Here is a 72,089-nt window from a genome sequence, read left to right as displayed (position 1 = left end):
ACCAACAAAGAATTAGAAAACAAACCCAATTTTGATAAACTCCCATAACTATTGGGTGAAATCCCACAGTGTGACATAACAGCAGCATGATTTGTGACCTGTTGCCACAAGAAAAGGGCAACCAGTGAAGAACAAACACCATTGTAAAGACAACCCATATTTATGTTTATTTATTTTCCATTTTGTACTCTAACTATTTGCACATAATGAGAGAGAGCGAGAGAGAGAGAGAGAGAGAGAGAGAGAGAGGTGTAGACAGGATCATCCATAATAGTGCTGAGTAAACATGTTTTACAGTTGCGTCAGACTGCAAGGTACTATAAGTAATATAATTATAGGTAATATCATTCCAGGTAATATAATTATAGGTAATATCATTCCAGGTAATATCATTATAGGTAATATCATTCCAGTCTGGATTCCTATCCTATAGCATCTACAGTTGAAGTTGAAAGTTTACCTGCACTTAAGTTGGAGTCATTAAAACCCCGTTTTTCAACAACTCCACAAATGTCTTGTTAATAAACTTTTCATGTCAGTTAGGACTTCTACTTTGTGCATGACACAAGCCTTTTTTCCAACAATTGTTTACAGACAGATTATTTCACTTATAATGCACTGTATCACAATTCCAGTGGGTCAGAAGTTTACATACATTAAGTTGACTGTGCCATTAAACAGCTAGGAAAATTTCAGAAAATTATGTCATGGCTTTAGAAGCTTCTGATAGGCTAATTGACATCATTTGAGTCAATTGGAGGTGTACCTGTGGATGTATTTCAAGGCCTACCTTCAAACTCAGTGCCTCTGCTTGACATCATGGGAAAATCAAAATAAATCAACCAAGACCTCAGAAAAAAAATGGTAGACTTCCACAAGTCTGGTTCGTCCTTGGGAGCAATTTCCAAACGCCTGAAGGTACCACGTTCATCTGTACAAACAATAGTACGCAAGTATAAACACCATGGGACCACGCAGCCGTCATACCGCTCAGGAAGGAGACGCGTTCTGTCTCCTAGAGATGAGGAGCGAAAAGTGCAAATCAATCCCAGAACAACAGCAAAGGACCTTGAGAAATGGGTACAAAAGTATCTATATCCACAGTAAAACGAGTCCTATATTGACATAACCTGAAAGGCCGCTCAGCAAGGAAGAAGCCACTGCTTCAATACCGCCATAAAAAAGCCAGACTATGGTTTGCAACTGCACATGGGGACAAAGATCTTACTTTTTGGATAAATGTCCTCTGGTCTGATGAAACAAAAATAGAACTGTTTTGGCCATAATGACCATCGTTATGTTTGGAGGAAAAAGGGAGAGGCTTGCAAGCCAAAGAACACCATCCCAACCGTGAAGCACGGGAGTGGCAGCATCATGTTGTGGGGGTGCTTTGCTGCAGGAGGGACTAGTGCACTTCACAAAATAGATGGCATCATGAGGATGGAAAAGTATGTGGATATATGGAAGCAACATCTCAAGACATCAGTCAGGAAGTTAAAGCTTGGTCGCAAATGGGTATTCTAAATGGACAATGACTCCAAGCATACTTCCAAAGTTGTGGCAAAATGGCTTAAGGACAACAAAATCAAGGTACTGGAGTGGCCATCACAAAGCCCTGACCTCAATCCCATAGACAATTTGTGGGCAGAACTGAGCAAGGAGGCCTACAAACCTGACTCAGTTACGCCAGATCTGTCAGGAGGAATGGGACAAATTCACCCAACTTATTGTGGGAAGCTTGTGGAAGGCTCCCCGAAACATTTGACCCAAGTTAAACAATTTAAAGGCAATGCTACCAAATGCTAATTGAGTGTATGTAAACTTCTGACCCACTGGGAATGTGATGAAAGAAATAAAAGATGAAATAAATCATTCTCTCTACTATTATTCTGACATTTCACATTCTTAAAATAAAGCGGTGAATATAACTGACCTAAAACAGGGAATTTTTACTAGGATTAAATGTCAGGAATTGTGAAAAACAGTTCATTATTTGGCTACGGTGTATGTAAACTTCCGACTTCAACTGTATATTCACGAATAACAATTATACATCACGCTATTGAGTTATATGTAAAAACCTGTCTGAGACTAACACATGCTGTTACATACACAGTGCTATTCATGTTTGGAGTGAAACTGATGACGTGCAGTGCTTGATTTGGGCCGGAACTGTCCGGAGCGCCATCCCGGCACTTCTAATTTTGGGAGAATTGCGTACTGGCTCCTCTATTAAAACAAAGTAGCCTATCGCCGGCCCAGTTTGACACGCATAAACGGTTGATCAAAGCGGAATAAGGGCTGGATCTGCGTTGAATAGCAATTGAGAGTGGGCATTCATTTCCTGATTCTGTTTTGTTCAAGTTTATTTACCGCTAGTCTGTGAATCTGTGCGTGATCCTAAACTGTTCGAGATTGCGAAGATTGAAAATGCACCAGTTTTAATGAGTTCCAAATTGTCAAATTAGGGTTTGTAAAGTCATGAAAATGAGTTTTAATACGTTTTGGTAATATAATTCATGAAGGCACACTTTTAAATATTATAAATCACTTAAAAATATACATATCAGCCATACGTGTTATTGCGCGTCTGTGTGCTGCGTGTGTGATGTTCCCAGATGAGAGAGCAGCAACTTCAGCAGCAGGTTTGACATAATGACAGATAACATGACTAACTAGATGGCCAATTCAAAACATAACTTGCAGCAGTTATCTCGCTACTTAACTATAGCGAACTAAGCATTAATATCGTTGTCGCGTTGTTTCCACCGGCACTGAAGAGCCTAAATAAATCTTCAGCGTTAGAAGGCTGGATAGAGTCCCCTCTATTAGTCCCCTCTATTAAACTGTAGCCATGTAATTGCGACAACGTTAAAATATTCAAAGAATAGCCTAATTGGCTTGTGTGCATAGATCTCCCCTGAAACATGACTATTTGAGCCTTATATATAAACATGTCTAGTTAGGTGCCTTGCTTTGCAGTAGCCTACCTTATCCATTTGATCCCTGATTTATTGAATGGGGGAATAATTATATAAAGACAAAAGTATTTGGTTGCAATGTTGGAATATTTTATATCAAGGGCGGCCAACCATTCTCCAGGACAGCTACTGGGCGTGAAGGCCTCATTGTAGCCTAAACATCAGCTCCTCAACAGGACCTTGATAGGCAGACTTGTGTGTTTCAGGGCTGAATCAAAAGGCCAAGCCTGCACACCCAGAAGCTCTCTAGATGGAGGGTTGACAACATGTGACTAACAGTCACAGGGTGGGGGGATCAGAAACAGTAGCCTTCCAGTCTCAATAATGCTTTTTTTCCTTTCATATAGGCTATAATAATAGTCATGAATATGTGGTTAAAAGTCATGGAAAAGTAATGAGAAATGTATATGAACTCTTACCAGTGAATAATCACTGGTCTCTATAGCATAATGTAATTTGTACATTTCGGGGGAAAGAGTCTAATGGACCGACTTGGAATACTACATCTGCTGCACCTCTTTCACCCCAAACCACTGTTTATTGGTACACATCTACCACCCAAAACACAAAGATAAGAGTGTTCCTCTTGCTGGGACAATACCAGACTGTCTGTGATTACACCATATTCCTTTCACTGCACATGGTGGCATTTACTGGGCATGCTCTGAACACATGATGAAACCCGAGCACATGTAAGCTAGACAGGAAGTGTTTTTCCCTGTTTGCTCACATAACCATGGAAACCTGCGGTCTGTGACTGATTTAGCCTGAGTGACTGACTGAGTGTGCGTGTGTGTGTGTGTGTTTGAGAGAATGTGAGTGCAAGAGTGAATGGGTGCATTCATGAGAGAGTATGATTATGACTGGGTGAGTGGGTGCATTCATGAGAGAGTATGATTATGACTGGGTGAGTGGGTGCATTCATGAGAGAGTATGATTATGACTGGGTGAGTGGGTGCATTCATGAGAGAGTATGATTATGACTGGGTGAGTGGGTGCATTCATGAGAGAGTATGATTATGACTGGGTGAATGGGTGCATTCATGAGAGAGTATGATTATGACTGGGTGATTGGGTGCATTCATGAGAGAGTATGATTATGACTGGGTGAATGGGTGCATTCATGAGAGAGTATGATTATGACTGGGTGAGTGGGTGCATTCATGAGAGAATATGATTATGACTGGGTGAGTGGGTGCATTCATGAGAGAGTATGATTATGACTGGGTGAGTGGGTGCATTCATGAGAGAGTATGATTATGACTGGGTGAATGGGTGCATTCATGAGAGAGTATGATTATGACTGGGTGAATGGGTGCATTCATGAGAGAATATGATTATGACTGGGTGAATGGGTGCATTCATGAGAGAATATGATTATGACTGGGTGAATGGGTGCATTCATGAGAGAGTATAATTATGACTGGGTGAGTTGGTGCATTCATGAGAGAGTATAATTATGACTGGGTGAATGGGTGCATTCATGAGAGAATATGATTATGACTGGGTGAATGGGTGCATTCATGAGAGAGTATGATTATGACTGGGTGAGTGGGTGCATTCATGAGAGAGTATGATTATGACTGGGTGAATGGGTGCATTCATGAGAGAATATGATTATGACTGGGTGAGTGGGTGCATTCATGAGAGAGTATGATTATGCCTGGGTGAATGGGTGCATTCATGAGAGAGTATGATTATGACTGGGTGAATGGGTGCATTCATGAGAGAGTATGATTATGACTGGGTGAATGGGTGCATTCATGAGAGAGTATGATTATGACTGGGTGAATGGGTGCATTCATGAGAGAGTATGATTATGACTGGGTGATTGGGTGCATTCATGAGAGAGTATGATTATGACTGGGTGAGTGGGTGCATTCATGAGAGAGTATGATTATGACTGGGTGAATGGGTGCATTCATGAGAGAGTATGATTATGACTGGGTGAGTGGGTTGTTTGCAGCCTACAGTATGCTAATTAGCGTGTGTAATAGTGTGTATGTGTTTTATATGTTTCGTAAACTTCCACACACACCTAGAGCTATTGGTAACCATAGCAACCAGGTAGGTTATAGTCATAATCACTGGAACAAAATATGGCTGTAGTTTTAGTCAACAGCAGCACTGTGACTCATCTGCAGTCTACTAGCCAGGACTGCTACTCTAAAATCACAGGACATCTTTGTCATATCTGATTAAGTCTGCACTAACCTGTCGTCTGAGGTATGTTGTTATGTCAGAGCGAGAGCCTACCTGTATTGGTGCAGTTACACACCCTGACCTGAGGCCAAGTAGAGGTTACACAACACACATATAACACCTTCAGAACAGGAGAACACAGAGAGAGGAGATAACACATTCAGATCAGTAGAACACAGAGAGAGAGAACACCTTCAGATCAGTAGAACACACAGAGAGAGAGAGAGAGAGAGAGAGAGAGAGAGAGAACACCTTCAGATCAGTAGAACACACAGAGAGAGAACACCTTCAGATCAGTAGAACACAGAGAGAGAGATAACACATTCAGATCAGTAGAACACAGAGAGAGAGATAACACATTCAGATCAGTAGAACACAGAGAGAGGAGATAACACATTCAGAACATTAGAACACAGAGAGAGAACACATTCAGATCAGTAGAACACAGGGAGAGAGAACACCTTCAGATCAGTAGAACACAGAGATAGAGAGAGAGAGAGAGAGAGAGAGAGAGAACACCTTCAGATCAGTAGAACACACAGAGAGAGAACACCTTCAGATCAGTAGAACACAGAGAGAGAGATAACACATTCAGAACATTAGAACACAGAGAGGGAGAGAGAGATAACACATTCAGATCAGTAGAACACAGAGAGATAACACATTCAGATCAGTAGAACACAGAGAGGAGATAACACATTCAGATCAGTAGAACACAGAGAGAGAGAGGGAGAGAGAGAGAGAGAGAGAACACCTTCAGATCAGTAGAACACAGAGAGAGAGAGAGAGAGAGAGAGAACACATTCAGATCAGTAGAACACAGAGAGAACACATTCAGATCAGTAGAACACAGAGAGAGAGATAACACCTTCAGATCAGTAGAACACAGAGAGAGAGAGATAACACATTCAGACCAGTAGAACACAGAGAGAGAGAGATAACACATTCAGACCAGTAGAACACAGAGAGAGAGAGAACACATTCAGACCAGTAGAACACAGAGAGAGATAACACCTTCAGATAGTAGAACACAGAGCGAGAGAGATAACACCTTCAGATCAGTAGAACACAGAGAGAGAGAGAGAGAGAGAACAGAGAGAGAGAACACATTCAGAACATTAGAACACACAGAGAGAGAGAGAACACATTCAGAACATTAGAACACACAGAGAGAGAGAACACATTCAGATCAGTAGAACACAGAGAGAGAACACCTTCAGATCAGTAGAACACAGAGAGAGATAACACCTTCAGATAGTAGAACACAGAGAGAGAGATAACACCTTCAGATCAGTAGAAGAGAGAGAGAGAACACCTTCAGATCAGTAGAACACAGAGAGAGAACACCTTCAGATCAGTAGAACACAGAGAGAGAGATAACACCTTCAGATCAGTAGAACACAGAGAAAGAGAACACATTCAGATCAGTAGAACAAAAGAGAGAGAGAAAACATTCAGAACATTAGAACACACAGAGAGAGAAAGAGAGAGAGAACACCTTCAGAACAGTAGAACACAGAGAGAGAGAACACCTTCAGAACAGTAGAACACAGAGAGAGAGAACACCTTCAGATCAGTAGAACACACAGAGAGAGAACACCTTCAGATCAGTAGAAGACAGAGAGAGAGAGAACACATTCAGATCAGTAGAACACAGAGAGAGAACACCTTCAGATCAGTAGAACACAGAGAGAGAGAGAACACATTCAGATCAGTAGAACACAGAGAGAGAACACCTTCAGATCAGTAGAACACACAGAGAGAGAACACCTTCAGATCAGTAGAAGACAGAGAGAGAGAACACCTTCAGATCAGTAGAACACAGAGAGAGAACAATTTCAGATCAGTAGAACACAGTGAGAGAGATAACACATTCAGATCAGTAGAACACAGAGAGAGAGAGAACACCTTCAGATCAGTAGAACACAGAGACAGATAACACCTTCAGATCAGTAGAACACAGAGAGAGAGAAATAGAACACATTCAGATCAGTAGAACACAGAGAGATAGAACACATTCAGATCAGTAGAACACAGAGCGAACACATTCAGATAGGGATAGGTTTCGGCCAATCAGACGCTGTTTTACTAGCTTTGAGGGAACAAAGGGCACACTGATTTGTGACGACATCCAGTGATTACAGTTTGGGACGACTATTTGTTTGATTTGTTATGGCAACAACAACTTTGTCTTGACCCCTGGTCGTGAAACAGGACCAATGAAAGTTGTTCTGCTTTGGTTCTGCCTTTGTGTGTGTGTGTGTGTGTGTGTGTGTGTGTGTGTGTGTGTGTGCGTGTGTGTCTCAGCAAAGGGACAGAGGGAAGGACAGGGTTTCATAAACCACTTAAGCAGGATTTTATAAGCAGAGACCCAAACTTCCACTCCAGGCTATAATGTTTAATCAATGTTCTGACTGCTCTTTCTCTACATTCCTTTGTGAAGAGAGAGGGGGACAGAGAAATAGATAGAGAAAGGGGGAGGGAGAGGGAATGATACAGGGACCAAGAGAGAGAGGGAAAGAGAGAGAGAAAGGGAGTGAGGTAGAGAGACAGAACCGAGAGGAAGAGGGAACATCTGTCTCTGTCTCAACACAGAAGCTGTACAACTACACACACACACACACACACACACACACACACACACACACACACACACACACACACACACACACACACACACACACACACACATTCACAAAGTATTCATACCCCTTGACTTATTCCATATTTTGTTGTGTTACAGCCTGAATTCAAGATAGACTAAATCAATTTTTAAAAATCACCCATCTACACACAAAACCCCATAATGACAAAGTGAAACCATGTTTTTAGAAATGTTAGCAAATGTATTGAAAATGAAATACAGAAATATCTCATTTACATAAGCCTTCACACTCCTGAGTCAATACATGTTAGAATGACCTTTGACAGCAATTACAGCTGTGAGTCTTTCTGGGTAAGTCTCTAAGAGTGATTACAGCTGTGAGTCTTTCTGGGTAAGTCTCTAAGAGTGATTACAGCTGTGAGTCTTTCTGGGTAAGTCTCTAAGAGTGATTACAGCTGTGAGTCTTTCTGGGTAAGTCTCTAAGAGTGATTACAGCTGTGAGTCTTTCTGGGTAAGTCTCTAAGAGTGATTACAGCTGTGAGTCTTTCTGGGTAAGTTTATAAGAGCGATTACAGCTGCGAGTCTTTCTGGGTAAGTCTCTACACCTGGATTATACCACTATTTTACCATTATTCTTTTTAAAATTCTTCAAGCTCTGTCAAATTGGTTGTTGATCATTGCTAGACAGCCATTTTCAAGACTTGCCATAGATTGAAGTCATACCTGTAACTAGGCCACTCAGGAACATTCACTGTCTTCTTAGTAAATAACTCCAGTGTAGATGTGGCCTTGTGTTTTAGGTTATTGTCCTGCTGAAAGGTGAATTCACCTCCCAGTGTCTGGTGGAAAGCAGACTGAACCAGGTTTTCCTCTAGGATTTTGCCTGTGCTTAGATCCATTCTGTTAATTTATTTATCCTGAAAAACTCCCCAGTCCTTAATGATTACAATAATACCCATAACATGATGCAGCCACCACTATGCTTGAAAATATTAAGAGTGGTAATCAGTAATGTGTGTTGGATTTGCCCCAAACATAATTGTTTTGCCACATTTTTAGAAGTATTTCTTTAGTGCCTTGTTGCAAACAGGATGCATGTTTTGGAATAACTTTTATTCTGTACAGGCTTCCTTCTTTTCACTCTGTTATTTAGGATACTATTGTGGAGTAACTACAATGTTGTTGATCCATCCTCAGTTCTCCTATCACAGCCATTAAACTGTTTAACTGTTTTAAAGTCACCTTTGACCTCATGGTGAAATCAATGAGCAGTTTCTTTCCTATCCTGCAACTGAGTTAGGAAGGACACCTGTATCTTTGTAGTGACTGGGTGTATTGATACACCACCCAGAGCTTAATTAATAACTTCACCATGCTCAAAGGGGTATTCAATGTCTGTCTTTTTTACCCATCTACCAATAGGTGCCCTTCTTTGTGAGGCACTGAAAAACCCTCCCTGGTCTTTGTGGTTGAATCATTGCTTCGACTGAGGGACCTTACAGAGGGTACAGAGGTGAGGTAGTCATTCAACAATCATGTTAAACAATTATTGCACACAGAGTGAGTCCATGCAACTTATTATGTGACTTGTTGACTTGTTAAGCACATTGTTACTCCTGAACTTGTTTAGTCATTAGAAAGAAGAAAGAAAGAAGTTGAATACTTATTGACTCAAGACATTTCAGATTTCATCTTTAATTAATTTGTAAAAATGTAGAAAAACTCAATTCCACTTTGACATTATGGGGTATTGTGTGTAAGCCAGTGACCAAAAACCTCTATTTAATCCATTGTTAAATTCAGTCTGTAACACAACAACGTGGAAAAAAGTCAAGGGGTGTGAATACTTTCTGAAAGCTCTGTAGAAACACCTCATACATACACACACACACACACACACACACACACACACACACACACACACACACACACACACACACACACACACACACCTCATTAAACAAACACACAGATTGATCCAGCATACCGATCCAGTTTTACTATTGTTCATCTAAATAGACTAGAGAGAGAGACCATGAGTGAGACAGACCGAGAGACAGACCGAGAGAGAAACCGTGAGTGAGACAGACCGAGAGACAGACCGAGAGACTGACCGAGAGAGAGACCGTGAGTGAGTGAGACAGAGAGAGAGACAGAGAGAGAGAGAGAGAGAGAGAGAGAGAGAGAGAGACAGACAGAGAGACCGAGAGAGAGACCGTGAGTGAGTGAGAGAGAGAGAGACAGACAGAGAGACCGAGAGAGAGACCGTGAGTGAGTGAGACAGAGAGAGAGACAGAGAGAGAGAGAGAGACAGTGAGTGAGAGAGAGACAGTGAGTGAGACAGAGAGAGAGAGAGAGAGTGAGTGAGACAGAGAGATAGCGAGAGAGAGGAGAGAACTGCAGAGGGAGAGAAGGAGGGAGGGAGAGAGAGATAAATAGAGAGAGAGAGTGGCAAGAGAAATAATAGGTTTCAAAAGGGTTTAAACAGGTTTGAGTAACGGATATCTGTAGCTAATGCTCATGTCAGTAACAACTAGAGATCGACCGATTAATCGGAATGGCCGATTAACTGGGGCCGATTTCAAGTTTTCATAACAATCGGAAATCGATTACACCTTTATTTAATCTTTATTTAACTAGGCAAGTCAGTTAAGAACACATTCTTATTTTCAATGACGGCCTAGGAACGGTGGGGGGAACCTTATAGCAACCTTATAGTTAACTAGTCCAACGACATGCCTCTTGTTGTACTCCACGAGGAGACTGCCTGTTACGCGAATGCAGTAAGCCAAGGTAAGTTGCTAGCTAGCATTAAACTTATCTTATAAAAAACAATCAATCATAATCACTAGTTAACTACACATGGTTGATGATATTACTAGATATTATCTAGCGTGTCCTGCGTTGCATATAATCTGACTGAGCATACAAGTATCTGACTGAGCGGTGGTAGGCAGAATATTTTCAGTCACTCGCTCTGAGCCTGTGGTTGTTCCCCTTGCTCTGCATGGGTAACGCTGCTTCGAGGGTGGCTGTTGTCGTTGTGTTTCTGGTTCGAGCCCAGGGAGGAGCGAGGAGAGGGATGGAAGCTATACTGTTACACTGGCAATACTAAAGTGCCTATAAGAACATCCAAAAGTCAAAGGTTAATGAAATACAAATGGTATAGAGGGAAATAGTCCTATAATTCCTATAATAACTACAACCTAAAACTTCTTACCTTGGAATATTGAAGACTCATGTTAAAAGGAACCACCAGCTTTCATATGTTCTCATGTTCTGAGCAAGGAACTGAAACGTTAGCTTTTTTTACATGGCACATATTGCACTTACTTTCTTCTCCAACACTTTGTTTTTGCATTATTTAAACCAAATTGAACATGTTTCATTATTTATTTGTGGCTAAATTGATTTTATTGATGTATTATATGTGTTCATTCAGTTGTAATTCAGTTGTAATTCAGTTGTAATTCAGTTGTAATTGCCATTATCACAAATACATTTTTTTTTTTTTAAATCGACCGATTAATCGTTATCGGCGTTGAAAAATCATATTCGGTCGACCTCTAGTAACAACCTCATAATAAAACATTACCTGTCCTTCTCTATTATCATCAGTGGGCAGATCTGAAAATCCATTCTATTCACATCAGAAATGACACCCTATTCTAATTCTGTTCACATCAGAAATGACACCCTGTTCCCAACATAATTCACATCGGGTTCTGTCCAAAAGTAGTGCACTGTTCTAACTAAAGAACCTCTACCTGCCCTATATCATCACTGTTCTAACTGAAGAACCTCTACCTGTCCTATATCATCACTGTTCTAACTGAAGAACCTCTACCTGTCCTATATCATCACTCTTCTAACTAAAGAACCTCTACCTGTCGTATATCATCACTGTTCTAACTGAAGAACCTCTACCTGTCCTATATCATCACTGTTCTAACTAAAGAACCTCTACCTGTCCTATATCATCACTGTTCTAACTGAAGAACCTCTACCTGTCCTATATCATCACTGTTCTAACTGAAGAACCTCTACCTGTCCTATATCATCACTGTTCTAACTGAAGAACCTCTACCTGTCGTATATCATCACTGTTCTAACTGAATAATCTCTACCTGTCCTATATCATCACTGTTCTAACTAAAGAACCTCTACCTGTCCTATATCATCACTGTTCTAACTAAAGAACCTCTACCTGTCCTATATCATCACTGTTCTAACTGAATAACCGCTACCTGTCCTATATCATCACTGTTCTAACTGAAGAACCTCTACCTGTCCTATATCATCACTGTTCTAACTGAAACACCTCTACCTGTCCTATATCATCACTGTTCTAACTGAAGAACCTCTACCTGTCCTATAGCATCACTGTTCTAACTAAAGAACCTCTACCTGTCCTATATCATCACTGTTCTAACTGAATACCCTTACCTGTCCTATATCATCACTGTTCTAACTGAAACACCTCTACCTGTCCTATATCATCACGTTTCTAACTGAAGAACCTCTACCTGTCCTATATCATCACTGTTCTAACTAAAGAACCTCTACCTGTCCTATATCATCACTGTTCTAACTGAAGAACCTCTACCTGTCCTATATCATCACTCTTCTAACTAAAGAACCTCTACCTGTCGTATATCATCACTGTTCTAACTGAAGAACCTCTACCTGTCCTATATCATCACTGTTCTAACTAAAGAACCTCTACCTGTCCTATATCATCACTGTTCTAACTGAAGAACCTCTACCTGTCCTATATCATCACTGTTCTAACTGAAGAACCTCTACCTGTCCTATATCATCACTGTTCTAACTGAAGAACCTCTACCTGTCGTATATCATCACTGTTCTAACTGAATAATCTCTACCTGTCCTATATCATCACTGTTCTAACTAAAGAACCTCTACCTGTCCTATATCATCACTGTTCTAACTAAAGAACCTCTACCTGTCCTATATCATCACTGTTCTAACTGAATAACCGCTACCTGTCCTATATCATCACTGTTCTAACTGAAGAACCTCTACCTGTCCTATATCATCACTGTTCTAACTGAAACACCTCTACCTGTCCTATATCATCACTGTTCTAACTGAAGAACCTCTACCTGTCCTATAGCATCACTGTTCTAACTAAAGAACCTCTACCTGTCCTATATCATCACTGTTCTAACTGAATACCCTTACCTGTCCTATATCATCACTGTTCTAACTGAAACACCTCTACCTGTCCTATATCATCACGTTTCTAACTGAAGAACCTCTACCTGTCCTATATCATCACTGTTCTAACTAAAGAACCTCTACCTGTCCTATATCATCACTGTTCTAACTGAAGAACCTCTACCTGTCGTATATCATCACTGTTCTAACTGAATAATCTCTACCTGTCCTATATCATCACTGTTCTAACTAAAGAACCTCTACCTGTCCTATATCATCACTGTTCTAACTAAAGAACCTCTACCTGTCCTATATCATCACTGTTCTAACTGAATAACCGCTACCTGTCCTATATCATCACTGTTCTAACTGAAGAACCTCTACCTGTCCTATATCATCACTGTTCTAACTGAAGAACCTCTACCTGTCCTATAGCATCACTGTTCTAACTAAAGAACCTCTACCTGTCCTATATCATCACTGTTCTAACTGAATACCCTTACCTGTCCTATATCATCACTGTTCTAACTGAAACACCTCTACCTGTCCTATATCATCACGTTTCTAACTGAAGAACCTCTACCTGTCCTATATCATCACTGTTCTAACTAAAGAACCTCTACCTGTCCTATATCATCACTGTTCTAACTGAAGAACCTCTACCTGTCCTATATCATCACTGTTCTAACTAAAGAACCTCTATCTGTCCTATATCATCACTGTTCTAACTAAAGAACCTCTACCTGTCCTATATCATCACTGTTCTAACTGAAGAGCCTCTACCTGTCCTATATCATCACTGTTCTAACTGAAGAACCTCTACCTGTCCTATATCATCACAGCCTGACTGAAAAGACAGCAGCACCACATACAATGACACTCAGATACAAGCACACACACACCCTGCCTGGAATTAATTATTGTAAGCGACAACACGCACACACACACACATATGGCGTTTAGCAGACACTGTCATCCAAAGCGACTTATAGTCATGTGTGCATATATTTTATGTATGTGTGGCCGGAAATCAAACCCACAATCCTGGCAATGCTACCAGCTGTGCCATACAGGATCACACTGAGCCATACGGGATCACACTGAGCCATACAGAATAACACTGAGCCATACAGGACCACACTGAGCCATACAGGACCACACTGAGCCATACAGGACCACACTGAGCCATACAGGACCACACTGAGCCAAACAGGACCACACTGAGCCATACCGGATCACACTGTGCCATACAGGATCACACTGAGCCATACGGGATCACACTGAGCCATACAGAATAACACTGAGCCATACAGGACCACACTGAGCCATACAGGACCACACTGAGCCATACAGGACCACACTGAGCCATACCGGATCACACTGAGCAATACAGGACCACACTGAGCCATACAGGACCACACTGAGCCATACAGGACCACACTGAGCCATTCAGGATCACACTGAGCAATACAGGACCACACTGAGCCATAGAGGACCACACTGAGCCATACAGGACCACACTGAGCCATACAGGATCACACTGAGCAATACAGGACCACACTGAGCAATACAGGACCACACTGAGCCATACAGGATCACACTGAGCCATACAGAACAACACTGAGCCATACAGAACAACACTGAGCCATACAGAACCACACTGAGCCATACAGGATCACACTGAGCCATACAGGATCACACTGAGCAATACAGGACCACACTGAGCCATACAGGACCACACTGAGCCATACAGGACCACACTGAGCAATACAGGACCACACTGAGCCATACAGGACCACACTGAGGCATACAGGACCATGCTGAGCCATACACTAAGCCATCCAGGACCACACTGAGCCATACAAGATCATACTGAGTCATACAGGACCACACTGAGCCATACAAGACCACACTGAGCAATACAGGACCACACTGAGCCATACAGGACCACACTGAGCCATACAGGACCACACTGAGCAATACAGGACCACACTGAGCCATATAGGACCACACTGAGGCATACAGGACCATGCTGAGCCATACACTAAGCCACCCAGGACCACACTGAGCCATACAGGATCACACTGAGTCATACAGGACCACACTGACCCATACACTGAGCCAGGACCACACTGAGCCATACAGGATCACACTGAGCCATACAGGACCACACTGAGCAATACAGGACCACACTGAGACATACAGGACCACACTGAGCCATACAGGATCACACTGAGCCATACAGGACCACACTGAGCCATACAGGATCACACTGAGCCATACAGGATCACACTGAGCCATACAGGACCACACTGAGCCATACAGGACCACACTGAGCCATACAGGACCACACTGAGCCATACAGGACCACACTGAGCCATACAGGATCACACTGAGCCATACAGGACCACACTGAGCCATACAGGATCACACTGAGCCATACAGAACCACACTGAGCCCTACAGGACCATGCTGAGCAATACAGGACCACACTGAGCCATACAGGACCACACTGAGCCATACAGGACCACACTGAGCAATACAGGACCACACTGAGCCATACAGGACCACACTGAGCCATACAGGACCACACTGAGCCATACAGGACCACACTGAGCCATACCGGATCACACTGAGCAATACAGGACCACACTGAGCCACACAGGACCACACTGAGCCATACAGGACCACACTGAGCCATTCAGGATCACACTGAGCAATACAGGACCACACTGAGCCATAGAGGACCACACTGAGCCATACAGGACCACACTGAGCCATACAGGATCACACTGAGCAATACAGGACCACACTGAGCAATACAGGACCACACTGAGCCATACAGGATCACACTGAGCCATACAGAACAACACTGAGCCATACAGAACAACACTGAGCCATACAGGATCACACTGAGCCATACAGGATCACACTGAGCAATACAGGACCACACTGAGCCATACAGGACCACACTGAGCCATACAGGACCACACTGAGCAATACAGGACCACACTGAGCCATACAGGACCACACTGAGGCATACAGGACCATGCTGAGCCATACACTAAGCCATCCAGGACCACACTGAGCCATACAAGATCATACTGAGTCATACAGGACCACACTGAGCCATACAAGACCACACTGAGCAATACAGGACCACACTGAGCCATACAGGACCACACTGAGCCATACAGGACCACACTGAGCAATACAGGACCACACTGAGCCATATAGGACCACACTGAGGCATACAGGACCATGCTGAGCCATACACTAAGCCACCCAGGACCACACTGAGCCATACAGGATCACACTGAGTCATACAGGACCACACTGACCCATACACTGAGCCATACAGGACCACACTGAGCCATACAGGATCACACTGAGCCATACAGGACCACACTGAGCAATACAGGACCACACTGAGACATACAGGACCACACTGAGCCATACAGGATCACACTGAGCCATACAGGACCACACTGAGCCATACAGGATCACACTGAGCCATACAGGATCACACTGAGCCATACAGGACCACACTGAGCCATACAGGACCACACTGAGCCATACAGGACCACACTGAGCCATACAGGACCACACTGAGCCATACAGGATCACACTGAGCCATACAGGACCACACTGAGCCATACAGGATCACACTGAGCCATACAGAACCACACTGAGCCCTACAGGACCATGCTGAGCAATACAGGACCACACTGAGCCATACAGGACCACACTGAGCCATACAGGACCACACTGAGCAATACAGGACCACACTGAGCCATACAGGACCACACTGAGCCATACAGGACCACACTGAGCCATACAGGACCACACTGAGCCATACCGGATCACACTGAGCAATACAGGACCACACTGAGCCACACAGGACCACACTGAGCCATACAGGACCACACTGAGCCATTCAGGATCACACTGAGCAATACAGGACCACACTGAGCCATAGAGGACCACACTGAGCCATACAGGACCACACTGAGCCATACAGGATCACACTGAGCAATACAGGACCACACTGAGCAATACAGGACCACACTGAGCCATACAGGATCACACTGAGCCATACAGAACAACACTGAGCCATACAGAACAACACTGAGCCATACAGAACCACACTGAGCCATACAGGATCACACTGAGCAATACAGGACCACACTGAGCCATACAGGATCACACTGAGCCATATAGAATAACACTGAGCCATACAGAACCGCACTGAGCCATACAGAACCACACTGAGCCATACAGGATCACACTGAGCCATACAGGATCACACTGAGCAATACAGGACCACACTGAGCCATACAGGACCACACTGAGCCATACAGGACCACACTGAGCAATACAGGACCACACTGAGCCATACAGGACCACACTGAGGCATACAGGACCATGCTGAGCCATACACTAAGCCATCCAGGACCACACTGAGCCATACAGGATCATACGGAGTCATACAGGACCACACTGAGCCATACAGGACCACACTGAGCAATACAGGACCACACTGAGCCATACAGGACCACACTGAGGCATACAGGACCATGCTGAGCCATACACTAAGCCACCCAGGACCACACTGAGCCATACAGGATCACACTGAGTCATACAGGACCACACTGACCCATACACTGAGCCATACAGGACCACACTGAGCCATACAGGATCACACTGAGCCATACAGGACCACACTGAGCAATACAGGACCACACTGAGCCATACAGGATCACACTGAGCCATACAGGATCACACTGAGCCATACAGGACCACACTGAGCCATACAGGACCACACTGAGCCATACAGGACCACACTGAGCCATACAGGACCACACTGAGCCATACAGGATCACACTGAGCCATACAGGACCACACTGAGCCATACAGGATCACACTGAGCCATACAGAACCACACTGAGCCCTACAGGACCACGCTGAGCAATACAGGACCACACTGAGCCATACAGGACCACACTGAGCCATACAGGACCACACTGAGCAATACAGGACCACACTGAGCCATACAGGACCACACTGAGCCATACAGGACCACACTGAGCCATACAGGACCACACTGAGCAATACAGGACCACACTGAGCCATACAGGACCACACTGAGCAATACAGGACCACACTGAGCCATACAGAACAACACTGAGCCATACAGAATAACACTGAGCCATACAGGACCGCACTGAGCCATACAGGACCACACTGAGCCATACAGGACCACACTGAGCCATACAGGACCACACTGAGCCATACAGGACCACACTGAGCCATACAGGACCACACTGAGCCATACAGGACCACACTGAGCCATACAGGACCACACTGAGCAATACAGGACCACACTGAGCCATACAGAACAACACTGAGCCATACAGAATAACACTGAGCCATACAGGACCACACTGAGCCATACAGGACCACACTGAGCCATACAGGACCACACTGAGCCATACAGGACCACACTGAGCCATACAGAATAACACTGAGCCATACAGGATCACACTGAGCCATACAGGACCACACTGAGCCATACAGGATCACACTGAGCCATACAGAACCCCACTGAGCCCTACAGGACCATGCTGAGCCATACACTGAGCCATACAGAACCGCAGATAGACAATGCAAACATAAAGGGTGCAGCCTTGACAGCATATATTGCTTACCAGGAGGAACACGAACACACACACACACACACACACACACACACACACACACACACACACACACACACACACACACACACACACACACACACACACACACAGCATGAAGGCAGCACAGTTTTTTTTCACCTGGTCACATATAGCTGTTCCGCCGATTCTGTTAAAAACATTTCTTAAATGGAAGCAAACGGAACGGGGATAGACTGAAAACCGAAATGACTGCGTTAAAATGTCAACAGTAGGCCAAAAGCCTATTTCAATCATACTGAAATACATTTCATGGTCAATCAATTGAGTTATATTTTGCTACTTGTAGGCTACTGTCTGTAATTTGTCTCAGTGTATTGTATGATGTGTAGATGGTGTGCCAAATTGGTGATTTAGTGCATTTTCATTGGATAAGCATTATAATAAGCCATCTCAATATAAAACAGATTGAAGGTTATACAGAGCATTCAGAACACTATTGTGTTAAGTTACAGCCTTATTCTAAAATGTATTAAATCGTTTTTTTTCCCCCACATCAATCTACACACAGAAGCCCATAATAACAAGGCAAAAACTGGTTTTTAGAAATGTTTTTAAAATGTATTAAAAAACAAAAACTGATATCACATTTACATAAGTATTCAGACCATTTACTCAGAACTTGGTTGAAGCACCTTTTGGCAGCGATTACAGCCTCGAGTCTTCTTGGGTATGACGCTACAAGCTTGGTACACCTGTATTTGGGGAGTTTCTCCCATTCTTCTCTGCAGATCCTCTCAAGTTCTGACAGGTTGGATGGGGAGTGTTGCTGCACAGCTATTTTCAGGTCTCTCCAGAGATGTTGGATCAGGTTCATGTCCTGGCTCTGGCTGGGTCACTCAAGGACATTCAGAGACTTGTCCCAAAGCCACTCCTGCGTTGTCTTGGCTGTGTGCTTAGGGTTGCTGTCCTGTTGGAAGTTAAACCTTTGCCCCAGTCAGGGGCCCTGAGAGCTCTGGAGCAGGTTTTCATCAAGGGTCTCTGTACTTTGCTCCGTTCATCTTTCCCTTGATCTTGTCTAGTCTCCCAGTCCCTGCTGCTGAAAAACATCCCCACAGCATGATGCTGCCACCACTATGCTTCAATTAGGGATGGTGCTCCAGATGTGACGCTTGGCAATCAGGCCAAAGAGTTCAATCTTTGTTTCATCAGACCAGAGAATCTTGTTTCTCATGGTCTGAGAGTCCTTTAGTTGCCTTTTGGCAAACTCCAAGCGGGCTGTCATGTGCCTTTTACTGAGGAGTGGCTTCCATCTGGCCACTCTACCATAAAGGTCTGATTGGTAGAGTCCTGCAGAGATTGTTGTCCTTCTGGAAGGTTCTCCCAGCTCCACAGAGGAACTCTGGAGCTCTGTCAGAGTGACCATCGGGTTCTTGGTCACCTCCCTGACCAAGGCACTTCTCCCCCGATTGCTCAGTTTGGCCGGGCGGCCAACTCTAGGAAGAGTCTTGGTGGTTCCAAACTTCTTCCATTTAACAATGATGAAAGCCACTGTGTTCCTGGGGACTTTGAATTTACTACAGGTGGACTCCAATGAAGTTGTAGAAACATCTCAAAGATGATCAATGAAAACAGGATGTACCTGAGCTCCATTTCGAGTCTCATAGCAAAGAGTCTGAATACTTACATAAATAAGGTATTCTGTGTTTTATTTTTTTGTACATTTGCAAACATTTCTATTAACCTGTTTTCACTTTGTCATTATGGGGTCATTACGGGGTCATTACGGGGTCATTATGGGGTCATTATGGGGTGTGTAGATTAATAATGAAAAATACTAATTGAATCAATTTTAGAATAAGGCTGTAACGTAACAAAATGTGGAAAATGTCAAGGGGTTTGAATACTTTCCGAATGCACTGTATATAAAACGACGGTTGTTGATGTGTCTTTCAGATGCATTTCAGATGTATTTCTGTACATTGGAAAGTCACAGTAACAGGACCTAGCATTGCATCTGTATTTCTGTACATTGGAAAGTCGCAGTAACAGGACCTAGCGAGAGATATTATCCTGAATAGCAGATCCCGATGACTCGACTGGATCCCGTGTGGAGAAAAAGACAACTGCTCATTTTCAAGGACTCACACAAGGCTCATTTTCAAGGACTCACACAAGGCTCATTTTCAAGGACTCACACAAGGCTCATTTTCAAGGACTCACACAAGGCTCATTTTCAAGGACTCACACAAGGCTCATTTTCAAGGACTCACACAGGGCTCATTTTCAAGGACTCACACAAGGCTCATTTTCAAGGACTCACACAAGGCTCATTTTCAAGGACTCACACAAGGCTCATTTTCAAGGACTCACACAAGGCTCATTTCAAGGACTCACACAAGGCTCATTTTCAAGGACTCACACAGGGCTCATTTTCAAGGACTCACACAAGGCTCATTTTCAAGGACTCACACAAGGCTCATTTTCAAGGACTCACACAAGGCTCATTTTCAAGGACTCACACAAGGCTCATTTTCAAGGACTCACACAAGGCTCATTTTCAAGGACTCACACAGGGCTCATTTTCAAGGACTCACACAAGGCTCATTTTCAAGGACTCACACGGGGCTCATTTTCAAGGACTCACACAAGGCTCATTTTCAAGGACTCACACAAGGCTCATTTTCAAGGACTCACACAAGGCTCATTTTCAAGGACTCACACAAGGCTCATTTTCAAGGACTCACACAAGGCTCATTTTCAAGGACTCACACAAGGCTCATTTTCAAGGACTCACACAGGGCTCATTTTCAAGGACTCACACAAGGCTCATTTTCAAGGACTCACACAAGGCTCATTTTCAAGGACTCACACAGGGCTCATTTTCAAGGACTCACACAGGGCTCATTTTCAAGGACTCACACAAGGCTCATTTTCAAGGACTCACACAAGGCTCATTTTCAAGGACTCACACAAGGCTCATTTTCAAGGACTCACACAAGGCTCATTTCAAGGACTCACACAGGGCTCATTTTCAAGGACTCACACAAGGCTCATTTTCAAGGACTCACACAGGGCTCATTTTCAAGGACTCACACAAGGCTCATTTTCAAGGACTCACACAGGGCTCATTTTCAAGGACTCACACAAGGCTCATTTTCAAGGACTCACACAAGGCTCATTTTCAAGGACTCACACAGGGCTCATTTTCAAGGACTCACACAGGGCTCATTTTCATTTCCTGATGCAACAGGAAAATTCTCTGCGACATGTGTTACCAGATCAAGTTAAGATCCGAGATCTGCATTACTGTAACCACGTGTTTATTGTTTACATTAAGTAACTAAACACAGATCCACAGAGAGAGATGAAACTCAGAATACATAGAACCATCTATATGCGCTATTCCACTATTTTGGAATATAAAGACTGAAAACTAAGATATGACCCAAGGTTGGTCATTGAGTTTACAAGTGTGTCGTTTTTACATGTCTTAATCTTTATGTAGCTACGGACATTAGGATTTAGAGGCTAAAGCAGACTGAATGAGTTATTACGGATACATATTGTAGTGATTGAGGGGGAGCAGTCTACTGGAACAAGGCTTGAACCAGAAACGCTATGCTTGTGGGGCAAGTACAGTACACTACCACCTGTGCCATAAAAGGCCCAGCCCTTTGACAGAAGCTGAGGCAGCTGTAAACAGACACATATCAACAGGTTCAGAGACAGTTTCTATCTACAAGCCATCAGACTGCTGAACACTTGAACTTGACTGACCAACTGACTCTCTGCACCTTAGCAAACACACACCCACACAGACACACACCCACACAGACACACACACCCTTGTTACATGCACATCATTACTGCTGCTACCAGACTCTTATGATTGTTGCTAAATACTGCACAATTGAAACACTTGCCCCCCCCCCCCACATCCCCAAAACACATGTAAATATTGGACTATAAATTGTGTCTATTTATTATATTCTACTGAGACGTTTACTTGACGTATTCTTAGATTTAATTTTTTTCTCATTGTCGAAAATGAACCTGAAAGTAAGCAGTTCGTTTGAATGGTGTACACCAATGTCTGTCCTGTACATGTGACTAATACACTCACACACACACACACACACACACACACACACACACACACACACACACACACACACACACACACACACACACACACGGACAGTAGTACACTCACTGACATACAGGGAGTGTACTAAGCCTATTATCTGAAGGACTCTATACACACTATCTAGACATGGACCAAAGTCTCAGGTAGATACAGAGCAGAACATCTGTACTCAGCAGGTAGCCTAGTGGTTAGAGCGTAGGACTTGTAACCCAAAGGTTGCTAGATCGAATCCCTGAGCTGTGCCAAAGGTTGCTAGATCGAATCCTAGATCGAATCCCTGAGCTGACAAGGTACAAATGTGTCGTTCTGCCCCCTCATTGAAAATAAGATTTTTTTCTTAACCGACTTACCTAGTTAAATAAAAACTGCACACACTCACCTTCTGTATGGTAATTTACAACACAAAGGAAACGCATTATATCAATTTACTTTAGTCCAACTGTACATTAGGCCTATTAGATAACACGACTGACAGGCGGGGTGTTTAACATACCGTCCTGTCTATGCATATAAGTTAGGCTATAACAGAGGGATATTATAATACCGTAGTTTCTTTGAGTCCAAATGGATTCATACTAATTCATTGAAGACTGACACGCAAGTCTAGCAGAGTTTCTATTGGTTGGCAACGTTCAATGAAACCTTGACGTTATTACAGAGTTATTGCATTAGCCTAATAAAACTACGATGAGATGGATACTGTCGCCTACAGAGCTACAACAACAAAAATGTTACAGCTTGTATTAAGTATCAAAGTGTTATTTCATTGTCTTGCTATAGACATAGGCATATATTGAGTTACATAGGCCTAGAGATGATTGCAATAGGCTAATTTACAGAAGACACGGAGATCACCCGGATAGATGGACCTGTTTCAGAGCGAGTTGTTATTGACGTAATAATACAGGCTCTTACCCTCCAGTGGGCAACAACTTGTCGGCTACTTTTTCTTGGCTACTTTGTCTCCCTGGCTTGAATCGCTATATATCGCCGTATATCCCTCCCGTGATACTTCCACTGGTGTTCACCGGCTCGTCAGTACTTGTCTACGGTGTACATTCCGGTCTCCCGGTGGGACTCCACCTTATCCGCCCAAAACGCCCCGGAGCTCCACACTACAGGCCCGACCTGTCTGCCTCAGTCTGATCCTACCACTCCGCGCGTCCACTTCCACTCCGCGGAGAAACAACCAGGAAGAAGTTGAGTAACCGGGCTTTCCTCTCTCTAACTCCTCCCATTCTCACTGCTGGAACGCGGACAGTTGAAAACTATTGGAAGTTGACTCTAGTGACGTTTTTCAAAAATATTACCTTGGGATAATTTGACAATATTGGCATAAATTGGATGGGCAGGTAAAGTACAGTCAGAGTGTCAGAGAGTGTGTGTGTGTGTGTGGACGGATCTTTTTGTCCCCCTTCCCCTCCTCCTCTCTCTCCCTCTCGCTGTCTGTCCCCCTCCTTTCTCCCTCCCTCTCTCTGTCCCCCTTATCTCTCTCTCTTCCTCTCTTTCTATGCCCCCATCCCTCTCTCTCTATGTCCCCCTTCCCCTCCTCCTCTCACTCCCTCTCGCTGTCTGTCCCCCTCCTTTCTCCCTCCATCTCTCTGTCCCCCTTATCTCTCTCTCTTCCTCTCTTTCTATGCCCCCATCCCTCTCTATGTCCCCCTTCCCCTCCTCCTCTCTCTCCCTCTCGCTGTCTGTCCCCCTCCTTTCTCCCTCCCTCTCTCTGTCCCCCTTATCTCTCTCTCTTCCTCTCTTTCTATGCCCCCATCCCTCTCTCTCTATGTCCCCCTTCCCCTCCTCCTCTCACTCCCTCTCGCTGTCTGTCCCCCTCCTTTCTCCCTCCATCTCTCTGTCCCCCTTATCTCTCTCTCTTCCTCTCTTTCTATGCCCCCATCCCTCTCTATGTCCCCCTTCCCCTCCTCCTCTCACTCCCTCTCGCTGTCTGTCCCCCTCCTTTCTCCCTCCCTCTCTCGGGCCCCTTATCTCTCTCTCTTCCTCTCTTTCTATGCCCCCATCCCTCTCTCTCTCTATGTCCCCCTTCCCCTCCTCCTCTCTCTCCCTCTCGCTGTCTGTCCCCCTCCTTTCTCCCTCCCTCTTTCTGTCCCCCTTATCTCTCTCTCTTCCTCTCTTTCTATGCCCCATCCCTCTCTCTCTATGTCCCCCTCCCCCTCCTCTCTCTCTTTCTCTCTCTCTCCATTCAACAGTGAGCTGTAGCCTGGTATGCAGTTCAGTCAGTGGAGTATGCACCCCTCTCTCCCCCTCTCTCTATTCCCCCTTCCCTCCTCTCTCCCTCTCGCTCTATGCCCCCTTCCCCCTCCCCCTCTCTCTTTCTCTATGTCCCCGTCCCTTCCTCCTCCTCTCTCTATGTCCCCGTCCCTTCCTCCTTCTCTCTCTATGTCCCCGTCCCTTCCTCCTCTCTCTCTATGTCCCCGTCCCTTCCTCCTCCTCTCTCTATGTCCCTGTCCCTTCCTCCTCTCTCTCTATGTCCCTGTCCCTTCCTCCTCCTCTCTCTATGTCCCCGTCCCTTCCTCCTCCTCTCTCTATGTCCCCGTCCCTTCCTCCTCCTCTCTCTATGTCCCTGTCCCTTCCTCCTCCTCTCTCTATGTCCCCGTCCCTTCCTCCTCTCTCTCTATGTCCCCCTTCCTCCTCTTCCTCTTCCCGTCTTCCTCTATGTCCCCGTCCCTTCCTCCTCTCTCTCTATGTCCCCGTCCCTTCCTCCTCCTCTCTCTATGTCCCCGTCCCTTCCTCCTCCTCTCTCTATGTCCCTGTCCCTTCCTCCTCCTCTCTCTATGTCCCCGTCCCTTCCTCCTCCTCTCTCTATGTCCCCGTCCCTTCCTCCTCCTCTCTCTATGTCCCTGTCCCTTCCTCCTCCTCTCTCTATGTCCCCGTCCCTTCCTCCTCCTCTCTCTATGTCCCTGTCCCTTCCTCTTCCTCTCTCTATGTCCCCGTCCCTTCCTCCTCTCTCTCTATGTCCCCGTCCCTTCCTCCTCCTCTCTCTATGTCCCCGTCCCTTCCTCCTCCTCTCTCTATGTCCCCGTCCCTTCCTCCTCCTCTCTCTATGTCCCCGTCCCTTCCTCCTCTCTCTCTATGTCCCCGTCCCTTCCTCTCTCTATGTCCCCCCTTCCTCCCTTCCTCCTCCTCTCTCTCTATGTCCCCGTCCCTTCCTCCTCTCTCTCTATGTCCCTGTCCCTTCCTCTCTCTATGTCCCCGTCCCTTCCTCCTCCCTCCCTATGTCCCCGCCCCCTCCTCATGTCCCCGTCCCCCTCCTCCCTCCCTATGTCCCCGCCCCCTCCTCCCTCCCTATGTCCCCGCCCCCCCTCCCTCCCCCTATGTCCCCGTCCCCTCCTCTCTCTATGTCCCCCTTCCCCTCCTCCTCTCTCTCCCTTTCTCTCGCTCTCTCTATGTCCCCTTCCCCTCCTCCTCTCTGTCCCCTTCCCCTCCTCCTCTCTCTCTCTCTCTCGCTCTATGTCCCACTTCCCCTCCTCCTCTCTCTCTCTCTCGCTCTCTCTCTATGTCCCCCTTCCCCTCCTCCTCTCTCTCTCTCTCCCTTTCTCTCGCTATGTCCCACTTCCCCTCTCTCTCTAACTGCTGACAGGGAAGTCTGAGTCATAGCTCTTAAACATCCTGCCTACTGATTCAGCTGCATAGTGTTAACATAGTAAAGTTCTCCATGTCTACCAGTCATCTGTCAGATACTTTCAAATCAGTTTGCCCTGCCGAGTTTAATGGAACCCACACAAAAAGTCCCACAAGTGCAAACTCAGAACCCTGAACGCTGGTGAAGCTACATGTGGATTCTTTTTCATGTTCTTTCATGTCTCCCATATGTAAACTAAGGGGCACTGAGTTCTTACTGTGTCTCTGTGTGTGTGGAGGGTGACATGGGCTGTCCTGTCAGATCAGTCCCACTCTTGCTCCCATGATATCCCACATGGATGTGTGTTCAGTGTTCACTCAGGGTGTCTCACGATCTGGACGTCTGCCCACATACCTGGCTGCACCTTGGCCTTTTCCCTGTATACACATACTCCAGCAAATATAATGCTCTTGGGTGTGTATGCTTAAACATTTATTTGCATACAGTGTGAGTATACTACCACACACACGTGTATGAATGAGAGTGTCGTAGACAGTGTATGCTGAATATTTATTTTTATATGTTAGCAGCTGGAAAGGTGTGCACGGTGGTATTGAGGGCAGTCTCTTCTAGGAATGTGCCAAGGGCTTTCAGGGCCACACCCAACTTCCCTTTAATCAATCGCTCTCATCTCCACCCCCTCTCTGACTCACCCCCTGGCCATAGAGCAGAGCCACAGGACTGGGCCTGACTCTGGGCAGCAGATAAACCCTGGCCTGGATCAGCACACTGGAAGCTGGATGGTAAACTAAAGAGTGGATCAGGAGTTTGAGAGAAATCCTGTCTGCAGCAGCACCAGTCTATTGCACTCTCTCTCAACCATAGAGACATGAGTTGAGAAGGGGAGGTTAAGAGTGGGTTTCGATCCTCAGTCAATACACACAGACACATGTTATTTAACTAGGCATGTCAGTTAACAAATTCTTATTTACAATGATGGCCTAGGAACAGTTAACTGCCTTGTTCAGGGGCAGAATGACAGATTTTTTACCTTGTCAGCTCAGGGATTTGAACCAGCAACCTTTCAGTTACTGGCCCAACGCTCTAACCACTAGGCTACCTGCTACCCCTGCCACAGAGTACATACATATACTACACATGTGAAAATGTCTACTTTCCCCTTCTAGTGAGCTTTCCCACAATGCATTTCCCACACTGTAATGTCAAACCTGCGTATCAGGTGACTCACTGCAACCCAAACGCACTGAGGTCAAACACACAGTGGAGCCGAAATGCTTCCAGGTCATTTCTCACCTTAGTGTGGGGGAGTAAAGATAAACAGCAACAGGTGTTTTTCCCTGTGTGTGTGTGTGTGTAACTGTGATAAATGACAATCATGTGTTGGTTCTGTGCTAACTACCTCTGTTGGCTTCAGATTACTGGTTCCAGTCGAGCTGTGTGTGTTTGTGGCTTCTCCAGTATGAAGGAACAAGAAAAGTAAATTACTATACAAGTATGTGACAGAATACTAGAGATGAAAACTTCATCTTAAGACACCCCCCCCACACACACACACACACACACACACACACACACACACAACCCCTCAGCGGTTCTGCAGCATTAGTACATACCAGTGTCTGTCGATTGGAATACGGCCGATGCCATAATTAAAGTCGGCTGATTCTATAATTAACATAATTAAAGTCGGCTGATTCTATAATTAACATAATTACAGTCGGCTGATTCTATAATTAACATAATTACAGTCGGCTGATTCTATAATTAACATAATTACATTGTTATGCATGTAAAGGTTACTCACAAGCTAGATACACACCCGGTGGTATTTATTTAACCTTAAACCAGGGAAGACCCTTGTGTCACGTTCGTCATAACGAGGAGACCAAGGTGCAGCGTGATAAGAATACATTCTTCTTTAATAAACAAAGAACACGTAAACAAAATAACAACACAACCGTGACACTAATTACAACAAGTGCTGCCATGCAACTACACATAGACAATAACCCACCAACCAAAACGGAAAATGGCAACCTAAATAGGATCCCCAATCAGAGACAACGATAAACAGCTGTCTCTGATTGGGAACCAATTCAGGCCACCATAGACCTACATTTACCTAGACAATACCAAAACCCCATAGATATACAAAAAACCCTAGACAAGAAAAACATACATACCACCCTCGTCACACCCTGACCTAACCAAAATAATAAAGAAAACAAAGATAACTAAGGTCAGGGCGTGACACCTTGTCTTTATGAGGGCGTTCTCATCCCAGCCAGAGGCAGTGTTATCGACCGGTAGAAAATCACGGCAGTACACTAACCCAATTTTAGATGTTATGCATTTCCTTGACCTTACTGAAACTACACCTAACCTAAATTAATGTTGACCCCTATGTCTAAATGTAAACATTTCTGCTGCCGGTTGAATATCCACTTCTTTTCAGTAAGGCCTAAATACCTAGGTTACCATTACAAGATATAAACCCAGCAAAAAAATAAACATCCTCTTACTGTCAACCTCGTTTATTTTCAGCAAACTTAACAGGTGTAAATATTTGAATGAACATTACAAGATTCAACAACTGAGACATAAACTGAACAAGTTCCACAGACATGTGACTAACAGAAATGGAATAAAGTGTCCCTGAACAAAGGGGGGGGGGTCAAAATCAAAAGTAACAGTCAGTATCTGATGTGGCCACCAGCTGCATTAAGTTCTGCAGTGCATCTCCTCCTCATGGACTGCACCAGATTTGCCAGTTCTTGCTGTGAGATGTTACTCCACTCTTCCACCAAGGCACCTGCAAATTCCCGGACATTTCTGGGGGGGAATGGTCCTAGCCCTCACCCTCCGATCCAACAGGTCCCAGACGTGCTCAATGGGATTGAGATCCGGGCTCTTCGCTGGCCATGGCAGAATACTGACATTCCTGTCTTGCAGGAAATCATGCACAGAACGAGCAGTATGGCTGGTGGCATTGTCATGCTGGAGGGTCATGTCAGGATGAGCCTGCAGGCAGGGTACCACATGAGGGAGGAGGATGTCTTCCCTGTAACGCACAGTGTTGAGATTGCCTGCAATGACAACAAGCTCAGTCCGATAATGCTGTGACACACCGCCCCAGACCGTGACGGACCCTCCCATCTCCAAATCGATCCCGCTCCAGAGTACAGGCCTCGGTGTAACGCTCATTCCTTTGACGATAAACACGAATCTGACCGTCACCCTAGTGAGACAAAACTGCAACTCGTTAGGCAAGAGCACTTTTTGCCAGTCCTGTCTGGTCCAGCAACGGTGGGTTTGTGCCCATAGGCGACGTTGTTGCCGGTGATGTTTGGTGAGGACCTGCCTTACAACAGGCCTACAAGCCCTCAGTCCAGCCTCTCAGCCTATTACGGACAGTCTGAGCACTGATGGAGGGATTGTGCATTCCTGATGTAACTTGGGCAATTGTTGTTGCCATCTTGTACCTGTCCCGCAGGTGTGATGTTCAGATGTACCGATCCTGTGCAGGTGTTGTTACACGTGGCCAATGAGAGGACGATCAGTTGTCCGTCCTGTCTCCCTGTCTTAGGCATCTCACACTACGGACATTGCAATTTATTGCCCTGGTCACATCTGCAGTCCTCATGCCTCCTTGCAGCATGCCTAAGGCATGTTCACGCAGATGAGCAGGGTCCCTGGGAATCTGTCTTTTGGTGTTTTTCAGAGTCAGTAGAAAGGCCTCTTTTGTGTCCTACGTTTTCATAACTGTGACCTTAATTGCCTACCGTCTGTAAGCAGTTAGTATCTTAACGACCGTTCCACAGGTGCATGTTCATTAATTGTTTATGGTTCATTGAACAAACATGGGAAACAGTGTTGAAACCCTTTACAATGAAGATCTGTGAAGTTATTTGGATTTTTACGATTTATCTTTGCTGAGTTTATGTGTGTATGTGTCTGTCTGTGTGACTGTCAGTGGTAGAAAAAGTACTACATTCTCATACTTGAGTAAAAGTAAAGATATTACTAGAAAATGACTCAAGTAAAAGTGAAAGTCACCCAGTAAAATACTACTTGAGTAAAAGTCTTAAAGTATTTTGTTTCAAATATATTTAAGTGTCAAAAGTAAAAGTACAAATTATTTTTAAAAATCCTTAAATTAAACAAACCAGACGGCACAATTTTAAAAAATTACGGATTGCCACAAACTCCAACACTCAAACATAATTTACAAACAAAGCATTTGTGTTTACTAAGTCCACCAGATCAGAGGCAGTAGGGATGACCAGGGATGTTCTCTTGATGTGTGTGAATTGGACCATTTTCCTGTCCAGCTAAGCATTCAAAATGTAATGAGTACTTTTGGGTGTCAGGGAAAATGTATGAAATAAAAAGTGCATTATTTTCTTTAGGAATGTAGTGAAGTAAAAGTAAAAGTTGTCAACAATATAAATAGTAATGTACAGATACCCAAAAAAACTACTTAAGTAGTACTTTAAAGTATTTTTACTTAAGTACTTTACACCACTGGTGACTGTCTGTGTTGCATTCATGTTGGTGATGTTTGTTTATTCTTATCCGCGTGAGACTCTCAATCCACAAACACGTAACCCTCAACCAGCATAGACAACTGTATTTAATCTGTTTAAAAGCAGACTGCTCAGCGGCAAATAAATAATTAATAAAGAATGATGTACAAATGATTCAGAACCACAACATCAAACAGGGGACCTCAATACACAACATCAAACAGGGGACCTCAATACACAACATCAAGGGCAGAAGAACAATCACAAAACATTCACAACTTTTCTTCTACCCACGGAACCCTCGCTAACTATGAGCCATGGTAATATCTGTAATTGTACACAGTGGTTGTTTTTACAGTGTACAGTTCCAGGGTTCAGTCTGTGTGTTTGTCTGCTGTGTCAGTCGAAGTCTGCCTCCTGGCCTCATCCAGCGCCTCCTCTAGATGGCAGAGCTGAGACAACTTCAGCTGTTCTATACCCCCCACACACACACACACACACAAACAGACATAGATACATCACAGTTGCACACCCGATGGTGCTAATATCCCATGTTAAAGTCTATTGTGTTTAAAGTCATCAGAGTTTCTTACCAGCCTTCAGCAGCTGAGACTTGGCGTTTTCAACGCTCTCTATTTCAGCAGGCAGTCTGTCTGGGCTCTGGATGGAAGACACAACACTTAGTATTCACAGATCTGGAAAGACTGGATATGTGAAAGAAACATGGAAGAAGCTTCTCGGAAATCTTTCAGATTTCTCACAGGTACGAGCAGACAAACTCACAAAGACAGAGTGCAGGTTCTTATGCTGCTCTATCAGCTGCTGGAGCTGGTTTTCAAACTTCATCCTGTCAGAAAAAAAAACACACAATACATAGTCTGATCTCTCTAATGGCTGTTGGTTCAAGCCCCCATTCTGACTGTTCCCTCTGCACCGCTACATAGTTACCGGTGTTTCCTGTGTTTGAGCTTAGTCTCCTGGATCTGACATCTGTACTGTTCTATCAGGTCCTCACTCTTCCTGTTAAGCTGCTGCTGCCTGTGAACAAGGACACATACACACTTAACTTGGTCAGGTGCTGGACAGGAGATGAGGAATGTCGGCCACTGTGATATGCTTCCTTCCACTGTGGTTTATTGAGACGCAGACCGACGTGTCTTATAAATTTACATTGAACCTTTATTTAACTAGGCAAGTCAGTTAAGAACAAATTCTTATTTACAATGACAGCCTACTCCGGCCAAACGTCCGCTGCCCTATGGGACTCCCAATCATGGCTGGATGTGATACAGCCTGGATTTGAACCAGGGACTGTAGTGACGCCTCTTGCACTGAGATGCGGTGCCTTAGACCACTGTCTTTGTCAGGTCCTACAGAATTGAGTGTTCAAATAACTCACAGTGGGATCATAGCAGAGTTCATTTCTTTACCAGCAGCAGCTTTCTGACATATGCCGTGTCTTCATCCTGTTTTGTCAGGATTTTTAGAGTCAAAGTTTCCACCTGCAGATGTGTAGTGTTGAACCAAACACCAGATGTTGCTGAATAACTCCTCACGTCACAGGTTCGGTTCGGTATGTTAGTCCATGATGCCAATAAATCCATTGTTCTGTTTTCAAGCCTTTCCCTTTGTATATGATTTAATCTTAAACTGACTCTGAATAGAGATCATGTCCGCTCTAGGCCTGCATTAACATGAAGATATGCTGCCATCTAGTGTTTGATCTGAAGAAGGGATCTGGTCTGGAAGCTGGCTACTTGACCACATGACAAGATGGGTGGAGACTGGAGAGAGGGGAAGGTGCATACCAGGCAGGTGTAACTGCTCACCTGGTAGAGTCCTGTTCCATCTCTTCACACTGGAACTGCAGCACCATGCACGACTCTGGGATAAAAACATCATCATCAGTTTTAAATTGACAAAAACAACTGTAAACGTATTACCTTTGAGAGCACTATGGATTTCAGGCATAGACGGGAGGGAATAAGGTCTACTGATTTTGGTAGTAGGTTCATTCATGTGTTGTAATATTCGGTAACTAGAAAATTAAGAATGACTGACTGATAAATGGGATCAGATATTTGAGACTGACCACAATCATCAGCTCTAACATCAGCATAGCATTGAGATGAGTCAGTGTGTAATATAACGAACCCTGAAAGTCAAATAAGACAAACGTCTCCACTAAAGGCTTACTCTATTCTAACCCAATCATCATTCTGTTGCCATGATGTCATGGCAGGAATCTCTCAGTATTTCCAGAATGGCTACTTTTCTCATGACATAAATACAAATGTATCTTACTTTTTTAACAAAGCGAAGAGAAAAAAAAACTATAAAAATAAGTGGACAACCTTGTAAAAATACTATAACAACTTAATACAACGCCTAGCAACCTTTTCTAGCGATGTTAGCCTCATTATAAGCTGTGCTAAGGCCATACAAATTAGGAAGTTGTGTATCTCTTTAGTGGAAGGTTGAGGACATTACTTTTGCCGATAATCTTTAAACTTTTCCGTTTTTATTTTTGAGAAATGTGAGGGGCATCTGTTAAACGTTGAATAAAATGTGTATGGCCTTAACGTAAAAGTGAGTGTTGTGTGTTGTCACCTTCTTTCTCTTTGTGGACTCCCTCCAGTTGGTAAGCTTCCGTCTGTACTGGGGGAAGAACAAGTGATGCTGGTGTCATCCATTTTGTACACTTCAGGACTACTAGAAAACCAAAACTACTAAGCATCACTTCATATTTTTCTAAACTGTTCCAATACTTTAAACAAGAAGCCTGTCTTCGAAGTAGGCTTATCTCTGATCTGAGATGGTTGGATGGCTGAAAGCAGGAGATAATTTCCCCCCAATCTAGTCATATTGGATTAGTGATTACCCAAAGGAAGCATCCCACTAGGCACACACTGGTTGAATCAACATTGTTTCCACATCATTTCAATTAAATTAAGTGGAAACAATGTTGAATAGATGTCTGTGTCCAGTGGGAAGGGAAGAATAACAAAGGATGTAGCTAATATTACTTAGTATGAGAGCAAAACCAGATTTCTTCAGGGTTTCTTACGGGCATCGAGTTCTTCCTGCAGAGAGTCTCTGAGTGACTGGGCCTCTTTCACCTCCTCCTCTATAGCTCTCTTACCTGAGAGGAAACACCAAAAACACATACATCCACACCACACTGTATGCATAACCACACTTTTACTGACACAACCATTATGGCTTGCAGGATGCTATCTTCAGCTAGATCAATTATGACAAAAAATACTGAATCAAATTTTTGTTATTAGCCTGAGTTCATTTATCATGTATATTTTAAACCCTAATCAACCTTGCTCTTCCATTAGGCATATATGATTAATTTGTAGTGTGGAAGGGGTTAATAATAGCTACCTTGTTGCAGCCTTTTAAGTTTATTCATCAGCTGCTCAACTTTGGGCTCGACATCTTCATGCCCACCTGAAATATATATCAGCTTGACTTCTTAGGACATTATTCTCGAAGCAAATATTTGAAAACATTTTTGATATGAGATATATCTAGCAAAGTCAAAAATGTTGTATGTTTGCCTGACATTACCCTCTTTCGTAGAAGGTCTAAGGACATCCTCAACATTAAAAGATGAACCTGTAAAGAAACAAACAAGTGCTATTGAGAAATAACCATAGCTAACGTTAGCTGGGAGGGAAAAGGCTAGGAAGTTAGCTACAGTAGCTACTCCACATTCAATAGACATCTATAGTATCTATCTACAGTAGTTAGCTAGCTAACTTCTTATCAAGTTGGACACCACTTCTAAAAAATATATATATATCACTAGCTAGTTAATTATCACTAACCTACATACACGCTCATTTTGAATACTTTGATTTCTCCTTCCAAAAAGAGAGAGAAAACGACCTTTTTATCGTGAAATAAATTCTCATAACATTTAAAATATAGATAACTGTCTGCGGTCTTTCCCTCAGGGACGTTATAAATTGGCGGCATTCGACGTGTGATGGCAGCGCGCGGGGAAGGGCCAGGTTGGGACAACCTCGCTCCGTTCCGCGACAGGTGCCCGATGGGCCAGCAGCACAACGACGGGGTTCTCTTTGTGTACTAGCAGAAAGATTGTGATTATTTTAGCTATTTTATGTTCTTGTTGCCCATAAGAGGTATATCCAGAGCTGCTTTCACTTTCTGAAAAGTGTTGAATATTTATTGATTCAAGACATTGCAGCTTTTCATTTTTATTAAACATAATACTTAAAAAAAATGAAAAACATAATTCCACTTTGACATTATTGGGTATTGTGTATAGATCAGTGAAATCTCAATTTAATACATTTTTAATTTAGGCTGTAACATAACAAAATGTGGAAAAAGTCAAAGGGTGTGAATACTTTCTAAATGCACGTATATCAAATCAAATCAAACTTTATTTGTCACATGCGCCGAATGAAAGTGTAGACTTTACCGTGAAATTATAAAAGCCCTTAACTAACAGTGTAGTTCAAATATTTACCAAGTAGACTAAAATAAAAAGTTATAATAAAAAGTAACACAATAAGAGTAACAATAATGAGGCTCCATACAGGGGGCACCGGTACCGAGTCAGTTTGCTGGGTACAGGTTAGTTGAGGTAATTTGTACATGTAGGTGGGGGTGAAGTCACTATGCATAGATAATAAACAGCGAGTAGCAGCAGTGTACAAAAGGGGGGGTCAATGTAAATTGTCCGTTGGCAATTTTATTCATTGAGTGCGGTAGCAGAGAAAACAGACTAGAGTCTCTGACAATTTTATGAGCTTTCTTCTGATACCGCCTATTGTATAGGTCCTGGATGGCAGGAAGCTAGGCCCCAGTGATGTACTGGGCCGTTCGCACAACCTTCTGTGCACCTTACGGTCAGATGCCGAGCAGTTGCCACACCAGGCGGTGATGCAACAGGTCAGGATGCTCTTGATGGTGCAGCTGTAGTACCTTTTGAAATCAAATCAAATCCAAATCAAATGTTATTTGTCACATACACATGGTTAGCAGATGTTAATGCGAGTGTAGCGAAATGCTTGTGCTTCTAGTTCCGACAATGCGGTAATAACCATTGAGTAATCTAACCTAATAATTTCACAACAGCTACCTTATACACACAAGTGTAAAGGGATGAAGAATATGTACATAAAAATATATGAATGAGTGATGGTACAGAACGGCATAGGCAAGATGCAGTAGATGGTATAGAGTACAGTATATACATATGAGATGAGTAATGTAGGGGATGTAAACATTATATAAAGTGGCATTGTTTAAAGTGGCTAGTGATACATTTTTTACATCAATTTTTCCATTATTAAAATGGCTGGAGTTGAGTCAGTATGTTGGCAGCAGCCACTCAATGTTAGTGGTGGCTGTTTAACAGTTTGATGGCCTTGAGATAGAAGCTGTTTTTCAGTCTCTTGGTCCCTGCTTTGATGCAACTGTACTGACCTCGCCTTCTGGATTATAGAGGGGTGAACAGGCAGTGGCTCGGGTGGTTGTTGTCCTTGATGATCTTTATGGCCTTTCTGTGACATTGGGTGGGGTAGGTGTCCTGGAGGGCAGGTAGTTTGCCCCCGGTGATGCGTTGTGCAGACCTCACTACCCTCTGGAGAGCCTTACGGTTGTGGGCAGAGCAGTTGCCGTACCAGGCGGTAAAAGTTTGTGAGTGCTTTTGGTGACAAGCCAAATTTCTTCAGCCTCCTGAGGTTGAAGAGGCGCTGCTGCGCCTTCTTCACCACACTGTCTGTGTGGGTGGACCAATTCAGTTTGTCTGTGATATGAACGCAGAGGAACTTAAAACTCCACTACTGTCCCGTCGATGTGGATAGGGGGGTGCTCCCTCTGCTGTTTCCTGAAGTCCACGATCATCTCGTTTGTTTTGTTGACATTGAGTGTTAGGTTATTTTCCTGACATCACACTCCGAGGGCCCTCACCTCCTCCCTGTAGGCCGTCTCGTCATTATTGGTAATCAAGCCTACCACTGTAGTGTCTTCTGCAAACCTGATGATTGAGTTGGAGGCGTGCATGGCCACGCAGTCGTGGGTGAACAGGGAGTACAGGAGAGGGCTCAGAACACACCCTTGTGGGGCCCCAGTGTTGAGGATCAGCGGGGTGAAGATGTTGTTACCTACCCTCACCACCTGGGGGCGGCCCGTCAGGAAGTCCAGTACCCAGTTGCACAGGGCGGGGTCGATACCCAGGGTCTCGAGCTTGATGACGAGTTTGGAGGGTACTATGGTGTTAAATGCTGAGCTGTGGTCGATGAACAGCATTCTCACATAGGTATTCCTCTTGTCCAGATGGGTTAGGGCCGTGTGCAGTGTGGTTGCGATTGCGTCGTCTGTGGACCTATTGGGGCGGTAAGCAAATTGGAGTGGGTCTAGGGTGTCAGGCAGGGTGGAGGTGATATGGTCCTTGATTAGTCTCTCAAAGCACTTCATGATGACGGAAGTGAGTGCTACGGGGCGGGGCGGTAGTCGTTTAGCTCAGTTACCTTAGCTTTCTTGGGAACAGGAACAATGGTGGCCCTCTTGAAGCATGTGGGAACAGCAGACGGGGGTAAGGATTGATTGAATATGTCTATAAACACACCAGCCAGCTAGTCTGCGCATGCTCTGAGGACGCGTCTGGGGATGTCGTCTGGGCCTGCAGCCTTGCGAGGGTAAACGCGTTTGCAGTGAAGGAGAGACTGCAGATTTTGGTAGCGGGCCGTGTCATGCATCGCCCTCCTGACGCCCTCCACACTTGGAATTCAACTGTTTCTGTTCTGGTGTCCTCGATGTCTCTTATCTTCACTTCAAACCTGCACTTCCTTTCTCTCTCCTTACTCCTCCTCTCTCCCTCCACTCCTGTCGACCCTGGCTGTTCTGCCTTTTATTCCAGCCTCGCAGCTCCCACCACACACACACACACACACACACACACACACACACACACAGCGTAAGGAGAGACAGACGGTCATGTTGTAAAAGGGTTGGAATGTTTATTTATTTATTTCATTTATTCAAACTGTCCTTAACAGCATCATCATTAACAGAGGTATCGGATAGTAAACAAACTCAACTGTTGCAAATACACACACGTACACCACTCACACACACACACACACACACACACACACACACACACACACACACACACACACACACACACACACACACCACACACACACACACCACACACACACACACACACACACACACACAAAAATCACACACACACACACACCACACACACACACACACACACACACACACACACACACACACACACACACACACACACACACACACACACACCACACACACAAAATCACACACACACACACACACACACACCACACACACACACACACACACACACACACACACACACACACACACACACACACACACACACACAAAATCACACACAAAAACACAGCCGAAGCCGTGGCAAGTGAGATGTGTGTGCCGAGCATAGAGGAATTAGAACACAAGCTATTGGGGGGGAAACGTTAAACAATGTGAACTGCCTGATAGTGGTACTAACATTTAGGTACATGTTGCATAGGAGACTTCAGTGTTGTGAGTGGGCAGCTGAATGACTACGGATGTGTAGTCCTGTACTGTGATTGGCTTAGACATCAGGGAATACAGGAAGAGTTTGTACACATGAAAACAATGAATGGAAACACTGTTTTAGCACCTGAATCAATGGCCAACCCTAACTAAAACACACACACACACACACACATGTTAGCTCCAATGGACAGAACAGAATTATAGTACTGTACCAGAAATTCTGAAATCACCTAACTGTTCATCTATCATGGTGTTTGTTTTTACAACCACTATTTCAATAGTACTGTAATCAGTAAATAGTACTGTAACTGTAATTGTACTCTATTAAGACATATTTGGTGAAGTTATGCCAATTTGTGATGTCACCGGGATACAATATATCAAATAAAAACAGTTTGACCAACAGAACGGAGAAGAATTCAGGAGCACTAACTATTAAACATGGAAGATCCTCGGATCAGCTGAACACAGCGAAGAGTTTACGTCACAACCAAAATAGGCAGGCACTTATTCTCGCAAGAGTTAAGAAACTGATTAAAGAGACAAACACAAAACCAACCACGTGAACATGAATCTTCATTTACAAAAATAAAATTTAAAAAACACACTCTGTGATGCCAGAGAAGGTAAAAAAAAAAGGCACATCATCATCATCATCAACAACAACAACAACAACAGCTCACCCCCTCCCCCCGCCACCCACCACCCTCCGCACACACACACACACACACACACACACACACACACACACACACACACACACACACACACACACACACACACACACACACACACAGACCTGTGTTCAAATACATGAGCATCTGGTATTTAAAATACTTTTTCTGAATATTTGAGTATTTTCTAATACAACAGCCCAAAACAAGTACTTTTATTTGAGTATTTTAATAGTTATTTGTAAGAAACAAAATAGTTTACCAAATTGTATTTGAGTTAAATGCATGGGAGTGTATTTGGGTAAGTGGATTTGAGTATTTTCAAATACTTTCCAAGTTTATTTCCAAATACAATAAAATATTCAACTACTTGTCTTTTCAAATAAAATATATCTGAATACTTACTTCGAAAGTATGTGTATGTGAAAGTAATTGAGATATTTGAAATAGTATTTGAAACCAGGTCTGATACACACACCCACACACATTCACACATTCACAAGCACAAACACACACACCCTCTTTGTCTTATACGGTCACCATATAAGCCCCCTCATAAACCCTGTCCCTCTCTTATAGCTGGTCTTGTGGGGTCTAGTCTGTCTTATAGCTCGTCGTGTGGGGTCTCTCTTATAGCTCGTCGTGTGCGGTCTGTCTTATAGCTCGTCTTGTGGGGTCTGGTCTGTCTTATAGCTCGTCGTGTGGGGTCTGTCTTATAGCTCGTCTTGTGGGGTCTAGTCTGTCTTATAGCTCGTCGTGTGGGGTCTCTCTTATAGCTCGTCGTGTGGGGTCTGTCTTATAGCTCGTCTTGTGGGGTCTAGTCTGTCTTATAGCTCGTCTTGTGGGGTCTAGTCTGTCTTATAGCTCGTCGTGTGGGGTCTAGTCTCTCTTATAGCTGGTCTTGTGGGGTCTAGTCTCTCTTATAGCTGGTCTTGTGGGGTCTAGTCTCTCTTATAGCTGGTCTTGTGGGGTCTAGTCTCTCTTATAGCTGGTCTTGTGGGGTCTAGTCTCTCTTATAGCTGGTCTTGTGGGGTCTAGTCTGTCTTATAGCTCGTCGTGTGGGGTCTCTCTTATAGCTCGTCGTGTGGGGTCTGTCTTATAGCTCGTCTTGTGGGGTCTGGTCTGTCTTATAGCTCGTCGTGTGGGGTCTGTCTTATAGCTCGTCTTGTGGGGTCTAGTCTGTCTTATAGCTCGTCGTGTGGGGTCTCTCTTATAGCTCGTCGTGTGGGGTCTGTCTTATAGCTCGTCTTGTGGGGTCTAGTCTGTCTTATAGCTCGTCTTGTGGGGTCTAGTCTGTCTTATAGCTCGTCGTGTGGGGTCTAGTCTCTCTTATAGCTGGTCTTGTGGGGTCTAGTCTCTCTTATAGCTGGTCTTGTGGGGTCTAGTCTCTCTTATAGCTGGTCTTGTGGGGTCTAGTCTCTCTTATAGCTGGTCTTGTGGGGTCTAGTCTCTCTTATAGCTGGTCTTGTGGGGTCTAGTCTGTCTTATAGCTCGTCGTGTGGGGTCTAGTCTCTCTTATAGCTGGTCTTGTGGGGTCTAGTCTCTCTTATAGCTGGTCGTGTGGGGTCTAGTCTGTCTTATAGCTCGTCGTGTGGGGTCTGTCTGATAGCTCGTCGTGTGGGGTCTAGTCTCTCTTATAGCTCGTCGTGTGGGGTCTAGTCTGTCTTATAGCTGGTCGTGTGGGGTCTAGTCTGTCTTATAACTCGTCGTGTGGTGTCTCGTCGGCCTTCAGTTTGAACTCCTCCTCAGTGATCTTTCCGTCTCCATTACGGTCCTGGTTGGAGAACATGTTCTCGATGATGAGATTTGCGTTAAACCCAGGGGCAAGGCGACCTTTACCCTCGTTCACCTGACGCAGGATATAGTCTGAGAACTGGAGAGAAGGATGGGGGGGGGGGGGGTGGAGAGGGAGAGAGGGGGGAGGGAGGGAGAGAGGGAGAATTGTGAATTGGTTAGCCAGTTGCCTCGGTTAATCATAACTCGATGGTCTCCTCTCCTTCTGGACTGATTTAAATGAACTGGTGAAATAAAAGGCACAAGGCTTCCATTCCACTGCTTTCACTTGTCTTGTGTTTACAGATCAGTGCAAATGAAGGAGAGGAGGTAATTTGAGACTACTGAGATACAGCCAGACTCTGTCCAGTGGTCTTCAATCAGAACAGATGAAGGAGAGGAGGTAATTTGAGACTACTGAGATACAGCCAGACTCTGTCCAGTGGTCTTCAATCAGAACAGATGAAGGAGAGGAGGTAATTTGAGACTACTGAGATACAGCCAGACTCTGTCCAGTGGTCTTCAATCAGAACAGATGAAGGAGAGGAGGTAATTTGAGACTACTGAGATACAGCCAGACTCTGTCCAGTGGTCTTCAATCAGAACAGATGAAGGAGAGGAGGCCATTTGAGACTACTGAGATACAGCCAGACTCTGTCCAGTGGTCTTCAATCAGAACAGATGAAGGAGAGGAGGCCATTTGAGACTACTGAGATACAGCCATACTCTGTCCAGTTGAGATACAGAAGGATCCACGGTGTCATGTGTATGTCTATTAGCATGTAGTTGAGGGCGGGATTTAGCCGTGATGAGTACCTCTGAGGCCAACACCTGTAGGTCCTTGTCTGCGTCCATCTCGGTGAAGAGGTCAGCTGATACCTCCTCGTTCCAGATGAACATGTACCCGTCAGGGAGGCCCGCCTCCATCTCGATCATCTCGATGTCGAAGACCAGGACAGCACTGGCCGGCACCTCACCATCTAATACATACACATAGACATTGGGTTAATAACTGCTAGTGTGTGTGTGTGTGTGTGTGTGTGTGTGTGTGTGTGTGTGTGTGTGTGTGTGTGTGTGTGTGTCTGTGTGTGTGTGTGTATGTGTGTGTTTGTGTGTCTGTCTGTCTGTCTGTGTGTGTGTGTGTGTGTGTGTGTGTGTGTGTGTGTCTGTCTGTCTGTGTGTGTCTGTGTGTGTGTGTGTGTGTGTGTGTATGTGTCTGTCTGTCTGTCTGTCTGTCTGTCTGTCTGTCTGTCTGTGTGTGTGTGTGTGTGTGTGTGTGTGTGTGTGTGTGTGTGTGTGTGAAACTCACCCACTCCCCTCTCTCCGTAGCCCAGGTGAGGAGGTATGACCAGGTGTCTTCTCTCTCCAACACACATCTCCTTCAGCCCTTCCTCCATCCCAGGAACCACCTGGTTGGCTCCCAGCACAATGTTATATGTCTTCCCATAGTTATATCTGGAGAGAGAGAGATTGTTAGAAGATAGTGTGTGTGTGTGTGTGTGTGTGTGTGTGTGTGTGTGTGTGTGTGTGTGTGTGTGTGTGTGTGTGTGTGTGTATGTGTGTGTGTGAGACTGTATATATGTGTGTATGTGGGTGTGTGTGTATATGTGTGTGTATGTGTGTGTGTGTGCGCGTGCGCGTGTGTGTGCGTGCGTGCGTGCATGTGTGTGTGTATTTGTGTATATGTATGTGTGTGTATTTGTGTATGTGTGTGTGCGGGCGTGTATGTGTGTGTAGGTGTGTGTGTGTACGTGAAGTCGGGAGTTTACATACACCTTAGCCAAATACATTTAAACTCAGTTTCACAATTCCTGACATTAAATCCTAGCAACAATTCCATGTCTTAGGTCAGTTAGAATCACCACTTTATTTTAAGAATGAGAAATGTCAGAATATGTCATCACATTCCCAGTGGGTCAAACGTTTATTTACACTCTTTTTGGTAGCATTGGTAGCGTTGCCTTTAAATTGTTTAACTTGGGTCAAACGTTTCGGGTAGCCTTTCACAAGCTTCCCACAATAAGTTGGGTGAATTTTGGCCCATTCCTCCTGACAGAGCTGGTGGAACTGAGTCAGGTTGTAGGCCTCCTTGCTCACATGCGCTTTTTCAGTTCTGCACACAAATTGTCTATAGGATTGAGGTCAGGGCTTTGTGATGGCCACTCCAATACCTTGACTTGGTTGTCCTTAAGCCATTTTGCCACAACTTTGGAAGTATGCTTGGGGTCATTGTCCATTTGGAAGACTCATTTGCAACCAAGCTTTAACTTCCTGACTGATGACTTGAGATGTTGCTTCAATATATACACATCATTTTCCTACCTCATGATGCCATTTATTTTGTGAAGTGCACCAGTCCCTCCTGCAGCAAAGCACCCCCACAACATGATGCTGCCACCCTCGTGCTTCACGGTTGGGATGGGGTTCTTCGGCTTTCAAGCCTCCCCAATTCCCCTCCAAACATAAAGATGGTCATTATGGCCAAACAGTTCTATTTTTGTTTCATCAGACTAGAGGACATTTCTCCAAAAAAGTATGATCTTTGTCCCCATGTGCAGTTGCAAACCGTAGTCTGGCTTTTTTTATGGTGGTTTTGGAGTAGTGGCTTCTTCCTTGCTGAGCGGCCTTTCAGGTTATGTCGATATAGGACTAGTTTTACTGTGGATATAGATACTTTTCTACTCGTTTCCTCCAGCATCTTCACAAGGTCCTGTTGTTCTGGGATTAATTTGCACTTTTCGCACCAAAGTACGTTCATCTCTAGGAGACAGAACGTGTCTCCTTCCTGAGCGGTATGACGGCTGCGTGGTCCCGTAGTTTTTATACTTGCGTACTATTGTTTGTACAAATGAACTTGGTACCTTCAGGCGTTTGGAAATTGCTCCAAAAAAATTAACCAGACTTGTGGAGGTCTACGATTTTCTTGGCTGATATCTTTTGATTTTCCCATGATGTCAAGCAAAGAGGCACTGAGTTGGAAGGTAGGCCTTGAAATACATCCACAGGTACACCTCCAACTGACTCAAATGATGTCAATTAGCCTATCAGAAGCTTCTAAAGCCATGACATCATTTTCTGGAATTTTCCAAGCTGTTTAAAGGCACAGTCAACTTAGTGTATGTACATTTCTGACCCACTGGAATTGTGATACAGTGAATTTATAAGTGAAATAATCTGTCTGTAAACAATTGTTGGAAAAATTACTTGCGTCATGCACAAAGTAGATGTCCTGACCGACTTGCCAAAACTATAGTTTGTTAACAAAACACTTGTGGAGGGATTGAAAAACGAGGTTTAATGACTCCAACCTAAATGTATGTAAACTTCCAACTTCAACTGTGTGTGTGTATGTGTGTCTGTATGTGTAGGTGTGTATGTGTGCGTGTGTGTATGTGTAGGTGTGTATGTGTGCGTTTGTGTATGTGTGTGTCTTCATCTTTCTACTCACGTGGAGTCGATAAAGGATCCATCCATTAGTGAAGCGTTGTAGTGGTATTTAACAAAGTCTCCTTTCTTAGCCAGCGTCTCACACACCTCTGGTTTATAGTTGGTAGTGATCACCACTGTGTCTGATGGGTTGTGGAAGTCTATGATATGGATATCAAACACCAAGACAGCAGAACCTGGGATCTTAGTACCTGGAGGGAGAGAGGGGAGGGGAGGGGAGGGGGAGAGGAGTGGGGAGGGGGGAGGGGAGGAGACGAGGGAGGGAGGGGAGTAAGGGCAGGGGAGTAGAGGAGACAAGAGAGATGAGAGAGACAAGGGGAAAGGTGAGGGGAGAGAGGGAGAGGAAAGGGGAGGGGAGAGAGGAGAGGAAATGAGAGGGAGGGAGGGAGGGAGGGAGGGGGAGGGAGGGAGGGAGGGAGGGAGGGAGGGAGGGAGGGAGGGAGGAAGTGGAGAGGAGAGGAGAGGAGAGGAGAGGAGATGGAAATGAGGAGAGAAAAGGAGACGAGAGAGAGGAGGAGTGGAAAGGAGAGGAGAGAGAGGATGAGAGGGGAGAGGAGAGGAAAGGGCAGGACAGGGGAGGAGAGGGGAGGAGGGAGAGGAGGAGAGGGGAAGAGGAGAGGGGAGGAGTGGAGAGGAGGAGAGGGAAGAGGTGAGGGGAGGAGTGAAGAGGAGAGGAGGAGAGGGGAGAGGTGAGGGGGAGAGGAGGAGAGGGGAGAGGTGAGGGGGAGAGGAGGAGAGGGGAGAGGTGAGGGGAGAGGAGGAGAGGGAAGAGGAGAGGGGAGGAGTGGAGAGGAGGAGAGGGAGAGGTGAGGGGAGGAGTGAAGAGGAGAGGAGGAGAGGGGAGAGGTGAGGGGGAGAGGAGGGAGAGGGGAGAGGTGAGGGGGAGAAGAGTACAGGAGATGAGAGGTGAGGGGAGAGGAGGAGAGGAAAGGTGAGGGGGAGAAGAGTACAGGAGATGAGAGGTGAGGGGAGAGGAGGAGAGGGGAGAGGTGAGGGGGGAGAAGAGTACAGGAGATGAGAGGTGAGGGGGAGAGGAGGAGAGGAAAGGTGAGGGGAGAAGAGTACAGGAGATGAGAGGTGAGGGGAGAGGAGGAGAGGGGAGAGGTGAGGGGGAGAAGAGTACAGGAGATGAGAGGTGAGGGGGAGAGGAGGAGAGGGGAGAGGTGAGGGGGAGAGGAGGAGAGGGGAGAGGTGAGGGGGAGAAGAGTACAGGAGATGAGAGGTGAGGGGGAGAGGAGGAGAGGGAAGAGGAGAGGGGAGGAGTGGAGAGGAGGAGAGGGAAGAGGTGAGGGGAGGAGTGAAGAGGAGAGGAGGAGAGGGGAGAGGTGAGGGGGAGAGAGGAGGAGAGGGGAGAGGTGAGGGGGAGAGGAGTACAGGAGATGAGAGGTGAGGGGGGAGAGGAGGAGAGGAAAGGTGAGGGGGAGAAGAGTACAGGAGATGAGAGGTGAGGGGGAGAGGAGGAGAGGGGAGAGGTGAGGGGGAGAAGAGTACAGGAGATGAGAGGTGAGGGGGAGAGGAGGAGAGGAAAGGTGAGGGGGAGAAGAGTACAGGAGATGAGAGGTGAGGGGGAGAGGAGGAGAGGGGAGAGGTGAGGGGAGAGGAGGAGAGGGAAGAGGAGAGGGGAGGAGGAGGAGAGGAGGAGAGGGAGAGGTGAGGGGAGGAGTGAAGAGGAGAGGAGGAGAGGGGAGAGGTGAGGGGGAGAGGAGGAGAGGGGAGAGGTGAGGGGGAGAAGAGTACAGGAGATGAGAGGTGAGGGGAGAGGAGGAGAGGAAAGGTGAGGGGGAGAAGAGTACAGGAGATGAGAGGTGAGGGGAGAGGAGGAGAGGGGAGAGGTGAGGGGGAGAAGAGTACAGGAGATGAGAGGTGAGGGGAGAGGAGGAGAGGAAAGGTGAGGGGAGAAGAGTACAGGAGATGAGAGGTGAGGGGGAGAGGAGGAGAGGGGAGAGGTGAGGGGGAGAAGAGTACAGGAGATGAGAGGTGAGGGGAGAGGAGGAGAGGGGAGAGGTGAGGGGGAGAGGAGGAGAGGGGAGAGGTGAGGGGGAGAAGAGTACAGGAGATGAGAGGTGAGGGGAGAGGAGAAGAGGGAAGAGGAGAGGGAGGAGGGGAGAGGAGGGGAGGAGGAGAGGGAAGAGGTGAGGGGAGGAGGAAGAGGAGAGGAGGAGAGGGGAGAGGTGAGGGGGGGGAGAGGAGGAGAGGTGAGGGGGAGAGGAGTACAGGAGATGAGAGGTGAGGGGAGAGGAGGAGAGGAAAGGTGAGGGGGAGAAGAGTACAGGAGATGAGAGGTGAGGGGAGAGGAGGAGAGGGGGAGAGGTGAGGGGGAGAAGAGTACAGGAGATGAGAGGTGAGGGGAGAGGAGGAGAGGGAAGGGTGAGGGGGAGAAGAGTACAGGAGATGAGAGGTGAGGGGGAGAGGAGGAGAGGGGAGAGGTGAGGGGGAGAAGAGTACAGGAGATGAGAGGTGAGGGGGAGAGGAGGAGAGGGGAGAGGTGAGGGGGAGAAGAGTACAGGAGATGAGAGGTGAGGGGGAGAAGAGGAGAGGGATGAGAGGTGAGGGGGAGAGGAGGAGAGGAAGATGAGGGGGAGAAGAGTACAGGAGATGAGAGGTGAGGGGGAGAGGAGGAGAGGAAAGGTGAGGGGGAGAAGAGTACAGGAGATGAGAGGTGAGGGGGAGAGGAGGAGAGGGGAGAGGTGAGGGGGAGAGGAGGAGAGGGGAGAGGTGAGGGGGAGAAGAGGAGAGGGGAGAGGTGAGGGGGAGAAGAGTACAGGAGATGAGAGGTGAGGGGAGAGGAGGAGAGGGGAGAGGTGAGGGGGAGAAGAGTACAGGAGATGAGAGGTGAGGGGAGAGGAGGAGAGGGGAGAGGTGAGGGGGAGAAGAGGAGAGGGATGAGAGGTGAGGGGGAGAGGAGGAGAGGGGAGAGGGGAGGGGGAGGGGAGGAGAGGGGAGAGGTGAGGGGGAGAGAGGGGGAGGAGAGGGGGAGAGGTGAGGGGGAGAGAGGAGTAGAGGAGGAGAGGGAGAGGAGAGGGGAGAGGGGAGAGGAGAGGAGGAGAGGAGGAGCGGGGAGAGGTGAGGGGGAGAGGAGGAGAGGGGGAGAGGTGAGGGGGAGAGGAGGAGAGGGGGAGAGGTGAGGGGGAGAAGAGGAGAGGGGAGAGGAGAGGAGGAGAGGAGGAGAGGGAGAGGTGAGGGGGAGAAGAGTACAGGAGACGAGAGGGGAGAGGTGAGGGGAGAAGAGTACAGGAGATGAGGGGGAGAGGAGGAGAGGGGAGAGGTGAGGGGGAGAAGAGTACAGGAGACGAGAGGAGAGAGGTGAGGGGGAGAAGAGTACAGGAGATGAGAGGGGAGAGGTGAGGGGGGAGAAGAGTACAGGAGATGAGAGGGGAGAGGTGAGGGAGAGAGGAGGAGATGAGAGGGGAGGTGAGGGGGGAGGTGAGGGGGAGAAGAGGAGATGAGAGGGGAGGGAGAGAGGAGGAGATGAGAGGGGAGATTGTCAGAGGTCAGTAAATAAGAGGAAATAGACGATGAAATCTACGTTCCATCAACAACGGTACACTGAAAACCTAAACACACGCACTCACGCACAAACACTGTTTTCTACATACCTGTACCCTCCTCTCCGTATCCGAGGTGAGGTGGGATGGTGATGCGTCTTCTCTCTCCAATGCAGACTCCGATCAGGCCCTCGTCCATCCCACCAATCAAAGAGCCCTTACCCACGTACGTGTCATAGGTACGGTTACGAGAGTAACTGTGGTATTCAACAACAGAGGACAATTAATCACATGTACAGAACGACACGCGGTACAATCAGTTACCAACATATTAAAACATAAAGAAGCTCTAAATTCTACATTTCCTTAATATCTAGATTCTAAATTCTACATTTCCTTAATATCTAGATTCTAAATTCTACATTTCCTTAATATCTAGATTCTAAATTCTACATTTCCTTAATATCTAGATTCTAAATTCTACATTTCCTTAATATCTAGATTCTAAATTCAACATTTCCTTAATATCTAGATTCTAAATTCTACATTTCCTTAATATCTAGATTCTAAATTCTACATTTCCTTTACATCTAGATTCTAAATTCTACACATCTAGATTCTAAATTCTACATTTCCTTAATATCTAGATTCTAAATTCAACATTTCCTTAATATCTAGATTCTAAATTCTACATTTCCTTAATATCTAGATTCTAAATTCTACATTTCCTTTACATCTAGATTCTAAATTCTACATTTCCTTTACATCTAGATTCTAAATTCTACATTTCCTTAATATCTAGATTCTAAATTCAACATTTCCTTAATATCTAGATTCTTATTCAGTCTGAACTTAGAGTGCCATTTTTCTTGTACTGTTTGGATTCATTCAGTAAATCTTATGAGAAACTAATTTCAGTCTATTTTAGTTTGTAAGGTTATACTGCCACCTTGAGGACAAAATAATAATTACATATGAACGATAAACACAATGCAGCAGGACCACAAGGAAATAGAGGAGCAGTGTTTATATAATATTTATGAAGTCACACACACACACACACACACACACACACACACACACACACACACACACACACACACACACACACACACACACACACACACACACACACACTCTCTCTCTCACTCTTCCTAACCTGGAGTCGAAGAAGGTCCCGTCCAGTAGTGATCCGTTATAGTGGTATCTGATAAAGTCCCCAGATATACTCTTCCTGAGGCAGGGTTGAGGTATGTCCTGGTTGGTTATAGTGACGCCGTCTTTAGGGTTATGGAGGTCCAAGAGGACTACATCAAACACCAGGGAAGCCTGGCCAGGGATATCACTACCTAGAGAGGGAAAGAGGGGTGGGGATGGAGGGATGAGAGGGAGAGGAGGAGAAAGAAAGAGAGAATGAGAGAGAGAGAGGGCGAGAGAGAGAGACAGAGACAGAGACAGAGAGAGCTTCACACTGAAGATGCCATCTCTGGTCCAACAGTATTAGAGAGGCCTGTACTGGGAAAACACTCAGAAAGAACTCTATTACCCAGCAGCACCCACTTACCATCTCCGTTTGATCCGTATCCTAGCGAAGGGGGCATGGTGATGATGCGTCTCTCCCCAACACACATGCCCAGAAGGCCCTGGTCCATGCCAGCGATCAGCCAGCCAATCCCCACATAGGTGTCGTAGGTACGCAAACGGGTGTGGCTACAGGGGGGGGAGAGAGGGGGTGGGGGGAGATGGGGAGGGTATGAGCAAATATGTCATAGAAGACAGACTAAATGTCACCCCCCTCTCCTCTATCATCACCCCCCTCTCCTCTATCAACACCCCCTCTCCTCTATCATCACCCCCTCTCCTCTATCATCACCCCCTCTCCTCTATCATAACCCTCCTCTCCTCTATCATCACCCCCTCTCCTCTATCATCACCCCCTCTCCTCTATCATCACCCCCTCTCCTCTATCATCACCCCCTCTCCTCTATCAACACCCCCTCTCCTCTATCATCACCCCCTCTCCTCTATCATAACCCTCCTCTCCTCTATCATCACCCCCTCTCCTCTATCAACACCCACCTCTCCTCTATCATCACCCCCTCTCCTCTATCATCACCCCCTCTCCTATATAATCACCCCCTCTCCTCTATCATCACCCCCTCTCCTCTATCATAACCCTCCTCTCCTCTATCATCACCCCCTCTCCTCTATCATCACCCCCTCTCCTCTATCATCACCCCCTCTCCTCTATCAACACCCCCTCTCCTCTATCATCACCCCCTCTCCTCTATCATAACCCTCCTCTCCTCTATCATCACCCCCCTCTCCTCTATCATCACCCCCTCTCCTCTATCATCACCCCCTCTCCTCTATCATCATTTACATTACATTTACATTTAAGTCATTTAGCAGACGCTCTTATCCTCTATCATCACCCCTCTCCTATATAATCACCTCCTCTCCTCTATCATCACCCCCTCTCCTCTATCATCACCCCTCTCCTCTATCATCACCCCCTCTCCTCTATCATAACCCCCTCTCCTCTATCATCACCCTCCTCTCCTCTATCATCACCCTCCTCTCCTCTATCATCACCCCCTCTCCTATATCATCACCCCCCTCTCCTCTATCATCACCCCCTCTCCTCTATCATCACCCCCTCTCCTCTATCATCACCCCCTCTCCTCTATCATCACCCTCCTCTCCTCTATCATCACCCCCTCTCCTCTATCAACACCCCCTCTCCTCTATCACCCCCCTCTCCTCTATCATCACCCTCTCCTCTATCATCACCCTCTCCTATATAATCATCACCCTCTCCTCTATCATCACCCCCTCTCCTCTATCATCACCCCCTCTCCTCTATCATCACCCCCTCTCCTCTATCATCACCCCCCTCTCCTCTATCATCACCCCTCTCCTCTATCATCACCCCGCTCCTCTATCATCACCCTCCTCTCCTCTATCATCACCCCCTCTCCTCTATCATCACCCCTCTCCTCTATCATCACCCCCTCTCCTCTATCATCACCCCCTCTCCTCTATCATCACCCCCTCTCCTCTATCATCACCCCCTCTCCTCTATCATCACCCCCTCTCCTCTATCATCACCCCCTCTCCTCTATCATAACCCCCTCTCCTCTATCATCACCCTCCTCTCCTCTATCATCACCCTCCTCTCCTCTATCATCACCCCCTCTCCTATATCATCACCCCCTCTCCTCTATCATCACCCCCTCTCCTCTATCATCACCCCTCTCCTCTATCATCACCCTCCTCTCCTCTATCATCACCCCCTCTCCTCTATCAACACCCCCTCTCCTCTATCACCCCCCTCTCCTCTATCATCACCCCCTCTCCTCTATCATCACCCCCTCTCCTCTATCATCACCCCCTCTCCTCTATCATCACCCCTCTCCTCTATCATCACCCTCCTCTCCTCTATCATCACCCCTCTCCTCTATCATCACCCCTCTCCTCTATCATCACCCCCTCTCCTCTATCATCACCCTCTCCTCTATCATCACCCCCTCTCCTCTATCATAACCCCCTCTCCTCTATCATCACCCTCCTCTCTCTATCATCACCCTCCTCTCCTCTATCATCACCCCTCTCCTATATCATCACCCCCTCTCCTCTATCATCACCCCCTCCTCTATCATCACCCCTCTCCTCTATCATCACCCTCCTCCTCTATCATCACCCCCTCTCCTCTATCAACACCCCCTCTCCTCTATCATCACCCCCTCTCCTCTATCATCACCCTCTCCTCTATCATCACCCTCTCCTATATAATCATCACCCTCACCTCTATCATCACCCTCTCCTCTATCATCACCCTCTCCCTATATAATCACCCACCTCTCTCTATCATCACCCCCTCTAGTCTATCACCCCCTCCTCTATCTCTATCATAAACCCTCCTCTCCTCTATCATAACCCTGTCTCCTCTATCATCACCCCCTCTCCTCTATCATCACCCCCTCTCCTATATAATCACCCCCTCTCCTCTATCATCACCCCCTCTCCTCTATCATCACCCCCCCTCTCCTCTATCATCACCCCTCTCCTCTATCAACACCCTGTCTCCTCTATCATCACCCCCTCTCCTCTATCATCACCCCCTCTCCTCTATCATCACCCCCTCTCCTCTATCATCACCCCTCTCCTCTATCACCCCTCTCCTCTATCATCACCCCCTCTCCTATATAATCACCCCCTCTCCTCTATCATCACCCCCTCTCCTCTATCATCACCCCCTCTCCTCTATCATCACCCCCTCTCCTCTATCATCACCCCCTCTCCTCTATCAACACCCTGTCTCCTCTATCATCACCCCCTCTCCTCTATCATCACCCCCTCTCCTCTATCATCACCCCTCTCCTCTATCATCACCCCCTCTCCTCTATCACCCCCTCTCCTCTATCATCACCCCTCTCCTATATAATCACCCCCTCTCCTCTATCATCACCCCCTCTCCTCTATCATCACCCCCTCTCCTCTATCAACCCCCTCTCCTCTATCATCACCCCCTCTCCTCTATCATCACCCCCTCTCCTCTATCATCACCCCTCTCCTCTATCAACACCCCCTCTCCTCTATCATCACCCCCTCTCCTCTATCATCACCCCTCTCCTCTATCATCACCCCCTCTCCTCTATCATCACCCCCTCTCCTCTATCATCACCCCCTCTCCTCTATCATCACCCCCTCTCCTCTATCATCACCCCCTCTCCTCTATCATCACCCCCTCTCCTCTATCATCACCCCCTCTCTCCTCTTTCATCACCCCCTCTCCTCTATCAACCCCCTCTCCTCTATAATCACCCCCTCTCCTCTATCATCACCCCTCTCCTCTATCATCACCCCCTCTCCTCTTTCATCACCCCCTCTCCTCTATCAACCCCTCTCCTCTATCATCACCCCCTCTCCTCTATCATCACCCTGTCTTCTATATAATCATCACCCTCTCCTCTATCATCACCCCCTCTCCTATATAATCACCTCCTCTCCTCTATCATCACCCCCTCTCCTCTATCATCACCCCTTTCCTCTATCATCACCCCCTCTCCTCTATCATCACCCCTCTCCTCTATCATCACCCCTCTCCTCTATCATCACCCCCCTCTCCTCTATCATCACCCCTCTCCCTCTATCATAACCCCCTCTCCTCTATCATCACCCCCCTCTCTCTATCATCACCCCCTCTCCTCTATCATCACCCCCTCTCCTCTATCATCACCCCCTCTCCTATATAATCACCCCCTCTCCTCTATCATCACCCCTCTCCTCTATCATAACCCTCCTCTCCTCTATCATAACCCTCCTCTCCTCTATCATCACCCCCTCTACTCTATCATCACCCCCCTCTCCTCTATCATCACCCCCTCTCCTATATAATCACCCCCTCTCCTCTATCATCACCCCCTCTCCTCTATCATCACCCCCTCTCCTAGTGTGTGTTAGTAGTGTGTAGTGTGTGTTAGTAGTGTGTAGTGTGTGTTCGTAGTGTGTAGTGTGTGTTAGTAGTGTGTGTTAGTAGAGTGTAGTGTGTGTTAGTAGTGTGTAGTGTGTATTAGTAGTGTGTAGTGTGTGTAGTGTGTGTTAGTAGTGTGTGTTAGTAGTGTGTAGTGTGTGTTAGTAGTGTGTAGTGTGTGTTAGTAGTGTGTAGTGTGTGTTAGTAGTGTGTGTTAGTAGTGTGTAGTGTGTGTTAGTAGTGTGTAGTGTGTGTTAGTAGTGTGTGTTAGTAGTGTGTAGTGTGTGTTAGTAGTGTGTGTTAGTATTGTGTAGTGTGTGTTAGTAGTGTGTAGTGTGTGTTAGTAGTGTGTGTTAGTAGTGTGTGTTAGTATTGTGTAGTGTGTGTTAGTAGTGTGTAGTGTGTGCTAGTAGTGTGTGTTAGTAGTGTGTAGTGTGTGTTAGTAGTGTGTAGTGTGTGTTAGTAGTGTGTGTTAGTAGTGTGTAGTGTATGTTAGTAGTGTGTGTTAGTAGTGTGTAGTGTGTGTTAGTAGTGTGTGTTAGTAGTGTGTAGTGTGTGTTAGTAGTGTGTGTTAGTAGTGTGTGGTGTGTGTTAGTAGTTTGTGTTAGTAGTGTGTAGTGTGTGTTAGTAGTGTGTAGTGTATGTTAGTAGTGTGTGTTAGTAGTGTGTAGTGTATGTTAGTAGTGTGTGTTAGTAGTGTGTAGTGTGTGTTAGTAGTGTGTGTTAGTAGTGTGTGTTAGTAGTGTGTAGTGTGTGTTAGTAGTTTGTGTTAGTAGTGTGTAGTGTGTGTTAGTAGTGTGTAGTGTGTGTTAGTAGTGTGTAGTGTGTGTTAGTAGTGTGTGTTAGTAGTGTGTAGTGTGTGTTAGTAGTGTGTAGTGTGTGTTAGTAGTGTGAGTTAGTAGTGTGTAGTGTGTGTTAGTAGTGTGTGTTAGTAGTGTGTAGTGTGTGTTAGTAGTGTGTAGTGTGTGTTAGTAGTGTGTAGTGTGTGTTAGTAGTGTGTAGTGTGTGTTAGTAGTGTGTGTTAGTAGTGTGTAGTGTGTGTTAGTAGTGTGTGTTAGTAGTGTGTAGTGTGTGTTAGTAGTTTGTGTTAGTAGTGTGTAGTGTGTGTTAGTAGTGTGTGTTAGTAGTGTGTAGTGTGTAGTGTGTGTTAGTAGTGTGTGTTAGTAGTGTGTAGTGTGTGTTAGTAGTGTGTGTTAGTAGTGTGTAGTGTGTGTTAGTAGTGTGTGTTAGTAGTGTGTAGTGTGTGTTAGTAGTGTGTAGTGTGTGTTAGTAGTGTGTGTTAGTAGTGTGTAGTGTGTGTTAGTAGTGTGTGTTAGTAGTGTGTGTTAGTAGTGTGTGTTAGTAGTGTGTAGTGTGTGTTAGTAGTGTGTGTTAGTAGTGTGTGTTAGTAGTGTGTAGTGTGTCTCACCTGGAGTCGAACAGTGTTCCGTCCAGCAGTGTTCCATTGTAGTGGTATCGTACGTAGTCTGACACCTCTACCTTCCTAGAGCAGTTCTCAGGGGTGTAGTACGTCTCACTCTGAACCCCGTCGTCAGGGTTCCACACGTCCAACAACAGAACGTCAAAATTGAGGATTGCGTCTGAAGGGATGACATCACCTGGATTAAGGAAGAATGACAGAGTTACATTTGATCTCTCTCACCTTCTCTTATCCTGTCTCTCTCATCCCCTCTCTCTCACCTTCTCTTCTCTTATCCTGTCTGTCTCATCCCCTCTCTCTCACCTTCTCTTCTCTCATCCCCTCTCTCACACCTTCTCTTCTCTCATCCTGTCTCTCTTATCCCCTCTCTCTCACCTTCTCTTCTCTTATCCTGTCTGTCTCATCCCCTCTCTCTCACCTTCTCTTCTCTTATCCTGTCTGTCTCATCCCCTCTCTCTCACCTTCTCTCATCCTGTCTCTCTCATCCCCTCTCTCTCACCTTCTCTTCTCTTATCCTGTCTGTCTCATCCCCTCTCTCTCACCTTCTCTTATCCTGTCTCTCTCATCCCCTCTCTCTCACCTTCTCTTATCCTGTGTCTCTCATCCCCTCTCTCTCACCTTCTCTTCTCTTATCCTGTCTCTCTCATCCCCTCTCTCTCACCTTCTCTTCTCTTATCCTGTCTCTCTCATCCCCTCTCTCTCACCTTCTCTTCTCTTATCCTGTCTCTCTCATCCCCTCTCTCTCACCTTCTCTTCTCTTATCCTGTCTCTCTCATCCCCTCTCTCACCTTCTCTTCTCTTATCCTGTCTCTCTTACCCCCTCTCTCTCACCTTCTCTTCTCTTATCCTGTCTCTCTCATCCCCTCTCTCTCACCTTCTCTTATCCTGTCTCTCTTATCCCCTCTCTCTCACCTTCTCTTCTCTTATCCTGTCTCTCTCATCCCCTCTCTCACCTTCTCTTCTCTTATCCTGTCTCTCTCATCCCCTCTCTCTCACCTTCTCTTATCCTGTCTCTCTTATCCCCTCTCTCTCACCTTCTCTTCTCTTATCCTGTCTCTCTCATCCCCTCTCTCTCACCTTCTCTTCTCTTATCCTGTCTCTCTCATCCCCTCTCTCACCTTCTCTTCTCTTATCCTGTCTCTCTCATCCCTCTCTCTCCCCTTCTCTTCTTTTATCCTGTCTCTCTCATCCCTCTCTCTCCCCTTCTCTTCTTTTATCCTGTCTCTCTCATCCCCTCTCTCTCACCTTCTCTTCTCTTATCCTGTCTCTCTCATCCCCTCTCTCTCACCTTCTCTTCTCTTATCCTGTCTCTCTCATCCCCTCTCTCTCACCTTCTCTTCTCTTATCCCGTCTCTCATCTCTCTCTCTCTCTCTCTCTCTCTCTCTCTCATCCCCTCTCTCTACTTCCTCTCTCCTTTCTCTTTCTTTCTCTCAATGTTAGACTCGTCAGATGAACATCTTTGAAGGTACTTAATCACAGTTTATAAACAGGCCAAAGACATTGTTTTGGGGGGAGGGAAGATGAGAGGAGGGGAAGAGGAAGGGTGGAGAAGGGGGAGAGAAGTTGAGGGTGGTTGTGATTCAATTCATACTGGTGAGTTGACAGTTGTTCTCTCTGCTGGCAAAGACTGCTTCTCCCTCCAACTCTCCGGCTCTCCCTCCCCGGCTCCCTCTCCCCGGCTCTCCCCCCCGGGCTCTCCCTCCCCGGCTCTCCCTCCCCGGCTCTCCCTCCCCGGGCTCTCCCTCCCCGGCTCTCCCTCCCCGGGCTCTCCCTCCCCGGCTCTCCTTCCCCGGCTCCCTCTCCCGGCTCTCCCTCCCGGCTCTCCCTCCCGGCTCCCTCTCCCGGCTCTCCCTCCCCGGGCTCTCCCTCCCCGGCTCCCTCTCCCGGCTCTCCCTCCCCGGCTCTCCCTCCCGGCTCTCCCTCCCGGGCTCTCCCTCCCGGGCTCTCCCTCCCGGCTCTCCCTCCCGGGCTCTCCCTCCCCCGGCTCTCCCTCCCCGGCTCCCTCTCCCGGCTCTCCCTCCCGGCTCTCCCTCCCCGGCTCCCTCTCCCGGCTCTCCCTCCCCGGGCTCTCCCTCCCCGGCTCCCTCTCCCCCGGCTCTCCCTCCCGGCTCTCCCTCCCCCCCGGCTCTCCCTCCCGGGCTCTCCCTCCCGGCTCCCTCTCCCGGCTCTCCCCCCCGGGCTCTCCCTCCCGGGCTCTCCCTCCCCGGCTCCCTCTCCCCGGCTCTCCCTCCCGGCTCTCCCTCCCCGGGCTCTCCCTCCCCGGCTCTCCCTCCCGGCTCCCTCTCCCGGCTCTCCCTCCCGGGCTCTCCCTCCCCGGCTCTCCCTCCCGGGTCTCCCTCCCCCGGCTCTCCCTCCCCGGCTCTCCCTCCCCGGGTCTCCCTCCCCGGCTCTCCCTCTCCCCGGCTCTCCCTCCCCTCCCCGGCTCCCTTTCCCGGCTCCCTCTCCCGGCTCTCCCTCCCCCCCGGCTCTCCCTCCCCCCCGCTCACCTTCTTCTCCTACTTTTCTTCCTCTCAATTCAATTCATTTCAAAGGGCTTTATTGGCATGGGAACCATATTGCCAAAGCAAGTGAAATAGATAATAAAAACAAGGTGAAATTACCATACAAATGAACAGTAGGCATTGCACTCAAAGAAATAGAGATGTTTAAAATGCCATGTTATGGCTATTGTGCCTCTCACCCTCTCTCACCCTCTCTCTCTCACCCTCTCTCTCTCTTCCACACACAAATCTATAGAAAAGACACCTACATTTACCTGTCCTTACACGCCCCCTCCCCCCATCTCGCGTTCTCTCTCTTTACCGGTCTCTACATGTCAAGTCAGGCCACACATTCCTGTTCTAATCTCTCCTCGTGCAAAACCAACCAATCCGCTTGATGACCTCTTTATACGCACAACAACATGCTATTATACACACACACATACACTAATATGGACAAACACACTCCTGACACTGTGCTCTCCCCTGTAAACGAGGGTACCGCCTACAACAGGACTCCTCCTCTCTGTGTTAGTTGTAGAGGGTTGGTCTGAGCTTCTTGCAACACTAATCTGTCAACCAGCTGATTGATCTGATATTCAGTGACAGCAGCTAGCTCAGCCTGCCCTGTGCAAAGTAACAAACAGCCTGGCTCCAGGCAGCGCTCACTTCCTGGTCTGTGATGTCAGAGTGGGCCGATTCCACATGGAGCCGAGACTGCCCACTTCCTGGTCTGTGATGTCAGAGTGGGCCGATTCCACATGGAGCCGAGACCGCCCACTTCCTGGTCTGTGATGTCAGAGTGGGCCGATTCCACATGGAGCCGAGACCGCCCACTTCCTGGTCTGTGATGTCAGAGTGGGCCGATTCCACATGGAGCCGAGACCGCCCACTTCCTGTCCTCCTTCCTCTGTCTGTTTTATGAATACTGTACACAGACATGCTGTACACAGGCCTACACACAAACACATCCTCGTGCGACCCCATAGACCCAACCGCCAACTGCATCCGGAGCCCAGAGCTACAGCTTCTACCTGTGTTCGTCATCACACAGACAAGACAGACCAATGTTTATAACCATGTTATAGGCCTACCGTAAGCTGTTATAACCATGTTATAGGCCTACTGTAAGCTATGTTATAACCATGTTATGGGCCTACCGTAAGCTATGTTATAACCATGTTATAGGCCTACCGTAAGCTATGTTATAACCATGTTATGGGCCTACCGTAAGCTATGTTATAACCATGTTATAGGCCTACTGTAAGCTATGTTATAACCATGTTATAGGCCTACTGTAAGCTGTTATAACCATGTTATGGGCCTACCGTAAGCTATGTTATAACCATGTTATGGGCCTACCGTAAGCTGTTATAACCATGTTATAGGCCTACCGTAAGCTATGTTATAACCATGTTATGGGCCTACCGTAAGCTATGTTATAACCATGTTATAGGCCTACTGTAAGCTATGTTATAACCATGTTATGGGCCTACTGTAAGCTATGTTATAACCATGTTATAGGCCTACTGTAAGCTATGTTATAACCATGTTATGGGCCTACCGTAAGCTGTTATAACCATGTTATAGGCCTACCGTAAGCTGTTATAACCATGTTATGGGCCTACCGTAAGCTATGTTATAACCATGTTATAGGCCTACTGTAAGCTATGTTATAACCATGTTATGGGCCTACCGTTAGCTGTTATAACCATGTTATGGGCCTACTGTAAGCTGTTATAACCATGTTATGGGCCTACCGTAAGCTATGTTATAACCATGTTATAGGCCTACTGTAAGCTATGTTATAACCATGTTATAGGCCTACCGTAAGCTATGTTATAACCATGTTATGGGCCTACCGTAAGCTATGTTATAACCATGTTATAGGCCTACTGTAAGCTATGTTATAACCATGTTATGGGCCTACCGTAAGCTATGTTATAACCATGTTATAGGCCTACTGTAAGCTATGTTATAACCATGTTATGGGCCTACCGTAAGCTATGTTATAACCATGTTATGGGCCTACTGTAAGCTATGTTATAACCATGTTATGGGCCTACTGTAAGCTATGTTATAACCATGTTATAGGCCTACTGTAAGCTATGTTATAACCATGTTATGGGCCTACCGTAAGCTGTTATAACCATGTTATGGGCCTACTGTAAGCTATGTTATAACCATGTTATGGGCCTACCGTAAGCTGTTATAACCATGTTATGGGCCTACCGTAAGCTATGTTATAACCATGTTATAGGCCTACTGTAAGCTATGTTATAACCATGTTATGGGCCTACTGTAAGCTATGTTATAACCATGTTATGGGCCTACTGTAAGCTATGTTATAACCATGTTATAGGCCTACTGTAAGCTATGTTATAACCATGTTATGGGCCTACCGTAAGCTATGTTATAACCATGTTATAGGCCTACTGTAAGCTATGTTATAACCATGTTATGGGCCTACTGTAAGCTATGTTATAACCATGTTATAGGCCTACTGTAAGCTATGTTATAACCATGTTATGGGCCTACCGTAAGCTGTTATAACCATGTTATAGGCCTACCGTAAGCTGTTATAACCATGTTATGGGCCTACCGTAAGCTATGTTATAACCATGTTATAGGCCTACTGTAAGCTATGTTATAACCATGTTATGGGCCTACCGTAAGCTATGTTATAACCATGTTATGGGCCTACTGTAAGCTATGTTATAACCATGTTATGGGCCTACTGTAAGCTATGTTATAACCATGTTATAGGCCTACTGTAAGCTATGTTATAACCATGTTATGGGCCTACCGTAAGCTGTTATAACCATGTTATGGGCCTACTGTAAGCTATGTTATAACCATGTTATGGGCCTACCGTAAGCTGTTATAACCATGTTATGGGCCTACCGTAAGCTATGTTATAACCATGTTATAGGCCTACTGTAAGCTATGTTATAACCATGTTATGGGCCTACTGTAAGCTATGTTATAACCATGTTATGGGCCTACTGTAAGCTATGTTATAACCATGTTATAGGCCTACTGTAAGCTATGTTATAACCATGTTATGGGCCTACTGTAAGCTATGTTATAACCATGTTATGGGCCTACCGTAAGCTGTTATAACCATGTTATGGGCCTACTGTAAGCTATGTTATAACCATGTTATGGGCCTACCGTAAGCTGTTATAACCATGTTATGGGCCTACCGTAAGCTGTTATAACCATGTTATGGGCCTACCGTAAGCTATATTATAACCATGTTATGGGCCTACCGTAAGCTATGTTATAACCACGTTATAGGCCTACCGTAAGCTATGTTATAACCATGTTATAGGCCTACCGTAAGCTGTTATAACCATGTTATAGGTCTACCGTAAGCTATATTATAACCATGTTAAAAGCTATGATTTCACAATGTTGGCAGCTAAACACACAGATTACAGGTGCGGCAAGTAGCTTAGTGGTTAGAGCGTTGTACTAGTAACCGAAAGGTTACTGGATCGAATCCCTGACCTGACAAAAATCTGTCGTTCTGCATTCCTGAACAAGGCAGTTAAACCCACTGTTCCCAGTAGGCCGTCATTGTAAATAAGAATTTGTTCCTAACTGACTTTGCCTTAGTTAAATAAAGGTTCAATGTAAATAAATAAGTGACAGATGATCAGTTGAGTCCATGTCGCTCTGGATAAGAGCGTCTGCTAAATGACTTAAATGTAAATGTAAATGTAGATGTTGATTGATTAGAGGAGAAGAGCTGAGATCTATTTTCTCCCAAACCTCACGTATAAAGTTGAATAAGTTCCATTGGGTTTTGTAAACTATGTTCTAAGTAATGTCATACGCAGTAAACCCACTGTTCCTCGGCCGTCATTGAAAATAAGAATTTGTTCTTAACTGACTTGCCTAGTTAAATAAAGGTAAAATAAATAAATCAATCAAATAAAAAATGTTATGAGCTTACCGTATCCTTCCTTCCCATAGGCCAGTTGTGGGGGGATGGTGACCAGGCGTCTCTCGTTGACACACATCCCTACCAGAGCTCTGTCCATCCCTTCAATCAGCTGCTTCTTACCCACATAAACATTGTAGGTGCTACCGCGGTCATAGCTGCAACGCACACACACACACACACACACACACACACACACACACACACACACACACACAACGTTATGGGAGCTGCCAAAATCTCAAGCAAAAAAGACAGAGAGAGAAGAAACAAGGAAAACACTAATATTCTCAGTCAGCCAGTCAGTCAGCCAGTCAGCCAGTCAGTCAGTCAACCAGTCAGCCAGTCAGCCAGTCAGTCAGCCAGTCAGTCAGCCAGTCAGCCAGTCAGTCAGCCAGTCAGTCAGCCAGTCAGCCAGTCAGTCAGCCAGTCAGCCAGTCAGTCATATGTAGCTCTCTGTCCAGTCAGTCAGCCAGTCAGTCAGTCAGTCAGTCAGTCATATGTAGCTCTCTGTCCAGTCAGCCGTCATTGCTTGGCTGTGGTGAGACTGAATAACATGCCGCATCACCAGGTCTGAACTACTACACCGGCCAACCACATCTCAGTGCACATTGATGCTGAAACCTACTGGTCTACTTCAGCCCAACAGTTTACAAGAATGACTAAATGACCTATTAATGGGATGTTTAACCTGATCAGTTTGCTGGCCTGGCATGACCTACACTCACACACCTGGAGGTTATATCTACCTGTGTGTTCATGGCCTACACTCACACACCTGAAAATTATACCTGTGTGTTCATGACCTACACTCACACACCTGGAGATTATATCTGTGTGTTCATGGCCTACACTCACACACCTGGAGGTTATACCTGTGTGTTCATGGCCTACACTCACACACCTGGAGATTATATCTGTGTGTTCATGGCCTACACTCACACACCTGGAGGTTATACCTGTGTGTTCATGACCTACACTCACACACCTGGAGGTTATACCTGTGTGTTCATGACCTACACTTACACACCTGGAGGTTATACCTGTGTGTTCATGACCTACACTTACACACCTGGAGACTATACCTGTGTGTTCATGGCCTACACTCACACACCTAGAGGTTATACCTGTGTGTGCATGACCTACACTCACACACCTGGAGGTTATACCTACCTGTGTGTTCATGACCTACACTCACACACCTGGAGGTTATACCTGTGTGTGCATGACCTACACTCACACACCTGGAGGTTATACCTGTGTGTGCATGACCTACACTTACACACCTGGAGTGTGTGCATGACCTACACTCACACACCTGGAGGTTATACCTGTGTTATACCTCACCTGTTATGTTGTTCATGACCTACACTCACACACCTGGAGGTTATACCTGTGTGTGCATGACCTACACTCACACACCTGGAGGTTATACCTGTGTGTGCATGACCTACACTTACACACCTGGAGGTTATACCTACCTGTGTGTTCATGACCTACACTCACACACCTGGAGGTTATACCTGTGTGTGCATGACCTACACTCACACACCTGGAGGTTATACCTACCTGTGTGTTCATGACCTACACTCACACACCTGGAGGTTATACCTGTGTGTTGATGACCTACACTCACACACCTGGAGGTTATACCTGTGTGTTCATGACCTACACTCACACACCTGGAGGTTATATCTGTGTGTTCATGACCTACACTCACACACCTGGAGGTTATACCTACCTGTGTGTTCATGGCCTACACTCACACACCTGGAGGTTATACCTGTGTGTTCATGGCGTACACTCACACACCTGGAGATTATATCTGTGTGTTCATGGCGTACACTTACACACCTGGAGGTTATACCTGTGTGTTCATGACCTACACTCACACACCTGGAGGTTATACCTGTGTGTTCATGACCTACACTTACACACCTGGAGGTTATACCTGTGTGTTCATGACCTACACTCACACAACTGGAGGTTATACCTGTGTGTTCATGACCTACACGCACACACCTGGAGGTTATACCTGTGTGTTCATGGCCTACACTCACACACCTGGAGGTTATACCTGTGTGTTCATGACCTACACGCACACACCTGGAGGTTATACCTGTGTGTTCATGACCTACACTCACACACCTGGAGGTTATACCTGTGTGTTCATGGCCTACCCTCACACACATGGAGGTTATACCTGTGTGTTCATGACCTACAGCGGGTCAGGTATACAGTATCAGCCGGTGTATTTAGTAGCAGGAGAGATAGAACTAGCTGGTCTGTCATAATAAAGTAGAGACAGTAGATCTAGCTGGTCTGTCATAATAAAGTAGAGACAGTAGATGCAGCTGGTCTGTCGTAATATAATAGAGACAGTAGATGCAGCTGGTCTGTCATCATATAATAGAGACAGTAGATGCAGCTGGTCTGTCACAATATAATAGAGACAGTAGATGCAGCTGGTCTGTCATAATAAAGTAGAGACAGTAGATCTAGCTGGTCTGTCATAATAAAGTAGAGACAGTAGATGCAGCTGGTCTGTCATAATAAAGTAGAGACAGTAGATGCAGCTAGTCTGTCATAATATAATAGAGACAGTAGATGCAGCTAGTCTGTCATAATATAATAGAGACAGTAGATGCAGCTAGTCTGTCATAATATAATAGAGACAGTAGACGCAGCTAGTCTGTCATAATATAATAGAGACAGTAGATGCAGCTAGTCTGTCATAATATAATAGAGACAGTAGATGCAGCTAGTCTGTCATAATATAATAGAGACAGTAGATGCAGCTAGTCTGTCATAATATAATAGAGACAGTAGATGCAGCTAGTCTGTTCTAATATAATAGAGACAGTAGACGCAGCTAGTCTGTCATAATATAATAGAGACAGTAGATGCAGCTAGTCTGTCATAATATAATAGAGACAGTAGATGCAGCTAGTCTGTCATAATATAATAGAGACAGTAGATGCAGCTAGTCTGTCATAATATAATAGAGACAGTAGATGCAGCTAGTCTGTCATAATATAATAGAGACAGTAGATGCAGCTAGTCTGTCATAATATAATAGAGACAGTAGATGCAGCTAGTCTGTCATAATATAATAGAGACAGTAGATGCAGCTAGTCTGTCATAATATAATAGAGACAGTAGATGCAGCTAGTCTGTCATAATATAATAGAGACAGTAGATGCAGCTAGTCTGTCATATTGTAATAGAGACAGTAGATGCAGCTGGTACATCATAATATAATAGGAACTGTTTTCTCTGGAGTGATACGTTAAATCCAGTTATTCTTCAGTTCAGGCTTGGAGACTGAAGCAGAGTCTGTCTCTCTCTGAACATCTCTCTCTCTCTCTCTCTCTCTGACTGAACTGCTCTCTCTCTCTCTCTGACTGAACTGCTCTCTCTCTCTCCCCCAATGCAATTCAAAGGGCTTTAATGGCATGGGAAACATTGTTTACATTACCAAAGCAAGTGAAATTGATAATAAACAAAAGTGAAATAATCAATCAAAAATGAACAGTAAACATTACAATCTCTCCATCTCTCTCTCTCTCTCTCTGCCTGCGTGGCTGTTTGGGCGACCCGGTGATAAAACTTGCACATGAGTTTATAGACGTGCACGCCACTCACTGCATGCAGGAACTGCAGGAAGGGAGAGGGAAAGAAAAGAAAAGAAAACGATACCTGGAATCAAACTTCTTTCCATCGGGGAACATGCCGTTATAGTGGTAACGGACATAGTCCCCTACTTTCACAGCGCGCCCGCACTGCTCCGGCACGAACGTTTTCTCAATCACGATGTCATCTAACGGTACCGGAGGGGCGTCACAGGCGACAAACGCCACCAGAACCGCCAGATAGATCATCCCGTGCACGCACTGGTTCATTGTCATAGCAATATCCTTTACCGACAAAAACTAAGGTGGATAACCGTGACTTTTACGATTGCTATTGGTCTCTTTTTCACTCTCGCAGGTTGTTTCGGTTCCTCTGATCTTCTTCTTCCCGTTCTGTCTTCTTCCCTGGATCCCAGGCCGTTCTTGGTTTAATAGAATGGGCGCAGGCGCAGTAGCACACAGCAGATGTGTTGACGTGGAAACGGAGGGCCCAGTAGTCAGGGCGGCAGACCAAATAGACTGCATCACTACTGCAAGACCCCCACAAGACCACCACAAGACCACCAGACACAAATGTATTACTGTAGAAGAGTTTACATTGACACATGTAGCCTATATAGGCAAATACAGTTTGAGGGGATATTTCATGCTGGGCTATGGCGGGATGGGGGTGTGGTGGTGGGCCGGGGGGGAAGTATTTTTCAGGGGATTTTTCTTTCCCCCCCCTTTAGCTTTCTGGAATGTCTCGACGTGGCAGGGGAGAGGGAAAGCCGCAGGCTACAGGGACAATTCGAATTAGTGGGTGATATAAAATGCTACTTTTCTAACATATAATCTATACTAAACATATATCCGAACACAACCGAAATAGCAATTTCATGTTGCCTATTGAACGTTGTAAACTCACCAGTCACCTGGCCACTTCTCATTGTCTTTGCGTGAAATAAATCACATTCCGTTGTGTGGCAATTTGGAATTTGGTTTGGGGTGCAATAATGGAAAACACTTAATCTGTGACTTTGTGACACTCATTTACATGGAGGTTAATAAACTACGGGTTAGTGCAGTGGTGTGGTTTTCCCCAACCAGTATTACTGCAGTAATTAGGGGAGGTGCACGGAGCCCTGCCCGGGGTAGTCCGGGGAGGGAGAGTTGTGTCGGGATAAATGGTGGGGGTAGAGGCGGTCCCTGTCCCACGCAAGGCACAGAGCAGAATAGAATAGAGACGTAGATTTAGGCCATCCGTCCAACCTTTACACATAAACTAAATATGGCAACCTCCAGCACTCTCTCTTCTATTCGCGTTTTCAGTTATTAATACGAGAAATAGAGCTTTACACGAGTTTCCCGCGACATGACGGGTAGACTCCGCGTATTAATACGCTGGATCAGTACACCGGAGAGAAATGGCAGGAGACAGTAGACTACCTCGAGGTGTCTCTCCAGTTGTACCGACTGCTCAGGGACAGCGAGGCCTTCTGCCAATTCAACTGCAGCTCCGTGCGGCTGGAGAACGAGGATAAGTTTACCGACTTCCCAGAGCTGCGAGTGATCGGTAACGTTATGAAGAGGGCGGGCGCAGTGACTGAAGCGGTGTAAACAGCGGCTGCCCGCCTTCAGAAAGACCATGCCCAGCCGGGACACCGTGGAAGCGTTCGAGAAACGAGAACCCTATAAATACCCGCAGTTCGCCTACTTCAAAGTGAATGAAATCAGTGCTGTTCTCTGCTGTATGGAACAGAGGAGCGCTGATCTCAATCTGTAGAGCTGCCTGTCTCTTAAAAAACAACTACAACTGAATACGTTTGGTATATAAAAAAAGTCGTTTTTAAATTGTAGTTTATATATTTTTAAAATTAAGTGTTTTTCAATTACTTTTGGAACCATGTAGATGAGTGTACATTCTTACAAAAAAAGGGTTCTGGATAGAACCAAAAAGGGTAATAAGGTTCTAAACTCAGCAAAAAAAGAAACGTCCCTTTTCCAGGACACTGTCTTTCAAATATACATCTTAAAAATCCAAATAACTTCACAGATATTCATTGTAAAGGGTTTAAAAACTGTTTCCCATGCTTGTTCAATGAACCATAAACAATTAATGAACGTTGTTAAGACACTAACAGTTTACAGAGGTAGGCAATTAAGGTCACAGTTATGAAAACTTAGGACACTAAAGAGGCCTTTCTACTGAAATACCTAAAGAAAGATGCCCAGGGTCCATGCTCATCTGCGTGAACGTGCCTTAGGCATGCTGCAAGGAGGCATGAGGACTGCAGATGTGGCCAGGGCCCTCACTTCATATTCGTCGCCAGACCCACTGACTCCAGGTCATCTTTAAGTCTTTGCTAGGTAAAGCCCCGCCTCATCTCAACTCACTGGTAACGATAACAACACCCACCCGTAGCACGCGCTCCAGCAGGTATATCTCACTGGTCATCCCCAAAGCCAACACCTCTTTTGGCCGCCTTTCCTCTCTGTTCTCCCTGTGTTCCGGTGCTCTGGTGTTCCAGTGCTCTGGTGTTCCGGTGCTCTGGTGTTCCGGTGCTCTGTGTTCCGGTGCTCTGGTGTTCCGGTGCTCTGTGTTCCAGTGTTCCAGTGCTCTGGTGTTCCAGTGCTCTGTGTTCCGGTGCTCTGGTGTTCCGGTGCTCTGTGTTCCGGTGCTCTGTGTTCCGGTGCTCTGGTGTTCCGGTGCTCTGTGTTCCGGTGCTCTGTGTTCCGGTGCTCTGGTGTTCCGGTGCTCTGGTGTTCCAGTGCTCTGTGTTCTGTGTTCCGGTGCTCTGTGTTCTGGTGTTCTGTGTTCTGTATTCTGGTGCTCTGTATTCTGGTGCTCTGGTGTTCCGGTGCTCTGGTGTTCCGGTGCTCTGTGTTCCGGTGCTCTGTATTCCGGTGCTCTGGTGTTCCGGTGCTCTGTGTTCCGGTGCTCTGTGTTTCGGTGCTCTGGTGTTCCGGTGCTCTGGTGTTCCAGTGCTCTGTGTTCTGTGTTCCGGTGCTCTGTGTTCTGGTGTTCTGTGTTCCGGTGCTCTGTGTTCTGGTGTTCTGTGTTCTGTATTCTGGTGCTCTGTATTCTGGTGCTCTGGTGTTCCGGTGCTCTGGTGTTCCGGTGCTCTGTGTTCCGGTGCTCTGTATTCCGGTGCTCTGGTGTTCCGGTGCTCTGTGTTCTGTGTTCTGGTGCTACCCCTCCATCTCAGGTAGCTCCATCTCAGGTGTGCCTTTATTTCTACCCCTCCATCTCAGGTGAGTCTTTCTTTCTACCCCTCCATCTCAGGTGAGTCTTTATTTCTACCCCTCCATCTCAGGTGAGTCTTTATTTCTACCCCTCCATCTCAGGTGAGTCTTTATTTCTACCCCTCCATCTCAGGTGAGTCTTTATTTCTACCCCTCCATCTCAGGTGAGTCTTTATTTCTACCCCTCCATCTCAGGTGAGTCTTTATTTCTACCCCTCCATCTCAGGTAGCTCCATCTCAGCTGTGCCTTTATTTCTACCCCTCCATCTCAGGTGAGTCTTTATTTCTACCCCTCCATCTCAGGTGAGTCTTTATTTCTACCCCTCCATCTCAGGTAGCTCCATCTCAGGTGTGCCTTTATTTCTACCCCTCCATCTCAGGTGTGCCTTTATTTCTACCCCTCCATCTCAGGTGTGCCTTTATTTCTACCCCTCCATCTCAGGTGAGTCTTTATTTCTACCCCTCCATCTCAGGTGAGTCTTTATTTCTACCCCTCCATCTCAGGTGAGTCTTTATTTCTACCCCTCCATCTCAGGTGAGTCTTTATTTCTACCCCTCCGTCTCAGGTGAGTCTTTATTTCTACCCCTCCGTCTCAGGTGAGTCTTTATTTCTACCCCTCCATCTCAGGTGAGTCTTTATTTCTACCCCTCCATCTCAGGTCTGTCTTTATTTCTACCCCTCCATCTCAGGTGAGTCTTTATTTCTACCCCTCCGTCTCAGGTGAGTCTTTATTTCTACCCATCCATCTCAGGTCTGTCTCTCTGTTAAGAAATCCCTCCATCAACATGTCACTCTTTTATCCCTGCAAAGTCTAGGTGAACTTATCTGTCCAAATATCAACCAAAGCTTTTGAGTTTCAGAACAGGTCACTCATCATGTAAATTCCTTTTCCCTCTCCTCTCTCTCTCTCTCTCTCTCTCTCTCTCTCTCTCTCTCTCTCTCTCTCTCTCCCAGAACACTTGGAGAGGAAGGTGATGTGTGAGGCAGAACGGACTCCTGTGGTTGGAGGATTCATCGTGGAGAAGTTTGCAACGTCCATGTACCACTACCTACAGTTCACCTACTACAAACGAGACGGTCCTATTACTTTATGGTTACAAATACAAGTGGTATTACTGTGGTATTGCTGTGGTATTACTGTGGTATTGTTGTGGTGTTAGTGTGGTATTACTGTGGTATTGCTGTGGTATTACTGTGGTATTACTGTGGTATTGCTGTTGTATTACTGTGGTATTGCTGTGGTATTACTGTGGTATTACTGTGGTATTGCTGTGGTATTACTGTGGTATTGCTGTGGTGTTACTGAGGTATTGCTGTGGTATTACTGTGGTATTACTGTGGTATTGTTGTGGTGTTACTGTGGTATTGCTGTGGTATTGCTGTGGTATTGCTGTGGTGTTACTGTGGTATTACTGTGGTATTGTTGTGGTGTTACTGTGGTATTGCTGTGGTATAGCTGTGGTATTGCTGTGGTGTTACTGTGGTATTGCTGTGGTGTTACTGTGGTGTTACTGTGGTATCAGTATGACACTGCACAATGTAACTACATTTTTATTTTAAACATTATTACCCAAACGCAGACACACACGCTTGTTTGGCTGTCCTTGTGGGGACCAAACAATTAATTCCCTAACCTCTAACCCTAATTCTAACCCCTAACCTATACCTAACCTCTAACCCTAATTCTAACCCCTAACCTATACCTAACCTCTAACCCTAATTCTAACCCCTAACCTATACCTAAACCTAACCCTAATTCTAACCCTAACCCAAACCTAACCCTCATTCTAACCCTAACCGAAACCTAAACCTAATCCTAACCCCTAACCTAACCTAACCTGACCCCTAACCCTAAAATAGCCTTTTTCATTGTTGGGACTTGAGAAATGTCTCCAGAAGGTCACAACAAGGATAGTGAAATCCAAAACACTGAAGCTGCTCTTGCCTCCCCAGTGAATGACCTGAGGAACGCAGTGCCGTGTGTAGCCAACTGCATGTTGTTTGACCCCAGTGATGAGGTGATGAAGAACAACGTGGTTTATAACCAGTACCACAGAGACAAGTACGAACTCGGTGACGAAGACTTCCTACCTAGATCGATAAGAAACACACATACAAACACTCCAGCCACCCTAGTTATAGACTGTTCTCTCTGCTACCGCACGGCTACCGCACGGCAAGCGGTACCGGAGCGCCAAGTCTAGGTCCAGAATGCTCCTTAACAGCTTCTACCCCCAAGCCATAAGACTGCTGAACAGTTAATCAAATGGCCACCGGACTATTTACATTGACCCCCCATTTGTTTTGTACACTGCTGCTACTTGCTGTTTATCTAGGTCCAGAATGCTCCTGTAATTAACTCAACTAACCTGTTTATTATCTATGCTTTACCCCCACCTACATGTAACCTTAATTAACTCAACTAACCTGTTTATTATCTATGCATAGCCTTTATAAGACTGCTCAACTAACCTGTTTATTATCAGTTAATCAAATGGCCTCAACTAACCTGTTTATTATTTAGTCATTGACCCCCTATGCATAGTCCTTTATTTGTTTTGTATGTATAGTCACTACATGTAACTTACTCAACTAACCTGTTTATTATCTATGCATAGTCACTTTACCCCCACCTACATGTAACAAAACTGAACTAACCTGTTTATTATCTAATAGTCACTAACCTGTAACCTTAATTACAACTAACCTGTTTATTATCTATGCATACTGTACAAATGATAATGTAACTATGCATAGTCCTTTACCCCTGTATACCCCCTGTATATAGCCTCGTTATTGTTATTGTTATTGTGTTACTTTTAATTTTAAAAATGACTTTAGTTTATTTATTAAATATTTTGTATAAATTCTATTTCTTATACCGCATTGTTGGTTAAAGGCTTGTGAGTTAGCATTTCACGGTATGGTCTACAATTGTTGTATTTGACGCATGTGATGAATAAAATGTGATTTTATATTATACACACATTTCAGCACAGGCACACACACACACACACACACACACACACACACACACACACATGCACACACACACACACACACACACACATACACACAGGTGCACACACACACACACACACACACACACACACACACACACATCTCTGTTTGCAGGTCATTTGACGCCCGTCATTGGTTGTTTTTTAAACTGTTGACAGTTCTTCATTTGGGTTTGCTTGTCGATATTGATTTGACGTATGTGTGTGTTTTAGGATGCGGTACGGTTCTTCAACCAGACCACCATGCAGCTACAGATGCTGGAGTTCTCCAGACAACGCCTAGCGAGTGATGAGGTGTGTGTTTGAGAGAGAGAGAGAGTGTGCCTCCATTTGTGTCGCTACTATCACTGTTGTTGGTTCTTAGCATGACATCTGTCCACAAGAGTGTCTTGGTTCTTAGCAGGGCTCTCTATGTAATATTTCTGTAAACTAGGGAGAAACCCCAGATTCCTTTCAGATCACATGACCTGTGTCCAACGGTACAATGTGACCAGTGTTTACCAGACTGCTGTATTAGACCTCACCACAGGGTGGCGCTGATCATTCAAAACATCACAGACATTTTTATTTTTTATTTTTTTATTTGACCTTTATTTAACTAGGCAAGTCAGTTAAGAACAAATTCTTATTTTCAATGATGGCCTAGGAACTGCCTGTTCAGGGGCAGAACGACAGATTTGTACCTTGTCAGCTCGGGTTTTGAACTTGCAACCTTCCGGTTACTAGGCCAACTCTCTAACCACTAGGCTACCCTGTCGCCCCACATGTCTAATAACCATAGATGGCAGCATGACTAGTCTAGGTCAGCCCTCCTCCTGTAAAGCTACCCTACTGTGTGATTTTGCCCCAGTCAAACTGTAACACACATAGTTAAGCTAATGAGCTGTCCGTCAGTACTTTGATGAGCTGAACCAGTTGTGTTAGAGCAGGACTGGAACAGAAGCCTGCACACCCAGTAGTTCTCCGGGACTGGAGCGGGAGGCCCCGATTGGAGGCTCTGCCTG

General features: G+C 45.8%; 2 protein-coding genes across 2 annotated transcripts; both read right to left on the bottom strand.

Annotated features, from left to right (window-relative positions):
* Nucleotides 1-31,477: 31,477 nt before the first annotated feature.
* si:ch211-199g17.9 (uncharacterized protein LOC108180085 homolog) lies at nucleotides 31,478-34,262 on the bottom strand. Its single transcript, XM_065020082.1, has 5 exons — nucleotides 34,250-34,262; nucleotides 33,986-34,060; nucleotides 31,867-31,996; nucleotides 31,702-31,765; nucleotides 31,478-31,578 (listed from the first exon to the last, which is right to left on the bottom strand). The coding sequence occupies exons 1-5, from the start codon at nucleotides 34,260-34,262 to the stop codon at nucleotides 31,498-31,500; spliced, it is 363 nt and encodes a 120-aa protein (XP_064876154.1). The 3' UTR covers nucleotides 31,478-31,497.
* Nucleotides 34,263-37,900: 3,638 nt separating this feature from the next.
* LOC115125367 (peptidyl-prolyl cis-trans isomerase FKBP9-like) lies at nucleotides 37,901-65,287 on the bottom strand. Its single transcript, XM_065020228.1, has 10 exons — nucleotides 64,907-65,287; nucleotides 61,220-61,365; nucleotides 54,766-54,955; nucleotides 49,446-49,591; nucleotides 49,041-49,230; nucleotides 47,993-48,138; nucleotides 44,398-44,587; nucleotides 42,259-42,404; nucleotides 41,766-41,929; nucleotides 37,901-41,049 (listed from the first exon to the last, which is right to left on the bottom strand). The coding sequence occupies exons 1-10, from the start codon at nucleotides 65,113-65,115 to the stop codon at nucleotides 40,873-40,875; spliced, it is 1,704 nt and encodes a 567-aa protein (XP_064876300.1). The 5' UTR covers nucleotides 65,116-65,287; the 3' UTR covers nucleotides 37,901-40,872.
* Between the last annotated feature and the right edge of the window lie 6,802 nt (nucleotides 65,288-72,089).

Source organism: Oncorhynchus nerka, linkage group LG7 (assembly GCF_034236695.1).
Source record: "Oncorhynchus nerka isolate Pitt River linkage group LG7, Oner_Uvic_2.0, whole genome shotgun sequence".
Classification (NCBI taxonomy): domain Eukaryota; kingdom Metazoa; phylum Chordata; class Actinopteri; order Salmoniformes; family Salmonidae; genus Oncorhynchus; species Oncorhynchus nerka.
This window is presented reverse-complemented; position numbering and strand designations above follow the sequence as displayed.

Coding starts and splice junctions, on each gene's coding strand:
- LOC115125367 (XM_065020228.1), bottom strand. CDS start 65,115: ATGACAATGAACCAGTGCGTGCACGGGATGATCTATCTGGCGGTTCTG. Junction 44,588..47,992: donor ATACGGAGAGGAGGGTACAG/GTATGTAGAAAA, acceptor CTCTCCCTCCAG/GTACTAAGATCCCAGGTTCT. Junction 41,930..42,258: donor CTACGGAGAGAGGGGAGTGG/GTGAGTTTCACA, acceptor TGTATGTATTAG/ATGGTGAGGTGCCGGCCAGT.
- si:ch211-199g17.9 (XM_065020082.1), bottom strand. Junction 31,997..33,985: donor GCAGGAAGAACTCGATGCCC/GTAAGAAACCCT, acceptor TCTCCTGTCCAG/CACCTGACCAAGTTAAGTGT. Junction 31,766..31,866: donor CTCAAACACAGGAAACACCG/GTAACTATGTAG, acceptor TTTTTCTGACAG/GATGAAGTTTGAAAACCAGC.